The following is a 72,089-nucleotide window of genomic DNA, read 5'->3' as shown; positions in this document are numbered from 1 at the left end:
ATACTTCTTCTAACAGCTCTTATAAATAAGAAAGTTCATATGAGTTATCAATATCTTCTTCCCATGCAGGAATATAGACAGTTCAATATCATTAAGTTCCTCATAGTTTGTCCTTCTCATACACCCCCTATATGATTCACCAGAGTCTTGTACTTGGAAATCAAACTTTTTGTTCAGCTCTGTTTCACTGAAAATCCATCTTTTCCCCTGAAAGAATATGTTCAGTTTTTCTGGGTAGTTGATTCTCTGTTGTAAATCAAGATCTTTTGCCTTCTGGAATATCATATTTCAATCCCTATGAGCCCTTAATGTAGATGCTGACAGATCCTGTGTAATTCTGACTTTTGAAACTTGGTAGTTGAATTGTTTGTTTCTGACAGATTTTATAATTTTCTCTTTGATTTGGGAGTTTTGGAATTAGGCTATAATATTCCTGGAAGTTTTTCTTTTGGGATCTCTTTCAGGAGGTGACTGGTGAATTCCCTCAATTTCTATTTTACCCTCCACTTCTAGGATCTCAGGGCAATTTTGCTGTATTATTTCTTGAAAAAATGAAGTCTAGGCACTTTTCCTGTTTATGGCTTTTAGGTAGCCCAATAATTTTTAAATTATTTCTTCTGGATCTGTTTTTGAGGTCGGTTGTTTTTCCAATGAGATAGTTCCCATTTTCTTCTAATCTTTGGCTTTTTTGGAAGAATTTTATTTCTTCCTGATTTCTTGTAAAGTCATCAGCTTCCTTTAGTTCCATTCTACATTTGAAGGAGTTATTTTCTTCAGAGAGCTTTTTTATCTCCTTTTCCAGCTGGCCAATTTTGCTTTTTAAGGCATTCTTCTCCTCATTTGAATTTTTGTTTTGCTTTTTCCATTAGGCTAATACTGGTTTTTAACATAATATTTTCTTCAGTATTTTTTTGTATTTCTTTCAGCAAGCTGTTGATTTGGTTTTCATGATTTTTCTGCATTGCTCTCATTTCTCCTCCCAATTTTTCCTCCACCTCTTTTGTTTGCTTTTCAAAGTCTTTTTTGAACTCATCCATAGTCCGAGCCCATTTTCTATTTCTCTTGGAGATTTTGGATATGGAAGCTTCAATTTTGTCCTTATCTGAGTATGTGTTTTGATCTTCCACGGGACCAAAGTAATTCTCTATGGTCAGATGCTTCTGTTTCTGTTGTTCACTCATTTCCTCAGCCCAAGACTAATTTACAGCACTTCCAAGGATTTGGGTTTTTTTGCGGGGGGGGGGGGGGGAACACCCCACTGAGACCTTTATTCCTCAAAGGTCTTATGTTCTCTTGTCTGTGCTTCGATATGTAGATGACCACAGCACTTCCCTCTGCCCTACAACTGTAAGGTGAGGTCCTGCTTGGCTATCTTAGTATGGCAGTCCAAACTGAAACTTGGATCTGAGTGTGGGCAAACAGCAGAGTCCTACCCTGAGGGAGAGCAAAGAAATTTTTGCAGTCTTCCCTGATACCCTTACCATCTGTAAACTGTGCTCAGGAGGTACAAACTGCTTTCTTCAGATTCTCACTGCAGGTTCTATGGCTGGTGCTCCCTCACTCCACACTCATTCTGGTGTATAAGAATTCTCTCCCTGCCCCTTCAAGCTGTTCCAGGGCTGTGCTGTAACCAGGACTTTTTCCAACTCTTGGTTCTGGTGAAACATACCTTTCTCACAGAACTTCTAAGTTATCTTGGACTTGGAAAATGTATCACTCAGTCTTTCTGTGGGTTCTGCTGCTCTAAATTTTGTTTAGAGTCATCATTTGATGGCTTTTGGAGTTTAATGGGGAAGGAGTTGCCGGGAAATGCTGCCTTCACACCTCCATCTTGGCTCTGACCCCCTAGATATACTTTTTATATGTACAGTGTAATTATATATTTATGTACATATTTATATACTATTTAGATAGTCAACTAACATTTATTCGAATAATAGTAAAGAAAATAGAAATAGATGCTACAGATGGACATCTGTGCCATAGGAAATTGAGAGCTAACTTTGAAGTCAAGTTCAAATCCTGCCTCAAATACCTACCATTTTCATGATGATATGTAAGGTATTTAACCTCTTAGTTCTCAAGATAGCTCTCTAATATTTTAAAAGTTACAGAAAAAATTCTAATATAGGGTATAAGAGGTAGTTTTTTTGCCTGGGTATTTCTTATACCAGTAAAATCCATTTGTAAATATATAAAACATATGCAAGTAGTTAAAAAAGGTTAGAGAACCAATAATTGGTGGAGCATATTAGATTCTCTGATACTATTATCCATGCTTTTTAATTGGAGGAGTGACAATAGCACTTATATATCAGTGGACAAGGAAGGCAACTTTGGTTGTAAAATTATCTACTAGGAATGTAAAATGTAAGAATAAGACTAGACGAGATTAGCCTTTTTTGTGTTGGTATTTTTATGCTACCTCAAATATTCATGATGACCAATTAGGTTCTCTCATTTGCCATGGGTAGTATTAGTGTTAAGTGAAACTGGCCCAACAACAGCTAGTTAATCCTTTGGCAGCCTTATGCAAAGTACTTAAGAAGCTCCATGTGTCCTTGCTCTAACCTTACAACATTTAAAGCCAGCTCTGACCACAGGCAGGGTTCCCTGGCCATTGGCCCTTTATTGTGTAGTGGTGAATTTCTGGCATGAGAATAGTTATGGAAATTATTCAACTGCACATACCAGTCAAGAGACCCAGAAGTGGGCCTGGAACCCCCACCATTCCATTTGTTACACAGACCTTTGGAAAGTATGACCTTATTCATTTAAAAAAAATTCTTTCTAGTCTCAAGGTAAGAAAGAAAGAAAGAAAGAAAGAAAGAAAGAAAGAAAGAAAGAAAAGGAAGGAAGAAAGAAACAAAGAAGAAAAGAGGAAAGGAAAGGAAAGAAGGAAGAAACAAAAAAGGAAGAAAGATGAAACAGCTATGAAAATGAAGCAATGTAGTCACTGAGTCTGAAACCTTCAATAGAAATGCTAATTATATGTCCTATAGAAGCAGACATTAAATCTGTGTGAATCTTAGTTTCTAATTTTTTTAAAAAAGCCTGCTCCTCCCTGTAAATGTTAAATCAATAAAAGTGAGAGTCCCATTGTTCCAAAATTATTTTTTACTTTTTTAATAGGAAAAAAGAATTCTAGATCCTTTAATAAGCTTTAAAACAACACACACACACACACACACACACACACACAGACCCATTGCCCCAGGAAGTTTGAAAAGATGTAACTTTTGGAGACTTTATGACTTCAACTATGAAGATCAAATTTGGTCAATGTTTATGATGCTCTTGATATTCAGAGTGAGCTCATTGCCTCCAGTTCTTCTCTTCCCACACTAGAGATTCAGCTGTCTATGGGCTCTCAAAGACACTGAGGTTGTCCTGATGTGCCCTTGGGCAATAAAACATAGGGCAAGGTGGGGGAGACTACTCTCCAAGGCTGTATTGAATGTCCTTATTACTACCTTATTGCCAGGTTTTTGAATCCTCCTATATATGAAGTAAGAAGCTCAATCAGAAATCAAATATCAGGCATATATGAACTCATGAAATATATACTCATAAAATATTTCTTTAACATATTTAGAAAAAGATTTTATAGACTTTTTTCCCCAGAATGCCTACAATTCAGTGCCATGCTTTTCTTTCCTGGTTTTAGCTCAGTTGTTGTTGTGGAAATTATACTTTTTTTGTTTTGGATATTATAGAGTTCATCTGCATAATTAATAATTAATTTAATTAATATTAAATTAAATTAAATTAAAAATTTTAATTAATAAATTTAATTAATTAAATTAAATAATTTAATAATTAAAATTATTAAAACTATTAAATTAATATTAAAAAGGCAACTTTGGTTGTAAAATTATCTACTAGGAATGTAAAATGTAGGAATAAGACTAGACAAGATTAGCCTTTTTTGTGTTGGTATTTTTATGCTACCTCAAATATTCATGATGACCAATTAGGTTCTCTCATTTGCCATGGGTAGTATTAGTGTTAAGTGAAATTGGCCCAACAAATAAAATTAATTAAATTTAATTAATAATTAATTAATTAATTAAAAACTATTAAAAATTTAAAAAAATTGAGAACATATAAAATTAAAGGACAGCAGCTATGTGGTTTTGTTATAAACACTAGAGATCAGGGACATGTGATTTTTGACAGGTGGGAACTTTCTTTACCAATTCTGATTTCAACTAATCTATAACTTAGTAGGTAAGTCTGATGGAATTGCCTGAATTAAAAATCAGAGTTAAAAATACTTGCCCAGATTCACAAAGTTAGTCAAGTTCCTGACACTGCCTTTGAACTCATCATCCCCATGTCAAGTCCAGCACTTTATCAAATCTGTCATGTTCTTTTTATTTTTAAACAAACCAACAATCAAAAAGCATTCAATAAACACCTACTATGTGCTGGGTGATAGATGGAAAGATGCAAAAACATTCCATTTGCTCAATGAGCTTATATTTGTTTGGGGATAGGCTACATAAAATATTTTTATAAAATTTCTCCATTCTCAAATTTCTCATAACAATTTGTCTGTATCTCTCCCTTAAATTTATCCTATTTAATCTTGTATCTCACTTATTTGTGAACATGATTAGTAGCAACAATACTTGATATTTTTATAGTTTTTTTAAGGATTGTGAAACATTTTACAAATATCGCATTTTAACATCCCCCCCCACCACCAGTACTTGGAGGTAGGATTTGTTATTAACAATCCTATTTTACTGATGACAAAACTGAGACAAAAGTTAGGTAACTTTCCCAGGTAGGATGCAAACTCAGGCCTTCTTGATACCAAGACTAATATGCTATACATGGTGTCAACTCAATTCCTGGTTATTAATAAATGTCAAATTAAACTGATTTTTAAAAATATACTGTAACTTTATAACTTTATATAACTTTATATTCTTTTTGGGTAATTGCTTACTAATTGTTCAGAATTGTGCTAAAACTTTTCTGATGTGAAGGAAACTGACTAAATATATCTTGTTACTAAGGACAAGAATTGGCATTTTGGAAATATTTTATATTTTCTCCATTTTATTTGTGATAAAACTGAGACTTAGTTGTAATTGAAATTCAAACTGAGGTCTTCTGATTTTACGTCCAGCATTCTTGCCTTTTTAACAAGCGAAATAATTATCAAACCATGATAGATTTCTAATGAAGTCAGTTTTTGAGTAGAGATGCAGCATGTTTAGGACAATATACTAGACAGTGGTAGGTATTAAGCTTGCATTCAAGAGATAGATTGGAGGGAAGAAGATTATTTGGGACTTTATTATAATGAACTAAAATGGAGGGAAATAAGGTATATTTCAAATATTAGGCTTGTGCTAACTCATATTTGGACCAGTAGGTCTGGTTCTGGAAACAGGAGGAGCTATGTTTCAAATCCTTAGAATTCTGGGAATATTCTTGAGGGCTTAGAGGGAGTGGGATGAGGGATGGAGTGGAGTGGTTTTAGTACAATCATTCATGAACCCAATTAAATGAATTTCCCTTCCCAATGTCAGTAGATTATGAGTTAGCAAGTCTGCAGTATTAATGAACCAATTAACATTAGCATATAAAAAAGGGATATTTTAAAGTAAAGGTATATCATATCCCAAACATGGAAAAGTTTCCCCTTGACACACCTAGGAACCTAGAGAAAGTAAGCTCAAACTTTCTTCTGGGAATGACATGCCAATGGACATGCCACTCCCTAAACTGGACAAGATAGTGTCTTTGCTTGCTGTGTCAATTCACTCTTATTATAACTTTTTGATGGATTTGGCTATAACTGGGTCTTTTAATATTTCAAAGAAGCTAATGAAATACTTGTACTGTCCAATTATCATACTTATTCTTGGGTCTTGACAGAAACCAGGGGTGTGACTAGATGGTGCAGTGGATAGAGCACCAGCCCTGGAATCAGGAGTACTTGGGTTCAAATCCAACCTCAGACACTTAATAATTACCTAGCTGTGTGGCCTTGGCCACTTCACCCCATTTGCCTTGCAAAAACCTAAAAAAAAAGAGATAGAGATAGAAACCAGGAAGGAGGAGGGAGAAAATGCTGGTAATGTAGAGAGGTCAGAGAAAATGCAGAGTGAGGAAATTGGTTGTGAAAAAAATAGGCCTAGGACACATACCAACTGTATCACTGGGTCAAAACTCTTAACTTTTGTTTGCCCCAGTTTCTTCATCTGTAAAATGGAGATAATAATGACCACTATCTTTTGGGGCTATTTTGAGGATTAAATAGTATTTATAATGTAATTTGCAAACCTTAAAATTCTATATATATGACTAGACCTTTTCTGATTATATGGGCCCTTGATGATATTATTATTATGTCATTTCTCTCACACCTTTTTCATGCATTTCACTTCAGTGATAATATATGATTCTGCCTGCTCACACTCACATTGCTCTGTGAAATGCTTATTTTCCTGGGATAACAATCCTCCATGATTCATAGCCCTATAGCATCATTAGCAGAATATTGGTGTTTAATGTACTTATATGTTTATATTATACCTATGCACAAACATGCACATACACACATGCAATATACATGTTCTAAAAGTCTTACTGTAGCTTTGTTTATTAAATTTTAAACATATATGTGTAAATACATTTATAAGTTAATACTTTTGTTATTGTCTATGTGCAAAGTGAAAATAATTATATACAGTGTATCCATTCTAGACATAAATGGAGGCACTGTATAGTGTTCCTGATGTGATCCAGATAAATTTTCCATTCTAATTAATTCCCATTTCAATTGATTGTTCATCTACAGTATTTGTTCAATGAAAAGATGCTGATGGAAAACTCAAGACATTATCCATGATCTAGGTGACATTCATTCTTAACCAGGTTTTTTTTTTTTCCCCTATGTGGAAAGATAGTTTGAGTACTTGGTACAATCAATATAGCAACTCATAAGCACTAGTCTCCAGAGAACCTCAATAACTATCTGTAGGGAATAACTTGTTTACTCGAACTTTCTCCAGGACTTTCTCCTTAGATTGCTTATTAGTTATTTAGATTGTAGAATTTGAATATGGCCATTCTTCTCTCTTTGATGACAAGACTAATCAATTTAATACCTATTTGTTTTCCTGTTTTTCAGTTTCATCTATAATGTTCTGATATGTAGGTATCAAGATAACAATGATAGACATCCATTAGAGCTTTATTAGCTATACAATCAAAAGATAAAATATAGAAAAAAGATTATTATAAAAATAGAGCAAAATTCAGATAACTTCATAAGAAACTAGTGATTTTCTCTACGGTATTTTATTTTTTTGCCTAAAGGAATATATCACAAAATATTTTTATGACTATACTAATCCTAATTCAAATCTTATTTTTCCAAAGATAACACCCATCATTTATTTCGAGTAGTTAAATCTCTGACATCTATTAGAATCTAATGGAAATATTTGAAATATTTAACTAACTTGAAAACATTTGTATATTTTTTAGGATAAAAAGTTTGTTAGTGACAACTAAAGCTTTTTTCTTTAGAGAAATATGCACTCTAATTACTTTATTGCCCTTTTAACTCCCCTTTACCTTTTCCAAAGAGCTCCATTGCCTTAGGGAACATGCTAATTAAATCATGATAAAACTAGCACTCAGGATTGTGAGAAAAAATCAAATTTGTTTTTTTCCTCATGGAAATTAAAAATTGCTCTATTAGCTTCCCTGAGTATCTCAAAGAATCTAAAGCTTTAAAATTTTAAAGGTTGTTGGAGAGAACTGAATAATTAATCATTTAAATGATTAGAATTTTGGATTATAATCTGGAACAAATCAGATTAGGATTACCTACAGATTTTGCACATACACAACAAAAGCTAATTTTTAAAAAAATGCAATCACTTTCTTTTGCTAAAATATAGCAGAAATATCTTTTAGTGATACGACAGAGAGGGAAAAGTTTATAACCCTTCAAATGTTGTTTTTTTTAAATTAGTACAAGTCAAATGTTATAGTTTTCCATTCACTTATAGCCAGAAATGTTTAATTTGCTTTAATGATGGTTTTTAAAGTTAGTGTTTTCAAATTAAAGGTGAATTTTCATAGTAAAGCAATGAAAAATTAAATGAAAATTATTTGTGTGATATTTAAGGATTAAAAAGCACATTAAATCCAGCATTTCATTTAAAAATGCTCTGCTGTTATCCTAAAAAGACTCCTAATAAAATAAAACAAATATAATTTGCTCACTATGAGATTAGAAATGTTAATATCGCTAGAAAAAATAATGGAAATAATCATGCTGTTATTAGAGACTAATAATGAAACCGCAGCTCTTTATTTGGGAATAGAGCTTCCACTTGAGCAGCTACATGGTACTGCTCTGAATTCCCTCTTCTCTGATCTTATATAATTTAATTAATTTTCATTCAAATCAGAATCTACCAGTGGTGGAAATGAAAATGATTTACTCTGGAAATCCTGGTTGTATTGCTGTTGATCAGTTTTCATAATCTTTTGCATAGTTTGAATAAGTTAGGTGTCATTCTCCATTCCATTTTTACAAAAAGACATTTTGCTATGTTTGAAGACACAACCATCAGAGTTAGTTTCTCTTATGAGAAAAATGAAAGGAATTAAAGAGAAAAAAACAATTTGGAAAATCTGGGTGTGATGTTGCTTATCTTCTTGTTCAGAGTATGGTTGTTTAAAAGTTACCAAAGTTTTTGATGATGACCTGTCTTTAATCTCATTTCTCCAAGTCCCTTTTGCCTATTTCCTCTATCAATCAGTCAATAAATATTTATTAAGTAACTATGATGCGCCAACACTATGAGAAGGCTATCCTGAGCAGATAACCTTCAATATTCTTAAACAAGCCTATGAGTTAAAGGAGGCAAACTGACAGTGAAGCTATCTTCTTCAAGTTTGCCTCCATAGGACATCACTAGCACATGGATGAGTATTGTATTAATTAAGACCCATACATAGTAAGGCTCCCCATTTACATGGTGTGGCTCTGTGAAGTAGCACAATAGAGGCCAAGAGGAACTGAGTTCAAAACCAGTTTTAGAAGGGCAGCTATGTGACATAGTGAATAGAGTTCCAGTCCTGGTCAGGAACACAAGTTCAAATATGGCCTCATATATTTGCCAGTTATATAACCTTGAATAACTCACTTCTGTTGCCTTAGTTTCCTCATCTGTAAATAAGTTGTAAACAGAAATGACAAATCAGTCCAGAATTTTTGTTAAGAAAACCTCCAAAGAAAGAGTTGGGTATGACTGCATACAATTAAATAGCAAAACAACCAGTCTTAGAAACTTACCAGTTGTGTGATTTTCTAGGAAAGTTACTGAATCCCAGTCTGCCTTAGTTTTCTTATTTGTAAAATGGCAGTAACAATAAAAGAATCTTCTGACCCCAAATGAAGTATTTCTCTCTGTATACTTTGGAAAAGCTATATCACTTATGTACAATTGGTCTGAATAGGGTAGCTGGTGTTTCTGAAGACCCACTTTAACACGTTTCACTTTTCATAATGGCATTATTTTTGCTGAGCAATTGTTATTTTTTCATCTTCTTATGTATGGATAACATGAGATTGATTGATTTGAATTTTGGCCATTAGTCTTGAAAGAATTTTATGCTTAAAAGGAAACTGAGTTCTCTGATCATTACTGACTTAAGGTTATAATAGAGGGGCTATACAAAGAAACCACATGGGTGAGGTGTAATACTGCACTTAGTAATCCATGGCACCCATTACTGGGAAGGATCAATAGGACATCCTTTATTTCAAGGTAAAACTTGTACAATTTCCTGGAAAGTAGTGATGAAGGACACTTTTATTCTAAATCATTCATTCTACAATCATTTATTAAGTATCTACAATGTTCCAGTCACCTTACTAAGCACTCACTAGGTATATAAAGAAAGGTGAAAGATATTTTGTTCTCCCTTCCTCCATCCTCCCTCCCTCTTTCCCTTCCTCCTTCCCTTTTTAGCTCCTTTCTTTCTCCTTCCCTCTTCCCTTCTTCCCTCTCTTCCTTCCTCCCTCCTTTCCTTCTGACAACAAAGTTCCCCATCAGGAGGCAACCCAACTTCTTTGTGTAATTGTTTCTACAAGATATTTTCTGTTTCCAGAAGATAGTTTCTACAAGCTTTGGCCCAAATTACTTGCTTGAGAGTGATTTGTAGAAACAAGGCTTGCACCTTATCCCTAGGGACTCTTCAGTTATCTTTGTAATATCCAACCTCTTAATGCTTTTAAAGAGTACGTTTTAGACCTTTCAGATGAACAACTTGTATAACATGGGGACAAGTGTGTGAAGGTGAGATATTACCAAAGTCTTATTTTATGATGGTCTTATATTCTTATTATTTATTTATCTTAGGTAGCCTTAATTTCCAGTAGTACAGAATCAATTTTAAATTTGTTACTATATATAGAATGCTGATTCTTCTTCCAACCTTTTCCCCTATCCCAAGAGGAAAATGATATTTTTTATTTTCATTTGAGGGAATATACATGTACAATTGACCATGCTCTGTTTTTCTCTTCCTGAGCCAGGAAGGCTACATTTTTCTCCTTTATGCTACCTAGAGAAGATTTGAAATGTCTCTTCTACTTACATTGGCTTGAGTAATTATTGTTATATTCCTGTACTAACATCCCAGTTAACCTCCAGTTAATATCAATTATTAGGGATATTTATTTCAGAATTATAACAAAAGTCAATGTAGAAACTTTTCCTCCAAAACTATCGGAATACATTCTAATTTACTGTATAACATTCATTCCATGCAATTCAAACCAAAGACAACATTGCCATAGAGTGATTCCTAGGCAAACACATCTTTTGTCTGACCCTGGGCAAGTCGTTTATTCTCTCACAATCTAAATTCTCTCATCTGTAAAATGGCTATGAGAGATGTGAGGGTAAAATGAACTAAGTATATAAAACACTTTGCAAATCTTAATACACTTTAAACATATTGGTTATTATTACCATATTTCTCCATGTATAAGACACTCCCATGTAGAAGCTGTACCCTTAAGTTTGGGACCTGAAATTTGAAAAAAAATGTATTACATAAAGTTATTGAACTCAGGTTTTATTCATCATCAAATTCATACAACTCCTTATCACCACCAAAACTTCCATCCATGATCTCGTCCACATCTGTGTTTCATGATAAGTCACTGTCTCAGGAGAGGCTCTGACTGTTTTTCTGCTTATGCTCTGGTCTGGGGTTGAACCACAAGCACTCCCTGGGCAAGTCTGATGCCTGGACACATGCTTAGTCCATTTAGTCTCACGAAGCACCAATGATGTCTTCCTTGGAAATCAGTCACTTCTTTTTCATTAGCAATTCTTCCATCTTTGTGGACCCAGGAATTCCACTGACCCTTTGCTCTTCAATCCCTCTCTTCACTTCCCTCCCTAACTCAGGTCATTTTGCTGCCTTGCCTCTCGTAGCCTTCTTCTGCGCTGGCATTTTCAGTCCTGTAGCCAGGCTCGGATTATTTTCTCATTTGGAGGAGGACTAGACTGACATTCAGCAGCGTGCTTTCCATTCACTTTTGCAAACTGAATCACTTTGAATTTGAATTCAGCACTGGATAAAAATCTTTTCTGAGACATTTCTGGGCAGAACTTGGCAAAATGTGATCTAATATACCAGTAACATATGTTAATAATGAGCAGAAAGACAAGAACAAAAAATCTGGAAATTCAGGTACAAATATCTAGAACCACTGTATAAGTTGCTCTCAGTTTTTAGACCCCACCAAATTTTTCAAAAAAGGGTGTGTCTTATGTATGGGGAAATACAGTGTTTTTATTAACCTCCAGGTTAGCAAACTGGAAACATTTATAAAATGCTAAAATAAGGGTCTCTCTAAGGCACTTCTATTCCATGTCAGCACAACATTCTTGGAAGCAGGCTCTTTAGCTTTTCCACCTGGGAATTTGCCATCCTAGTTAGGCACTCTGCCAGTCCCCTCTTATATAAGGATAAATCCTTCCATTTCATTTTCCTTCAAATATATGTGGAGATATAGTTTTACCTATTTTCCCTACTCTTTCTGAGAAACTATAAAAGACTTTATAAATGAATCTAAAAAAATTCAATGGTAGACAAAATTATTATTATGAGTATATTAAGTAGAGGAATTGAAACTGATTTGCCTCATGTTAAAAATTTATAAAAGGAAAGTCAACAATAGAACAAAATCTCACTCATTTATAGATTTTCATTACAATTCGTATTTATAATAACTCATACAATTATATAAAATGACACAAATTCCAACCAGTTGATCCTACTACTATTACTGGATGTATTTTCATTCCATTCATGCATTCAGGTAATTTTCATGGTCATCTGGTGGTCATTTCATAGTGGGTTCCCTTTTAAGAATCTATATAAGTTCAGGAAAAGGAGGTAAAAGTGAAATCAAGTCATATTGCTAATAATTTGGGGATATGAGCATGTTTATCCTTTCTTTAATTTTTGTCACAATTATTTTTTTGTTTTGTTTTGTTTTTTTAATTTCAGCAAAGCTTTCCAACCCAAGCACTCCAACTCACTATCTTTCCACTATATTTATGCTTTTAGCATAGAATAAAAGTCAGGAATGTGAAGTAGAGGATGGAGGAATCTTGGAAGCAAAGGAAAATTCCCCAGCAGCTAAACAAAGTCATAGGCAATGAGTTGTTGTTATTGTTGATTTTAGTCCTAGAAAATTAAATGTGACTGACTGCCAAATTTGGATTGCGGTAAGTAAGAACTAGAGTAGATAACATATTGACCCTGAAGTCAGGAAGACGAGATCAAATCCATACTCAGGCACTTACTAAGGAAGTCATTTAACCTCTGGCTGCTTCAGTTTTCTCAACTGTAAAATGTGGATAACAATAATACTTATATCTCAGGACTGTTGTAAAGATCATATGAGATAATATTTGCAAAGTGGTGTGCAAATCTTGTTTTTGTTAGTGTTGTAGGTTTTATTGGAAAGGGCTCTCCAGGATTTATATATATATATATATATATATATATATATATATATATATATGTATATATATATATATATATATATACACATATATATATACTTATATATCCATCCTTACACATACTAACAACAAATAAAAATAAACATATACTTTCATAGACCATACATTCATAGACCACACTTACATGCACACATACCAATACATAAACATATATACATGCTCATATATAATACATATATACACATATATTTTTATAGGTAGTTAGATTTAGAAAGTTCCCACATTGTGGGAGTTAGGAGCATGGTCTGTTAAAATCCATATAAAATTTTTTGATTCTCCTTCATACTGGAGAAGTCCAAATTTTTCTTTTTCTTTTATGGGGTTAAGGATTTGTTCATAGGTTCTTGTTCATCTTCTGGCTTTTGTGTATCACCTGCAGCTGCCATTAAATTCCTTCAAAATTCCCATTTAATTTCTTATGCTGACCTGCAATATATTGAAACACAATGGGGGAAAGTTGTGATGTAGAAAGGATAATCTCACCATGGAACTATATTTAAACTTTTAATAAAATCTATTCTCCCAAAGTCTAGTTTATATTGATTATGTTCATCATTTTCTTATTTTATGATTATGAATACTAGCATAGGATCACAGAGAGATGGAAGGAACTGTAGAGGCTGTTGAACCTAACCTTTTTCAATTTATAGATGATGAAATAGAATTACAGAGAAATAACTTTCCTATGTTTATACAACTAGTAAGAATCTGATGCAGGAATTGAGTCTAAGTCTTCCTCAATCCAAGACCAGTACTTCAATTGTTAGACCATGCTACCCCAATTTCCTATTAATTCCATTTTGACAATCAGTCCTTCACTGGTTAAAATTGAGTCTAGAGAATTACTTTCCTTTTTTTTTTCCTTTTGCATTTTCTTTCATCTGAGATATAAAATTGCCAGCAAGGAAATCAAGAATGTTGTAAAATGAAAAGTAGTAATCTATTGGATGAATACAAATTAATACAACAGCAACAGATAACAGTGAGAATGAAAATTCTCAATAAGAGAGTTGCTTCCTAGGCTAGGAAATATGATCATTAAAGTTAGAGAAACATATGTGCTATGTCTGTGGCTTGATTAAAAGAGAATAGAGAGAGATCAGTTTTCCCCAGCAGATATACTCATAGACTTTTAGAGAGATAGAATTGACTTTAGAGATAATCTTATCTAACCCCTTCATTTTATAGATTTAGCACCTCTATACATTATTTTTTTCATTTTCCTCTTTTTGTCAGAAGTAATGACTTAAATATGCTAGGAGAGCAGATAGGAAAAGTCAGGGATAAAAGAGAATAAGATGAGCTGTACACAGAAAGAGCCTGTAAATTTTGGGCAGACCTGACCTCAGAGCAGAATTATTTAATAATAAGATGTTGGAAATAGAAAGCATGAGAAGAGACTCTTTCCATACCTTAGCCAGACCTGGAGCTGATTCTGCTGATCCTTTAGCAACAAGCAAGCACAAAAATATAATTAGTGTCCTTTGCATAATTAACAATGATGAAACTGTGCAAGAAGCAGGCTATAGGGCAAGATCAAAGGTCCCTGCTGACAAGAATGATGATCAAGGCAAAACAACTGTGAGATCTCTGGATCCCCAGTTACCCATGATATTGGTTTTCTTGGAGGCTATAAGACAATAGCATTGAGATTATACTATTCAATGAGAGTGGTTGATAGGGGGCTGAATTTACAAGTTACTGATCTGTATTCTGAAAACTTCTGAATTTGGGGGCATAGTTAATTTAATTGCCTGAGAAAGGCTTTAACTCAGCCATGCTTTGGTTATCTTAATTTTTTTTTTGCCTAATTCTTCTTGGTCCATGGGTCCACGCCCCCCCCCCCAACACACACATTTTCTCAAGGAAACAAGCCATTTAATTCAACTCTGCAAGCATTTTAAGTGCTTACTGTTTGTAAGGTACTATGTTGGGAACTATAATTTCTTCAAAAAGAAATTTACAGGAGTCAGGGAAGAGAAAGTTTGAAAAAAAGGCATTGTAGAGCACAAAAAACCCAGAAGGAACCAGAAAAGAACTCTCTCTTTTGTTCCGCTATGTACATGGAAATGTAAAATAAATTAAATTAAAAAAATTAAAAAATTGTATTCAAGCTATTATGTAGTCACAGAGAGCATTAAATATAATCAAATATAAATATAAGAAGTTAAAGAAATAAATCAAGCCAAAACTCTGTTTGAATTACTATCATATTGATTTGATTTATTTCTTTAGTTTCTTGTATTTACATTTGATTGTATTTAATGCTATCATCATTTTACATAAAATTCTCGGATTCCTCTAAGTTCCATCCCTTGGTAGAAAGCTGGGAAAAGTGTGTATCAAGCTTAAACTGAAAATGGATGATATAGAAGAAAAAGTGATTGGACAAAGAAAATGAATAAAAAGACAAAGGACACATTGCACAAGGTAGAAGATGACAAGGATTTTCAATAGAGCTATCTCTCTTCTCTATGCCAACCCATCCACCTTGCTTCTGTCCTGGGTCCCTGAACTTTTATTTTTAGGTTTTTGCAAGGCAATGGAGTTAAGTGGCTTGACCAAGGCCATACAGCTAGGTAATTATTAAGTGTCTGAGGCCGAATTTGAACTCAGGTCCTCCTGACTCCAGGGCTGGTGCTCTATCCACCACACCACCTAGCTGCCCCAGTCCCTGAACTTTTGACTGAAGAAAATTCTCCAAAAGTAGCTCAGTATAGATCCTTTATTCCTGCTCTCAGGTCAGTTGAATTCTTTGTCCTTTCTTATATATCCATTCTTTTTCCAGAGCCTAACACAAGATTTGGCATATGTTTAATAAATGTTTATTCATTGAATCATTGATTGACTATTGAATCTCTCCCTATTTCTCACCCCCTTTTTCCATCTCAATTTTAGTAAATCAAAATAATGCTTTCATTCCTGGAAAGAGCACATCAATGTAGATCTTTATGGAGATATTGTCATTTACCTTCCTTGTGACTGTTGAGATAAATGTGATTTTTGTTAAATGGTAATATAATAATTTATAATTTTCCTAATGACAAATCACAGCACATTATCATCATAAGGCTATCCTGATTATAGTGAATGCTTGTGTGTGTATATGCAACTATTTTAATATAATCACCTTGATAATATTTTAACATTTTTACATCAATTTTCACTGGTGACAAGTGTATTTTTCCTCTTCTTTCTCTTTGCCTGATTTATATATGAATACTATTTTTTAATCAAAGAAGTAGTTCAGTAAGGTTAATTTTTTTTCTATTTTTTGCAGTCTATTGAGTATAGGATTATTTGCTCATTAAATGTTTCAAAGAATTTACTCATAAATCCATCTGGATCAGGATTATTATCTTTCTGAATTTATAATACATACATAAGTGTATACATGGACATGACATGTACATATTTATTCATTTAGTACATTTTCAGAATTTTTGATATCTAATTTGGTATAATAAATTGTGTTAATTATATTTTTATGACTCTCTAATATATTGGTAATTTATTTTTCTCTTTAAAAATTAAATTAGCAGGGGCAACCAGGTGGCACAGTGAATAGAGCACCAGCTCTATTCAGGAGGACCTGAGTTCAAATTCGACCTCAGACATTTACTAATTATTTAGCTGTGTGACTTTGGGCAAGATATTTAACCCTACTGCATTGCAAAAAGTTAAAAAAATAAATTAACTAATAATTTAACCACATTTAGTGTTCTTAACAGGTCTCTGGCTTATCAGGTTAACAAACTTGTTTTCAATTTTGTTTTTCCTTTGATTTTTTAAATCTTTTATTTTTGAACTTTTAAGGATTAATATGTTGACTTTCAAATTTTTGTTTCCTACTTAATTTATTGGTCCTATATATATACACACACACACACACACACATACACACACACACACACACACACACACAAACACTTTTGACTATCACAGTTGCCATTGAGGTTTCCTGACCCTAAAGCCAAGAACTGAGTTCAACTCTTACCTCTTTGTAATGCAAACTGCCTGTGCAATTAACCTCTTGATGATCTAGGCAACTCTTTAAGATACAATTTGTAGGGAGGTATTGAATAGTTCAATAAATTAATAAATTACAGGTTCAGTCTCCTTATTGTTTCATGATTTATTTGCTACATTTGAAAATAATGCTGTTTCTACTTCCATCTTTCTTGTGTGTATCATATTTGAGAACAAGATTGCCTGTTGGACTCTTTGGATTTAGCTTAAGAATAATAAATTGTGTTTAATCTCTCATTTTAACTTTTGTGAATACTTTGTGTGTTTGGTAAATGAAAATTTGGGGATTTCCTTTCTAATTCATTCTTCCACCTTCTTTCTTTCTTTCTGTGTGTGTGTGTGTGTGTGTGTGTGTGTGTGTGTGTGTGTGTGTGTGTCTGTGAATACATCCCACTAATATTATGATTAAACTTAGGTTTCAAATTTTTCTTTAATGCTTCTTCTAGCTTCTTAATTTATTAAAATCAATTTTCCTATGTGTAACATAACCCATTTTAAATGTCTGCTTTTCTTTGCCAGTGAGTCACAGGGTCATCCCTGCATCATTGTTCAGTCATCTGAGTTCACAGAAAGAAACAAAATTGAGGTTTTGCTTTGAGATTCTGTCTCAGATTCATTTATGCCAGCATATAAGCTCAGTGTCATATATAGATAGCTGTTATGGTAGCTAGAGTAAAAGAGAGGAATGAGAACTCATCCTCCTCCCCATCCCCCCCACCTCTCACCTTCCCACCTGCAGAGAAAGTCCAAGAGAGCTGTTGATCTCAAATCTGGGAAAGAGGAAAAAAGAGAATGGAAGTTGTTTTAAAACCTTTGAATGTTGGGTAGTTTTTGCTGTGCAACAATTAATCCTTTTTGATGTTTGCCCCCTCACACAAGTAAATATTTGATGTTCTTAGAAAAGCAGCTGGGTTTCTTAGGTTCATCTTAATTATAGAAAGATTTCTGGAGATTTTTATGGTTGTTTAGTCAATTAGTCCTGTCCAATTCTTTGTGACCCCTGGACCATTGCACACAAAGTCTTCTCCTTCACTATCTCCCAAGGTTGGTCCAGTTCATGTTTATTGTTTCTATCAATCTATCTCATCATCCAATTTAAAAATTGTCCTTTCAAGTGTTTTTTTCCTGGTGATTTACACTAAAAACTCTCAAAAAAGTCCATTTGGCCTACTTAGTAGTAGCCTTTAAGATAAAAAGTCAAGAGTCCCAAGAAATCCATTCAGTACAACTCTTAGGAAATCTCTGAATTAATAGTCTTTTTGGAGGGTCAGGCCTACCATAGCCTGAGGGCTTGAAGATTACAATCACATTCAAATAAAAAAATGACAATTTTAACAAACAAATGACATTTTACTATGTTTACCACTGATTATTGCCTATCTAGTACTTAATGAGGCTTGTTACAATCCAAGCAACTAGTTAAAAAAATTTAAAATGTAAATAAAACAAATAAAGATGGAAAGGAAAAAAAAAAAACCCTGAATTTCCCCTCACAGAGGGAAAAACTAGTTATTAATGGACCCCAAAGCATATGGAGACTGAAAACTTGGGGTCAATTTGAAGTCACCCCTCATCTTCAAAAAACCAAACTGTTGGGTAAAAATTCCCTTCCATAGGTGCTGCCAGGGTCAGTTTATATGGAGGTCTAAACTGACCTAGCAATAGGACAAACAAGCAGTCTTAGTTCACTAAAAAAGTAAATAAGATGAGCCCAAACATGTGGGAAACCCCACTAAAGAGTTTTAAACATTTAGAATTGATTGAAATCAAAGTCTCTGATCTTATACAAGGTCCCTCATTTTACAAAGGACCAAATGGCCAGAAAAGCTGTGGCATCCTATCTCATTAAGAATCTTCAGCTCTGGACTACCTTGGACAAGGTTCTATCTTGGATTCTAAAATGAGATGTCAAGGCTCTTTTCTTATTGTCTCCGATTTGTCACTCCTTATATTAAAATATATTAGAATCTTTTGAGGAATAATCTGTATCTAAAGTTTTCTCAATAGGAATTATCAGGACCTCTTTCAGAAAAAAAAAATACTTATTTTTACAAAGAAAATCAGCTATAGGACAGCTATTTATTCTGTTCAACAACAAAAGACATCCTTAGAGGAAAAAAAAGAATAAATGCACAATGAGACTTAAAAGATGAATCTAAAATCCATGCTTTTTAAAAATCCATTCCAGGGAGGTCCATATCCTTTGGCAAGACAGGACATGCTTTGGCTTTACCTTTATCTTCTTTAGTTTCTCCAGGCAACTTTTCCATATTTATCCTTTTCAAGTTAACTTAATCCCTACTTATGATCCTTGTTGCATGCCTAAAACCTCTTTCTTTGATCTTTAATATCTGTCTCTCCTTTAAAACCTATTTTCCCATATAGAACATTCAACCTGAATTTTTCACTTAATGATAGATATTCAACATATATATATATAGTTATAGTATATATATTTGACATTATTTTATTCAAAAAAGCAGAAAATTTTAAGCTTTATATAAAGCTGTACACATAAGTCACATGCCTTCTAGTTAAAATATATTTCTCCATTTGAAAGTAAACTTGATTTCCAAATTAATCATAGCTTGCTTAAGTATTATCTGTCCTTTTCTCATAATAATCATAAGTAGTATAAGAATCAAGCAATTATTAATTTTATTAATAAAGAAATTGTTAATCATAAAAAGATTCAAAGTATCAATTTATCATTACTTATTCAAATAATTTATTGGAACTTGTTTTTAACTTGTGTTCACAATAAATTTAAGCTCTCTAGAGTTTTTAAGAAGGAATCTTTTTGTTATCTTTTCCATTTAAACTAGAATAATTTCAAACCATATTTTCAAATCCATATTTTTCAATCAAATTTCTAATTTTTAAATTTTTAAAAATACTGCATATTTAATGCTATTTTACCCTGCTATTTAAATATAAAATTCTGACAGAACTTGACAGCTAAGAAGGTTTTTGAACATTTTGAGTAAAATCAATGTCAATAAGCACTTATTATCAATATTATCTATACTGTTAAAAATATTTATGTATTCCCTAAAGAATTTTATATTTCAGAAATCACATTGAGAGCAAATGTGACCTAGAGCATTGATATAGTAAACTAGTTTCTGAATCAGGAAGACTTGGGTTCAAATTCTGTCTTTGCTACTTAGCAGTTATATAATCCTGAGGAAGTCAGTTTATCTTTCTTTGCCTTAGTTTTTGCATCTGTTAATAAAGGGATTGAACTCTGACTCTAAGATCTTTTCTAGCTCTAAAAGCTATGATCTTATGATCACTACTGCTTTGTGACATTGGATGAGTCACTTAACCTTTTAATGCTACTAGTTATACAAAAATTGTTAACAGTGGAGTTTTCTTATAGGGACTTCCTTACACTTGTCAAATTACAAGTCTAGTCTGATCAAACAGATAATGGAGTAACAAGTGGAGCCTTCTGATAGTCTTCATTTTTGAACTTGGGGATCATTTTGTGTGCAGACACTCAGAGGTTGATTTTAATTTAGTGCTGGTATATGCAGTTTTTTTTTAAAGCAATTACAAATGACACATCTAAAGAGGCATAAGTCAGAGGATTTATATAATACATAGACTCTTTGAACCTAATGCTATAAAAGGAAAATAAAGCTTCACACCAGTGCCTGGTTTAATCTCTCTCTACATTTATGTCAAACTTCAGCTTATGGTCTTTGGCCAAGTCAAGCCAATTCTCTAAATTCTCTAATTTTTCATCATTTCTCTTCCATGCTAATCTTGCTAATGTAATGTATCAGTGGCAACTTTCCATTGGAGCTTAAGTGATTGAAATAATCAAGTTATCAATTTTAGGAAAAAAGATTAGGGGAAAATGACTTTTGTCCATATAATTTGATTGATGATACTAATAAGGAATTTGCAGTAGTACCCTCATTGGTCTTTATTACAATGTTACCTATGTACTTGTGAAACAGTTTTTTGCTTCAGAATCTCTTTGTAGCTCTGATTTAATTTTTAGGTCATTGATTGCTAACCATGAAGATTATTTTGTATTTTGGTATTCCATCAAGTCAGGTCATGAATACCTCCTTTTCTTCTAATCTCTCTCTCTCTCTCATTAATGACCCAAAATATTACCTAATTGTTAGTGTACTATAAATTAGGTGTACCACTCAATGTTTAAATTTAAGCTACTAAGAGGGAGAGAAAAAATAGACACAGAGACAGACACACACAGACAGAGAGAAAGAGAGAGACAGAGACACAGTCAGAGAGAGAGAGAGAGAGAGAGAGAGAGAGAGAGAGAGAGAGAGAGATGCAGAAGTTTAAAATAACAGCATGCAGATTTCTTTATAGAATTTAAAGAATGAAAACCACTTGCAAAAATATCAGCAGGCAGGAGCAGGAAGAACAAACGGTAACCAAATTGGTTCCTGTGACAAACCATAACATTTACTTTAAGCCATCAGCATACTGCTCTGTAAAAGTCAAGCTACCACTCTTTTAATAGATCCCAGGCCTTCTTAAACTCACTGGTCTGCAAGGAGTACCCAGGTCAAGAGCAGGTCAAAAAGTGAAAACCCATGTGAAAGTAAACTTTTAAATATCTGGGCCTGAAGAGGTATAGCAGACTGTCTCCTCTCTAGTAAATACTCTTCCTCTTTGTGTATGATATTATTCCATATCTTCTACTTAAAGCATATACAGGTAAAAATAAATAGGAAGATACTCTCTTGTATCCATGGAACCTGTACAGTTTTCTTTCTTCCCTAGTGTTGAATTTACCCCCTTTTAAGAGGTTTGTTTGGGCCCCTTTTCTTTTCTTTTTTCTTTTAAAGTAAGCTGTGACACTGCTTTAAGTTCTTGGCTGAATTCTGCTGCAGACTATCTCCTCTCTTAAAAATTGGAGTTGCTTCCTTGTAGACACGGTGAAGAGTTAGTGGGGTGACTCACCGTGTGGAATTTATTTGCCTGGTAAACTAGGGTATTAATTTGGCCTGTGATACACTTGCTTCAGGTTTTGTTCAAGTGTAAGGTCATGCTGTGAAGCTGTTTTTCATTTTGTTTTATATGTGTTAATATAATGCCTTATGAATTACTCTCGACTTTTGTTCTGACAGCTAAAAAAGCATAATCGTTTTTCCTTTCAGGGGGATTGAAGCAAGGCAATTGGCTCTCTTCGTGAAATGATTTATCTAAGATCCTTTCTCTCATATCTTGCCTTAATGTTTATAGAGAATATCTCCGTGTTTACTGTAGCTTTATATCTATCATATTCTTTGTCAGTTCTTCAAAAATTGAGTCCATTTTGGGGTATGATCTTTATTGACAAAGCTACTCAGAGAGGTAATGGGCACCATACTGATTTTTGCAATAAGGAAATATGTTCATAAAACCTCTCCATTAATATAAAGATATTTCTGTCATCCCTCAAAAATAAAAAAAGAGAAAGAGATGTCCTTTGGGCAGGGAAAGGAGGAAAAGAAGCATATTTTTTCCATGCATCTAAATTAACTTGTTAATGAGACCTTATTATATGCTAGCCATCAGGACTCTGCTTATGAAGAAATATAAGATATGGTTACCCCCATGAAATCTTGGTTTTGGAAGGAAACGTAGTTGTTATTTAGTCCTACCTATACCAAGACAAGAATTTGCTCTAGGATATTCCTGATAATTCCTGATAATCCCTGATTGAGAACTCCCTATGAAAGGAATTTTATTACTCTAAGAAGAAACCGATTTCAATTTTGGATTGTTTTGTTAGGATATTGCTTCTAATAATGAATTGAAATTTGCCTCCTACTTTCTGCCACTTTTTTAGTGCCATGATCAATAAAGTTTAATACTTTCATATATTTTGAGAATATTTTATAAAATATTTTAAGAATATAATTACATTCCCTTACATAGACCTTGCATATACTTATGCAAAGACATTACATAACATGGAAAGGCATTTTATTATACAATACAGCAACTAAGAATTCAAGGCATCAAAATTTTACTTCTCCCCTTTAATGATCATTGTGACTTCTCATCCCAAACTCATAGTACATGACCTATATCTGTAATTCACTAAGAAGATTAAGACTATTTCAGCTACCCTCCTATGCTTTTCAAAACCCAGAATTATCACCCATCTCATATTCTTTTTCTCTGGTCACAGAAAAAGAGATAACTTTTCTACTCATAAAGGCTAATCCCTTTGGTTTGTCCAATAAAGTGAACAATGTGAGAAGGGACATCTGCTGTGGATTTGCCTTCAGCTTAATGTAACTTGAGGGGGTCCATATTTTTAAAGAGTGCTTGATGAATATATTGTAAAAGATGTGATGATTATTTTTTTTTTAAAAGCTTTGTTTCAGGACCAGGTCATAACACCCTAACTTCACTTCCTTTATTAGCTGCAACTAAACTGGTGGATCAGGACTACACTTTAGATGTAGATTTTATCTAGATTTTATCAAAGCATTTGACAGAGATTTCCATGCTATTCCTGTAGTGAAAAGATGTGAGCTACGTGATTATAAACTTAGGCAGATTAAAAAATGTTTGAACAACCAGATCCACAGTGATTCCATGCCAATCTATAAGAAGATCATTAGTGAACTATTCCAAAAGTCTGCATTTAGTCTTTTATTCTTTGATTTCTTTTTTTTTAAAACTTTTTTTTAGGTAATCTGGGTTAAATGACTTGCCCAGGATCACTCCAACCTTGTATTCTCAAACCTTCAGTGTATTCAAATTGTATTCTCCAACCTTCAGTGACTCCAGGCACCACCAGGGGCTTCATTCACTGTACAACACAGAAAAAATTCTTTGACATTTTGATAAATAACTGTGATGAAGTCATAATAGCATGCCTGCAAAATTTTAAGATGACAGAAAAATGAAATGGATTGTTAATATAGCTATCATTACTAGCACTGAACTTGGAATCCCAAAAGGGCTAATCTTGAAAGACCAGAACATGAGACTCAATCTAAGGAAATGAGTTTTTAATAAGGATTAATGCAAAGTTGTAAAATTAGGATCTAAAATAAATTTTAAAAATGCAGGTTGGATGAGGTATGGCCCAACCCAAGTATCACTAAACAAAATTCTGAACTTTTAGTGTATTGATATTTTAATGTGAATCAGCAGTATATTATCACAGCCTTGAAAGCAAATGTGGTCTTAAACTGCAATAAGAGGACTGGTATGCATGACTAGGGTGATAATAGCTGTGATGTACCTACTATTTTCATCCCACTTATACAGGCTAAAAGTGGTTATCCAGAAGATGTTATGTAGAATTGATGAAGGTACCCAAAATAGTTCTTGATCATAATCAGATAAAGGAACTGGTAGAATTTGGCATGAAAGAGAAGTGTCTTAGGGATGATATGGTAATTGTTGTCAGGTATCTAAAGGATAATCATGTAAATGTTGTTTTTTAACCGTTTTTCAGTTGTATCTGACTCTTCATGACCCCATTTGGGGTTTTCTTGGTAAAGATACTGGAATGGTTTGCCTTTTCCTTTTCTAGGTTAATTTACAGATGGGAGTTAAGTGACCTGTCTGAATGTGTCTGAGGGAGGATTTGAACTCAAGAGGACGGTTTGCTGACTCCAGGACTGGAGCTCCACCATTGCTCCACTTAGTTAGAATGTTGGATCCACTCCCCCTCTTGTTACAACTAGACAGTGTATTAGATAACTGATGATCCATTCAGGAAAAAAATCTCCACACCTAACATGGGGTTATTCAATTTTTATTGCATGGTTTCCTATGAAGTCATTAGAGAAATCAATACAAAGTATGACAATATTTAAGTACTTCCATAATTTGGAAGATAAATGCTATCATTCTTATGGGTGTCATTAAGTTCCCACTTACCCAGGCTTACAACCTAGCTGTTGTCCTTAACAACTTATTCTCCATTACCTCCCTTATATTCAAACTACTGCCAAGTCCTGTCAATTTTATGTAGTATCTTTTGTATGCACCCCCTTATTTCCTCTAACATTGCCACCACCACCAGCACTCTGATATAGGTTCTTCCCAGCTCATGGTTGAAGTACTGCAATAGTTTACCATTTGATCTCAAGACTAGCTCCACTTCATTCCAATTCCACTCTGCTATCAAAGTGATCTCTCTAAAGCTAAGGGCAGACCATGTCACCTCCCACCTTCTCCATTCAAAAAACTCCATTGATTTTCAATTACTTTCAGATTCAGATATGAAATCTCCCATTTGGATCTCAAATTGTAACCAGGCCTCTTCCTACCTTTTCAGGCATCTTGCTCATTTAGTTCTGTCCAAATACTTCAGATATTTCTGGCATATGACTCCAGGTTATCTCCTGAATCCAGGTATTTTCTCTGGCTGTGGTCCATGTTTGGAAGATGCTGCCTCCTCATCTTTACCTCTAGTTTCCTTCAAAAGTCCTTAGCTAAAACCTCATTTTCTGTAAGAAGCCTTGTCTAATAGCCCTTAATGCTAGTATTTTCCCTCTGAGATGATTTCCATTTTATTTTGTATATATCTTGTTTGCACATAGTTGTTTTCATATTGTTTCCCCATTAGACTGTGAGCTACTTGAGAGCAGTGTCTGGTTTTGTTTTCTTTATACCCCCAGATTATTCCAAGAACAATGTGCTTAATAATTACTTTGACTTAACTTTGAATAAATGCAAATGGAGTTCAGATTTGGAATACTTTTGCCTGTCAATAGGGACTAGCATTTGAGTGACTTCAAGGAAAATGTGGAATTTGAACTAGGTCTTAGAAGGCTAGATGGATAAAGAGAAAAGTAAGTGTATTCCAGATAGGGAAGAAAAGGTATAGAGTTGGGGAAAATAAAAAATCCAAAACTAACCTCTTTCTCTCCCCCCCCAGCTCTATCTGTTTGTATATCAGTCTGTGTGTCTGTCTGCCTGTTTTTCTCTCTAGGCAGACAGAAAAGCAAAGAGAATTAAAAGAAGAAAGAGAAAGAAAGAAGGAAGGAAAGGAGTGAAGAAGGGTGGGGAGAGTTGGGAAGAAGGAAGGGAGAAAAAGGGAGTAAGGGTAGAAGAAAGGAAGGAAAGAAATGAGTGAAGAAATAAAGAGAGGTACAGAAGGACAGGAAGTGAGAAAAAAGGGAGGAAAGGAAAAATGTAGGGGTATAACTGCTTTATTTTTTCTAGAAATTTAAACTAAAATATATTGTAATATTTTTCAATAAATGTCCTTTAGTTGTTACTTCAATCCCATGCACAAACCAGGTGAAGTATTGGATTGTTTTTATAAACCTGGGAGGGGAAGAGGAGGTATGTTACATTACTCAAGTTGATGCTATTGAAACCTGACCAGGAAGAATCACTTTCTCAGGGGGCAAAAGCATTATTCATATTAGGGGGTCATGTAGTGCTGGATCTCATTTTTAAAGCTGTCAGACCCTTTATTAATGCCATTACATTGAACAAAGGTTATGTTTTCATGTGTGGAGTTCAGTTATATCTAAAACTAAAATCATCTTCAGAAGCATTACTTTTGTTTTTAGTTGAAAATTAAAGCTAATGAATTGAAATAGTGTCAAATTTTTCCAAAATGTTGATTCTGCTACAAATACTATACAGATTTTAAAAAGATATTGATCCCTTTTAAAAACAATTCCCAATTCTGATGTTCCTTAAGCATGGATTTTCTAATGCATTTTGATAGTATAAATATCCCTCAAATTGCATGTTTTAAAAACATGATTTATAAGATATATAAAAATGTATTTTGATTATTGAAATCAGATGCTTTATTTACATACTACATTTTCCAAGATGTGAAACTAGTTCTTCAGAGTACATACATGTGATCTGACAAGATATTTTTCTTTTGTATAACCATCATAAAACTATGTTTTCTTTTTTTGAAATAAGAATGACATTGGGAGATAGAAGATATATGGTCATCACAGTTTATAATTTAAATTTGGTACATGGAGAATAAAAATGAATATTATTCCAAAATGATAAAATCAGTCATAATTATAGCACTTTGAAAAACATTCCAAAACATTTACATATGTAACAATTGGGATGAAATATGATGCTACAAATTTTTATAAAAGACTAGTTGTATCTTCTACGTGTTGGATTGCAGTGAGATTTTTATTTTTAGAAACAGAATTTAAATGTTCTGCACTTTATTTTTCTTTTATTTCTGTCTTATCTTCATTCAAAAGAAAGTTTTGAGAGAGAGCTACTAAGAGAGGAAGAATAGAAGGTTTGTGTCCCTGAGTGTGGCAGACCTATGTTGACAATCTAGTTTAATCCTTGTTTTCAATTATTAATTATTCCGTTTGTTTTTCTTTACTACACAGAGGTATTGTTATGTCACCCACATGGCATTTTTCATCTTTATCAGGGAGTAAGCCATTACTATTTGCTCTATGATTTCTTACCTAAAGATGATGTCTTCAGTTCAGTTAGAGAATGCCATACAGGTTTATGGCAAGGACATCCCAAATAATGAGTTTTTGTAATCTTTACATTTAAATTCATAATTTAGATAGAGAGGAAAAAAAGCCCAAGTTGCTCTTTGATATGTTTCACACAGCCCAGTTCATATCTTTTGCACTGAGAAGCCTTGCATTGTGGCTGTTTATTTATAAGGGTCTAAACACTTTTTTAAGGCTTTCTCCTGTCATAATGAATTATCAGCTATAAGCTGTCCTTTGTTGGTTTGGTTGAAAATCAAATGAAACCCAGCAGGAGTTCCCAGAAGTGCATTGTCCAAGAGTGTAAAAAAAAAAGTGTTGATGACAGATCATACTGTTTTTATTAAGGCTGAGAACACTGCCTTTACTTTCCTTTTTGACCCTAGTTCTTTACTGTCAGGGTGATTTTATTTCTACAAATTCTCCTTCTGCAGGCCCCATCAGTGATTCACCATAAAACATTAGACAAATTCCTGTCATCTGTGTGTGATTAGAGCAGGTCCTGTTGTGCTGCTCACCACAACTGAAAGGAGATTTTTTTTTTCAGTTTTGTCTTCAGAGGAATGCATTTACCAGTGTTTGTTCATGACACAATGTCTCCTTGTTTTAATATTTTGTTAAAGCTGGTGTGGACTCAATTTAAACAATTTTGATGTGTCAGTTGGTGACATTTGATAAGGTCTACAGAAAATCTTGATTAATATCTTTATTACATAAACGAAAAATTTGTATTCTGAAAACACATTGCTTAAATTTATTTATAAAGGGGTTATAGACGATCATCAGATGCTTTTATGACAAGATACTTTAAAAAGTCAGGCCAAGTGTGGTTTTCTCCAATCATGAACTTTATTGCTGCTATCATATTTGTATAGATCTTCACTAGAAAGAAGTCAGCCTATCTACATAAGAAAAATCAATTGGACTAAAAATGCCCATTATATATATATATATACATATATATGATAGGCATTTGTATGGATGTTCATATAATTTTAGAAAGACTACAGTAAGCAATATAATTGAATTGGAGGACAATGGAACATTTGATTATAATTAGGAAATAGGGTGTTTCCTTCAATGACTTACATTGGAGTACTTACAATATACTTTTTTTTTAACATGAATATGTTCCTGGTGCTGATATATCATAGGATCATTGAATCATAAGTTAAGATCTCTAAGAGCCTAACAGGCCAATCTTCTCATTTTGAATATGATGAAATTGTATCAGTGAGGCTAAGTGACTTGCCCATAGAAGTAATAAATATTAGAGATAATCTTTGAACTCAGGCCATTCATTCCTTTCTACAGAGACTGAATTAAAAGTCACCATAGGGAAAGGATACAAGTATGCTATGCATAAATATATTGCAGAATGAACAAATTTCACAGACAAGGCAGAATAAAAATATTTTAAAAGAGTATGTCCAGAAAAGGCACTCTTCAAGTAGTGATCATATAATGAAATTGTAGAATAACAGATGAAGAGTTTGCTTGCTATACTGGTACCAATATAAAATCAAGACATCTAAAAGTTGATGCCTGAGATGTTCAATGAGTTACTTGGGAAGGATTTAGCACATAGGTAAAAATCTCATAGCACATAATAGGGTATTAATAATATAATTCTAGAGATAGTATGTAACAATAATGGCATAGGGTTGTGATAGGCACTTTTGAAAGGAAAATTCATACTGATAAGCTTATAAAACCTTTGAAGAATTGAAATCTTGAAAAAGAAGTATGTATAATGTCTCACAAACATTGAGGCATTTAAATATTGAAAAAAGAATAATGTTTAATGTCTCTGAAGAAAATAAATTAGTAACTAAAATAGTTATAATCAATGATGAATACAGATTAATTGAAAATTTTTAATATGGTAGAGGCAAAATTTTGCATTTGTGAAAATACAGCTTGTTCCTAAGAAATTGATAATCTGAAAGAATGAAGAGAATAGGAAATAATATATATATATATATATATATATATATATATATATATATATATATATATATGTAAGTATTTATTAGCAAAAATGTACCTAAGCCTACCTACATTTGTATGAGGCTGGCAATTTTGTCAGTGTAAGGAGTTATCAGTAGTGAATTATCTCTAACTAGTAGATAAGAATCTTTTCTACAATTCATAGTCCAAGAGAATTGTCTGGGCACTGAGAGGTTAAATAGCCTAACCAAGACATAAACCATATTTGACTGAAACAAATCTTGAATCCAAGACTTCCTGACTTTATAACCACCAGTTTATATTGACTCTCTTGTTTATCTAGGGATTATAAATTTCTTTGAGTTCCAGTTCTTTTTCTTCTTTTAACTACTGGAATATCTTTTAGATGCAGGATGTTCAATAAAAAGTATATGATGATTCTCAAAACAAGTATTCTTGTGATCTTGTCTATTTTTAATTCAAGATGATTTATCTCTAGTCTTATTTAGCAATATTTTTTAGGTTTTTTTTGCAAGGCAAATGGAGTTAAGTGGCTTGCCAAAGGCCACACAGCTAGGTAATTATTAAATGTCTGAGACCAGATTTGAACCCAGGTACTCCTGACTCCAAGGCCAGTGCTTTATCCATTACGTCACCTGCTGCCCCTTATTTAGCAATTTTCAATGAAAAAAACTAGAAAAGTAGCAACAAAACAGTTAAGCAAGAATTAGTAAAATCAAAGTGAGATATACAAATCTGAGAGCAAAAGTTTTAATTGATTAATAAAACAAAGCTATTTTTCAGTTAATAAAAATAGATAATTTGCTACCAAACAAAACCAGTATTACAGCATTCAAGAAACCCAAACACTCTTATATGTAAGGATACCTATTTGAGAAAAATTACAGGAAAAAATGAAAAGCAGTTTAGCAGAAATTAATTGTAGACAAGTTTTTCAAACCACATATCATATAAGTTTCAAATAGCATAAATCTTCAAAATGAAAAGTTACATCATAAACAAATTTAAGAAGAGCTAGGACAATATCTTTCACAATTATAGATAAAAAATAATGTTTTTATGAAACGAGGAATAGAAAAGATCACAGAAGATAAAATGTACTCTTTTGTTTATATAAAATTGAAAGCTTCTAGTTAAATAAAATCCTTAGAATAAAAATAAAAAGGGAAACTAGGGAAAAACTTTGTAACAAAATGCCCTGAAAAAGGTCTGATGATGATGATGATGATGATGATGATGATGATGATGATAATGGTCTGATTCAAAGGAAAACAATTAACTGGGGAAAATTTTGATAAAATATTTCTCTGATAAAGATAAATCAGAAATAAGCATTTATTAAGTGCCTACTATGTTCCAGACACTGTACTAAGTGCTGATAATATGTATGTATATATGTTTATGTATGTATATACACACACAAGTATGTATATAACATAGATAGAGTATATATATATATATACTCAAATATCTAGATATATAAAATACATGTATATATATATATATATATATATATATATATATATGTATATATATTTGAAAGACAATTCTACCTTCAAGGACCTTACTATTTAATGTGAAAAGTTAAACAGAACAAGACTGGAAAGTGAAGTGGGTATGGGAAAGAAATGAAATATCTGGTCTGAACTTTTTCCTTAGATGGAGGTTTGGGCTACCTGGCCCCACCCTCCAGTCAGAGAGACAAATGAGCTATGAATTTCATGATGAATAAAATTTGAGTTCAATAAACTTTATGTAATACATTCTTTTTCAGATTTTGGCCCCCAAATTAAGGTGCGCCTTATACACTGGAGTATCTTGTACATGTGGAATATGCTTGATATATACTTATACTTGATCTATTATGCCTGTTTTCTTTGCCATTTCTGTAGTCTCTATAAATGCATTTTGAACTTTGATGCTATGGTCCAAGTATTGTCTCATCATGCTTGATGCAGAAAAGAGTTGGTTGAAATCATTTTTGCAAATCCTTTCCCTTTGTTTTTGTAGTCCTTTCATTTTCAATCCTGAATACCCTTCAGATGCCTTTGATCAGTAGGATTTCTAGTCAAGATTTCTTTTTTAAAGGTTTTTTTAATTTATTTTAGGCAATGGGGTTAAGTGACTTGCCCAAAATCACACAGCTAGGCAATCATTAAATGTCTGAGGCTAGATTTGAACTCAGGTCCTCCTGACTCCAGGGCAGGTACTCTATCCACTGAGCCACTTAGCTGCCCCTAGTCAAACTTTCTTTAAACAGATTTCCTTTTCTCCTCCTCTCTTCTTTTTTGTGCTAATACTGTTTTTAATTAACCTCAACTTATACCTAAACAAATACCACTAGAGTATTCCAAACACATGATCATTCAATCTCTGCTTGGAAACCTACAATAAAGGGAATCCATTACCTCCTCAAAGATGTCAATACATTTTTGAATAGCTTCTCTCTTTGGGAAGCTTTTCTGTATTTGGATTTTAAATTTATCTTTTTGACAATTTTTACCCATTGTTCCTAGTTTTGCTTCAGGGACCAAGCTAAATAAACTTAATCCTTCTTCCTAGTGGCAGCCTTTTAAATGCATGAAGACAGCTAAACTGTCCTTTAAGTTGTCTCTAATTCATGCTAAACATTCCTTGTACCTTCCATCTTTGTTCATGTGGTCTGAACCCTAGGATCTTCTGTTCTAAATCACTCCTCTGGCTGTATCACACTATTGAAATATTAAGACCCTCAGTTCACCATAATCTGTCTGGATGAATTACTATGTAGTCACAACTCCTTCATTTTGTACTTTTATTGTGGTCAATTATAAGTCTTTACATTAACTACTTGGTATGTTGGCATATGACTGTAATCCTGGGGAGACTTAGGATAATTCGATTATTTTACCTATTCTTCTTATTTCTGCTCTCTGCAAATCTGATGAGTGGGGTTGGAGAAATAATATCCTAACTACTCAAACAATTGAATCTGCCTCTTTCTTCTGTTGGGCAGGAGGTACGCATGTCTCCTCCATTTTGTTGTCAGCATAACAAGGGAGTCTTTATCCGATGTCTTGCAAGAGTCTTGATCAATCAGTCTGACAGCCCTGTCAAATAAGTAGAAAAAGAGTGAGAGATGAGAGAGAGAGAGAGAGAGAGAGAGAGAGAGAGAGAGAGAGAGAAAGACAAAAAGAGACAGAGAGAGTGAGAAAGAGAGAGAGACAGAGAGACAGAGAGAGACAGAGAGATGGAGACAGAGACAGAGACAGAGAAAGGTGGGGTAGGGAGGGAGAAAGAAAGAGAGAGAGAGGAAGAGAGGTAAATGTGTACAACAAACAAATAAATGAAAGAAAGGAAGGAAGACTGAATGAATGAAGGAAAGAAGGAATGAATGAATGAACTGATGCTCTGACATTGCCTTTCTCAGTTAAGCAGTGTTGACTTTTTGCAATTTCTTTTCTAGATATTTATAAACCATACATTTTTATAATATATTCTCTAAATTTTGCTTTTGTATTATAATCAACACACTGACTAATTTACAGATTCGATATTAGCTTTCCTTTTTTGGAAACCATGGTGCCATTTTCCTCCTGTGGCATTCCTTCCATTCTAAAGGATCTTGAAAAGATGACTGACAGCACCTCAGAAGCCACAAGTGACAATTCTTTAAGCATCTAGAGAGAATTCAATTGGATCTGATGATTTGATTTTTATCAGGGTTAGTGACATACTCTCTCACTGTTTTCCTCCTTATCTTGGGTTTCAATTAAATAATTCTTATGAATGACTTCATAGATTAATATCTAATATTATTAATAGAATATATCTAGACTTTATTCCTCATAGGGTTTTCTTTTCTCCCATGACCGCTAACAACTCTTCTTCCTTGAAATTTATCCAATGAAAACAATATATAAATTAAATGCTTAACTTAAAGTAGTGACTCAGACACATGGGAAGGATATAGATCAGGACTATACTATCATGCCAGCCTAGTGGAGAAGACATTTTTTTGTTATGTGGAATCCCTTAAATCACATAATTAATAAATCTTTCTCTTTGCTTATTTATATGGATGAGTCTAACACCAGGAAAGATGTTGGCAGAGATCTATTTTGGATTATACTCCCTTTAGCAGCATTGAAAGGAATATTACCCACAGTAGAATATTACCAGCATCCTTCTTCTTGGCACAGTTTTCTTACAAATAGATTCTATAATGCTATTGGTTCAGGGTCATAACTCTACTCTCAAGATCAAGGTCTTTTGTTCCTCAACCTAAGAATTATGAGACCAGTTGATTCTGAGGGTATCTCATTTTCAATTCAAATGCTAAATGGCAGTGGATAAGTGGATAGAGTGCCAGGTCTGAAGTCAGGGACACCTGAGTTCAAATTAGCTCTCAGACAAACTCACTCTGTGACCTTGGGCAAGATTACTACTTAACTCAGTTTCTTTATTTGTAAAATAGGAATAATCATAGTTCCTACATCCCAGGGTTGTTGTGAGGATCAATTGAAATAATAATTGTAAAGTGTTCAACACAGTGCCTGGCATTTCATAAGAGCTATGCAAGGGTCAGGGGTTATTATTGATGATTACTAACTTATGAATCATCAATCAACAAGCAATTCATAAAAATTTACTATGTTCCAATCGTCGCAATAGGTGCTTAAGTTACAAAGACAACAAAATGAGTCTCTTCCCTTAAGAACTTACATTTCATTTTAGGGAAACAGCATTTTTATAAATGCATATAAACAACATATAAGAAAATGTAGATGAACTATATCTATCTCTCTCATCAGTCTAACTGGCTATCTATGAAACTACACAAAAAAGCATTACAAAGTAATTGAGACCATTAGCATTTGTGAAAGGCCCTTTGTGAAAGTAGCTGACAAGTTGAACTTATAAAAAGAGGTAGGCATTGTAAAAACTAGACGTGAGCAGAGTACATTCCAGGTGAGGGACCGAGGAAACAACAATTAGAAATCTGCACCTTAGAGCACATAAAGGGGACTAATGTTGAATAAGTCTGGAAAGGTAGCCTGGAGTCAATTGGGAAATCCCAGGAAGACAAGTCAAATTTTATCCTAGGGGCAATAAAGTATATCACTGGAGCTTCTCAAATAGGGGAACAACATGGTCAGGGCCTTGTGCTTTAGCCAAGTTGCTTTGGTGGCTGTGTGGAGAATGCATGGAGGTGGGGGTAAGAATTGATATAAACAGATTATTTAGGAATCCATCATAGCAGTTCAAGAGAACTTGTGCTATGATGGTAGCTGTATGAGTAGCTATAAGAAGATAGATTTGAGAGATGTGGCAGTAGAACTGGCAAGGTATGGCAACTGATAGGATTATAGATCCAGAAAGGGATCTTGTGGATGCTTAATTTTACCTCCCCCCCCATTTTGAAGGAAGACACTTGTAAGGTGTCAGGTAACTTAAGCCATAAATTATTGATAAAGTGCTCTCTTCCTTAGGGAAGGAAATTTCTTTGATTACTTCCCTCTTCCACACCACCACCACCATCACCACCACCACCAATCTAACAACCCAGGAGTAATCTTAAAAAAGCAACTGAACAAGATACATGGATTTAGTTTGTTTTACCATAGTTACATTTGTAGCTTCTAGTTTCCTCTTCTGTAAAAGAACTAAATGGGCTCTAATATCTCCTTTTAATTAAAGATCTTGAGTATTAGATCTTAGGAGAACCCTTAGAGATTACCCAAGAGCTAACTTTTATATAAGACTAAGATTTGTGAAATTCTTGATATATGTTGTCTCACATATTATAATCCCTTTATTTTATAGATGAGGAAACTGAGGCAGAGGATCATCTTAGGCAGAATTTGAACAGAGGTCCTTTTTACTCTAGATTCTGTCTCTACACTGCCTCCTAACATTGAGAGAGAGAGAGAGAGAGAGAGAGAGAGAGAGAGAGAGAGAGAGAGAGAGAGAGAGAGAAGGGAAAGACAACTGCTGTCCACCAGGGATGCCAAAAATGTTGATGAAATAATGGGTGGGGAGATACAACTGTGGTTTATTTGGGTGAAGAAGTCATCAAATTCTGACTTAGGGAGGCAAGAAGGCGAAGACTTTAATTAACAGTTGCACAAATGGTTTGCAAGTTACCACAAAAGTCCATCAACTGCTCTAAAAAGTTTGTAATTTAGTTCCTTTGGAGAGATAGCTAGATAGTGATTTTTTTTAAAAGATAGGCTGATTAAGTAGAAGTTGAGGGAAAGAAAGGCTAAAGTGAAGGCAGGAAACCACTGATACCTAGTGAGGGAAAATAGTCATATGGAAATTAAATTTAGGTATTTTAAGGAAGTAAGAGATGATGGGAGAGAACAGCAAAGAGGATAGTCAAGTTAAACAGGGTGGGTTTCTAGAGAGTCAAGTCAAAGAGACAGTTATAAACTGGGAAAGATCTGAAACATGTGGATCTGGCTTAGAGAAAGAAAGGAAACTGGCAGCAGCTGCCTGGCAGTCAGTAGAAAAAAGGCCATATGAGGAAGTGATGGTTCCTACCCTCTGGGGTAGGTGGCCCAAGGGCAGCATTTAGGGGTGGGCTAACCCCTAGTGTACACCTGGTGTAGTGTGGTTTTCTACTCTATAAGACACAGAGGCAGTCCCCAAGGAGTGGTCAAAGACTTCTAGTAAATCACTGCACCTATGTAGCATTATTTTGCCTGCTGAGCATGCTTGGAACCACACATGCTCCTGCTCTAAGAGCATGACCAAGGCCATACATGGGGTACCCAACCAAGCCAATGCTGAACAGTAAAGTACAGTATTTGAATAATACAAAAAACATCACAAGGTTTGTTACCAACATAAAAATATAGTATTTCTCTGTCCACACAACTCCCCTTATGTTTAACTCAGAATCCAATAGTTTGGTTCCAAATTCTGTTTTGGATGTGATCTTAAGCAATCACTTGCCCTCTTGGATTCACTTTTGTCTTCTATAAAAAGATTACCATGGCAGCTAGGTAGAGCAGGGGATAGAACCCTGGACCTGGACTCTAGAGGACCTGAGTTCAAATTTGACCTCAGATACTTAATAATTCCCTAGCTGTGTGACCTTGGACAAGTCACTTAACCCCATTGCCCTGCAAAAACCCAAACCAAAAACAGCAACCACCACAACAAAAATTACTAGTTGAAATCCAAGGTCTTTTCCAATTTTAAATCTCTGATCTTGGACTTTTTCCCATCATTTTTCTTTGTTCTCTTAGCTCCAGTTTATGTGTTTCGGGAAATCCAGATGTATTCTGACATTAACCAATCCTAGCTCTCCTCTTCAGCTGATCTGTGAGACAGACATCGTGGATATGGGGAGCTTCAGGTTTCTATGGATCTGAAAATACTTGTTAGCTCCACATCTTAATAAGAGAGCACAGATCTCTCCTGAAAATAGAATTAATTATGAAGTTTTGAAGCTGTTCTACCTAGAAATAAAATACCATGGGGAAGAAAGAATCTTTAACTACAACTGTCTTCAAAGATAGAGTTTATAAAAACCCAGATTCAGAGAGGTACCAGGGATACTTTTCACAGTGTCAACACGATGATGGAAAACAAGTGATATATGAGAGGCCTTTCAGCTGTCCCTTTCTCCAGCCATTGATGCACTTAAAAGTTGCAGAAGCAGCATATTTTGCCATATGTTGTTGGGTGGGGGGAGCTAAGGGTGGGCAGTGAAGTGAATATGCTGTGTTTTTTCCTTTGTTTTTTTTAGAACAGTAAATGGATATCATAACATTCACTGATTTTCACTGTATTCCATCAAAGAACTTCATCTATTTATTGAACTATGCTAAATATAGCAATTATTATTTGTCTTTGCTCCCCAGTTTGTTTTCTATTTTGGCTTTCATATTTGTACACAAATGATAAAGATGCCCAATTTACATTGTCCAGAATCCAGGATTAAATTTCCCTTTGTTAAACTGGATAATGTTGGTATCAAGGCTGGTGCATGCAGCCTAATAGTTATATGCATGAAAAAAGTGGGTAAGAAACAGAATAGCCTGCCAAACTCCATAAAATTCTATGAACAAGAACATAACTCCCTGACTAGCTGGGCAGCAACAAAGCTGTGAAGTATTCCATTTCATGATTAGATGACTCTAAGAACTTGGAGAATTTACACAGTAATCCACCCAACATTTCTTGCTAATCTAGTCTGTCTTTTACAGTGGAATGATGATTTGCTGAATTAATTTATAGTTTATACCAAATTAATGTGCACAGTACAGATCACTTGGCCTTTAAAGTTTTCAATGATCTGACCTCAGTTTTTCTTTCTGATCTTAACTTTCATCAGTCTCCATATGGAAGCTTCCTTGGGACTAATTTGTTAATGTAGTCACACTCTTTGTTCTTCCCTTAACCTCTCCCCCAACCCATAGATTCTCTACCCCTTTAAATCTTTTCTATGAAGGTGCTGATCAACATAGAATGAAGTGTTCCTTTCATGGCTGAATTACAGAATTATAAACTTGAAAAAGTAGCTTTTTTAGTATATTGGTAGCTATTTAGTCTAAGCCTTAACAGAAAGGAATTCCCTACTATAGTATAATAGACAAGGGATTATCCAATATCTTCCTGAAAAGGGAGAAGGAAGAAGCCACCACCACATAAAGCATGACATTTTTCTTTGGGATAACTTCAGTTTAAAGAAAATGTTTGCTGTTGTAAAATTTAATCTATCTTCTTTGCATCTTTCTACTATTTTTCCTCTTTTGGATTCAAAATAACAAGTCTATGACTTTTTCTTACTGTTTACATTCTAATATCACTCACTGTCTACGATGCTCGTTGTGAATTAGTGAAGCATTGGTCCTATCGATTACATTCTGATTTTGTGACACGTCTTTAATTTCATCCTTATTATTATTCAAGATGTTTTCTTCTTTAACTTGTCACATCTGTGTTTCCATCTCCCTAGCTTGAATACATGCATCAGGAGAATGGGGACTAGGTCTATACATCTTTATGTCTCTAGATATCATCTTGCAGAGTGATCTTGTATATAATAGGTGCTTAAGAAATATATCTGTATATATATAGATAGATATATTGATTTTGGATTTTTGTAAAAGTTACTAACTACTTGGTAAATAGAATAAATTCAAAGTCAAAAAGATTTAAGGATTGACTTATATGGGTGGTTTTGGATGAGTCAGTAAAACTCTCTGAAAATTTTTTCATTATGAATGACTTTTACCTTTCTCATTGATATAGGAACAGTTAACAAAACAAGACAATGCATAATGTGATATTTGATCTCTTCACCCACATAGCCCCTGTCATCTCTTCTGGTCTATTACAATAACCTTCTATTATTTTACCCTACTTTATTAGCTTAAAATGTTCCAATATTACACAAATGTAATATATATGTTAAATATTTAAATATATATAATATACAACTACACTATATATATAAACACATAAATGTAAGTGGATTATTTGTACACTATATATTACATGTAATATATAGGTGCAAAGATTATTCTCTGTGTGTATGTATATATATGCATATGGAATGATACCTCCAATACACACAGACAGATATAGCTACTTACACACACCTATGTGTTTGCTTTGGTTCTTAAATGGCAGGGTCTATTTCATGCTTGCCTTTGTCTCCCCAGTCCCTGACAAGTAGCAAAAGGTTAATACTTATTTGTAGATTGATGGATTAATTTTTTAAAAACAAAAAACCTTAGGATATGGAGGTTCTTGGTAGTGGAGATGATAGAAGAAGCAACAGTAGCATCAATAATTTGAAGGAATATGATGTATTGGATAGAAAGCTGGCCAGGAATACCTGCCTCTGACACATGGGCTGTGTGACTCTAGGCAAGTCACCTCACTTCTTGGTGCCAGGACAATTCATTTAGGCAATGAATGGTTGAATAGTTGTTTAATAGTTTCTGTAAAGGGAGTTTCCTCTCTTCCTTCTGAAATCAGGGATCCAGACCAAAAGATGAAAACAAACAAAAAGTCAGTCCTAGAGACATCTGACAAAACTATGTTCAGTATGGAGTCAGCCTAAATTGAGCCACTCACTTGATGGTAGTGAATAAAATTGTATCAAATATCTAATTTATTCTTTATAGATTTGTGAGAAGAGAACCAGAGGAAAGGAAACTAGTATTAACATTGCAGCACAATCCTTGTTGGGTCATATGAGAAGGATGGTTGAGAACTGAATATATGGTAACCATAAAATAAAATAACTAAGGTAGAAAATCTGGGGCTTTATCCTACTGCAGAAAATTTCAAGGAGACTACCAATCATATCATAGTTTATATACTTTTTCTCCCCCTTTTCCAAGCTGCATCCCAGGTGAAGTCCTCCCTAGATTGACCTGGCAAGAGGGACCTTGTCCTGAAGTTAATTACTTTCCAATGGTGGACACACCTCTATCCCATCCCTCTCCTTTCCTCAGCAGCAGCTAGTTCTTTGGCAGCATAGACACTTCTTGATGTTGCAGAATATACTTCTTTTCCACAGTGACTATGCCCTCCAGAAATCTTCATCCTAGTCCCAAAGCAAAAAAAAAATTATAATTACAACTCTTGCCACTACCCCACAGTAAAGTGAAATAGGAATACTACAAATAGGGTAAGCAGAGGACACAATAAAAAATAAAAGTGAATCATAAAGTAACATAGCTATTGAATGTTAGAAAGCAAGCAGCCAATTGGCATGTCACAATTAGAGATGATTTTTTTCCCGTTTGAAAGCAAAAATAATTCAAAACAAAGTTATTCAGTAATGTGTGGGGGTAGATGAAGAGATGAGTGAAAACTGTGAAACTCATAAACAATTATAATCTACATGAAATGCAAAGGAAACCTCTGTTGATTTTTTTCCAGTGACATTCATGATCTAGATAATTCTATCAAGACTCATCATATACCTACCCTTCTTAGATATCCCTAAGTGTCATAGACCCTCCACAAACTTAGAAGATAACTTTTTCCTTTGGAAACTTACTTCGGGCTTGGGCTTAGAGTACTCTGCATGTGAAGACCTTTCCCTTGGGCATTCTGTGGCTTTTAGTCTGGTGGTTAATAGAAACATATTCTCAGGCTATATAATCCTCACTGGTGCTACTTGTTCAAAATTTTCCTTCAGCACTAGTTCTTTTTTTGTTTTGTTTGCAAGGAAATGGATTAAGTGACTTGCCCAAGGTCTCACAGCTAGGTAAATATTAAGCTTCTGAGGCTGCATTTGAACTCAGTTCCTCCTTACTCCAGGGCCAGTTCTCTATCCACTGTTCCAGCTAGCTGCCCCACAGTACTAGTTCTGTAGCTTATGTACTTGCTGTCACTCCACATGATCCATATTTTAAGGATACAGCTGTTGTCAAAGAAGTCAAAGAATTAAGCTTTGATGACGTTTAAGGCAAATATTTGGTACTTTTCTTCTCTTAATTTCAGAAATTGTTGTTTTTAATGATATAGCTAACCAATTCCATGATGTGAGCTGAGAAGTCAGTGCTAGAGTAGCTGTTTAAACCATGTAACTTTTGTGCTTTAATCAGATTTAACTAAAGAAATTTCTTTGGTGTTTGGCTTGAAGGAGTTGACCTTGCATTAAAAGGGCTCTTCATTATTGACCCTAATGGAGTTATCCAACGCATGAGTGTCAAGGATCTCCCTGTGGATCAAAGTGTGGAAGAAGTTCTTCATTAGGTGGAGTTGCATGGAGAAGATTGTCCAATCATCTTCTAATGCTTCCAAAGAGGACTTTGAGAAAGTGAATAAATAAATGAAGACTTGTGTTGAAGACCTATATGGTTTTTTAAAATTATAAAGAAACTACAAATTAGAATCTACAATGACTTGTAAAAACTATTGCATATGGAAACATAGAATTCATGCTTGTGTCTGTGAATATTACCCCAAAATGCTGTTTTTGTAAAATTGCCCCTTCATACTATTTAACCTTAAAGGATCCTTTAGTACCAAATCCTTGCTTCTTCTATTGTTCTTCTTTACAAATTGCATCTACCATAAATCTACCACAAATACATAAATACATACATATATATATATATGTATATGACTTCATTGAAGTGTAGAGGTTCACTTCTTGAATTAATAGGGGTTTTTTTTGCCTCTACATACACACAAATGGATGTAGCAAACATTCAATTAGGATGCTTTGAGGGACTTGAGTTGTAGGTAAGTAGGTATAGTTAATCATGGTAGGCAGACCAGAGGTTTTTAAATCAGGGGGTTATTTTACTATTCTGAAGTTTGAATTTTATGTTTTGATACATTTCATTTACTATTAAAGATACCTGTTGAATTATAACTTTGAAAATTATTTTTGTGCATTATTTTTCTATAATCAGGGGCAGTAGTGGCACAGTGGATAGAGCACTGGCCTTGAAGTCAGGAGGACCAGAGTTCAGATCTGGTCTCAGACAACTGACACTGACTAGCTGTATGGCCCTGGGCAAGTAACAACCCTCATTACCTCACATCTCAAGTCATCTCCAGTTGCCCTGATTCATATCTGACCACTGAATCCAGATGGCTCTGGAGGAGAAAGTGAGGCTGCTGACAACAAGTGTTTGTCATGGCATCACCTCCCTCTTTGAGAATGAAGGACAAAATTTACTATTATTATTATGTTCTTTAATCATAAATAAAGAAATTTTAAAGTAAAAATAACACACACAAATTTACAATAAATTTTAGTCAAAGGGAAAATTCATAGAATTATAGATTTAAAAGGGACTTTAGAAATCATTGAGTCAAGCCTTTTACTTAAAAACAGAATAGCCTCTTCAATATATATCCAAGATGATCAATGAAAGACAGGAAAAAGGCCAATATGGTATTTATATAGAATCATTTAGGGGGAAGAAAAAAGAAGCTAGGGGAGAGAAATTTCATCAGATATGTTGTCTGTCATATTGGTACTGCTTGATAATTATGGAGAGTATCTCTGAAATGTTTAGAAGTTCTTTCACTATTACCTACAAGTTCTGTGAGTATGTGTGTGTGTGTGTGTGTGTGTGTGTGTGTGTGTGTGTGTGTGTCTATGTCTGTGTCTGTGTGTGTGTGTATATGTGTGTATGTGTGTGTGTGTGATTTCTATTTAGCTTAGGGAGAAAATGATGAGATTGCTTTTTTTTTAGGATTACAATTAATACATGTAATATGTAGTCTCTTCCATTCTAAACCACCTTGAAATTAGTATAACAAAGAATTTACAAAGATTTTACAGACATTAGCTTATTTTTATTTTTTTGCAGCAACACTATGAGGTAAGAAAAATAGACAGTATTATTCTTATTTTGCATGTGAGAAAATTAATGCCAGAGGGATTATGTTACTTGCTTAAAGCACACATTTCATATCTAGCATAGGTAGGACTTTGAATTTATGTCTCCTGACTCTAAATTTAGCATGCTTCCCACAATAAAAGATTTTGACTGAGTAGTGAGGTTTTTTTTTTGTTGTTGGTTTTTTTTGGTAAGGGAATAGATTCCTAATAGTATATTTTGATATAATCTTCTAAGAATTCCAAAGTTAAAGACAGCTGTTCAGCTATATTCAATATGAAGAATGACATCATTCTGTGAGATCCCCAGAAGATCAAAGCTACAAGTGGGATTTGAAACTCAAATATCTTTCCTGTTTTCTTTAATTACTAGTATTATAATAATATTGCTTTCTACTTCTTTTAATCCAGATAGATAGTACTGTCACTACACTTTGGGTTAAAAAGGCTTTTGCATGGTAGCCTGGGAACATAACCCCTATTTCCATTATGTACAACAAGGTTTTTTTGGGGGAAAATATGACCCAAATTTCAAGCATCTTACTCCTTTGCTAGTCACACAATCCATTTGTAGATTGAGGTATGCCTGCAATGTGTTATCTGAACACTGTGTAAATACTATGACAGAGTCCTAATTCTTTAAGAACACTATTGACTTGCTGCTAGGCATTCTTTAAGGGAAAAAAGAAAAAAAGTAGAAGTAGAAAGTACGAATTATTTTGTTTACTTTTGAATATATTTAATAATAGAATACTTTCAAAATCTCCATTGCAATTTAATTTCAGCCATTTGTTTTTTCATTAAAATTCTGAGTGGAAAAATAATTTGTATCTGAAAAAAGAACCAAAAGATTTGAGAGATGAGATAATCTATATATTGATCAAAACCTAAAATGCATATAACAGTTTATGATTGCAAATTATTTTAATATGCTCTCTTGATCTTTAACAATCTTCAGCAATCTTGGGATTATAGATAAGGAACTGAAGTTAAGAAGTTAAGTGACTTGTCTAATGTCACATAGCTAGTTAGTGATAGAAAAAACTGAGATTTTGGCATCTAAACTCAGTCTCCTATTACACCACACCAACTCTCTATGAAATAATTATGGATTTTTATGGCCAACTTTTATGAATGAACAATATGGGCAATATCTAAAGCTGTCCAAAAAAAAGGAATTTTATGAACTATCTTCCATAACTAAATAGCATAAACATTTTTCTAATTCCAAGGATAGTTCATCACCAGAGATACATTCTATATTGTCTTTTCAATAATCAGATGGATATGTTTTAACATTTAATGTGCTAATACTAAGTAAATAAATGTCTCTAATACTCATATGGAACTGTATCAGACCGACATTTTATAAATTAAAAAAATCTCATTTTTGCCATATCTTTTGTTGCTATTAAATCGCACAATACTCTTCTATTTCATATTTTAAACAGTATTTCTTTTACGTCAGGTCAAAAATGTCATTTGGTCGTGCTCGTTGTCAGCCGCCCAGAACACTGTAATGGATCTGCCACATTGATAAAAACTAGATAGAAGTCTAGAGGACCAGCATGAACATTTATTTTCTTGAAGCAGAGGGCAAGAAAGCTCAACATTTAAAATGCATGGTTTGCTCTGATCGTTTGAAACCTATTAGGATGGTAACAGAGCACCTTTGCACACGGACTGCACCACCAGAACCCTCCCACCCCCCCTTCCCCAAGTAAGTCGTGATTTTTTAGGGCTAAGCCAAGATGGCATGCAGAAGGCATTGCTGTTGATCTTTTATACTAATTTTGGATTAATTGTGATCTAAGGCACTGCGTAAACATGCGAACTGAGTGCTCCAGCTTCTCTACAGCTAAACATTAATCCTTCTTAATGCTGTAAGTCAACTTTTAGTCCTTAGCAGAATTTACCTTAATCTCTGGCTAGGAAGCAAACTGATTTACAAAACATAATCCAAGAGCCCCAGAATCATATGGCAATGTGTTCAGATCTACAACCATACCCTGGCTCAAATTATCTGGACTTGATCCTTTAACCGTAGTGCAGACTAGAGATCTAAGAGTGTGAAAGACAGGGAATTTGACTATTAGGTGTGGGGTGTTTTTTTTTTCCTATTCATATTGATAAGCCACAGACAGAATGTGAGGCTTTTGAAATTTCTCTTGTTCTGTGACCTTTCCTAGCTTTGTATTTACTCTGCATCAGAGCCAATCATTTTTCTCCTTAGCATTTGTAATGAAATCTTGTGAATATAGATTCATTTTTCTAAGTGACGAGACAGGTTTTTAAACTCGGTCCTTCAATCTATAAGCATTTGTTACATGCCTACTATATGTAAGGCACTATGTTAAATTCTATGAATTAGTCAGAGAATTATATAAATTTAAACTTACATATTTCATTGAAGCTTCTCATATTGCAAATGAGAAAAGATGAGGTTTTTTTTTCATTTATAGAGTTAGATATTTTACATCTGGGGTATCTTAGATCCTATTTAAAATTCTCCTTCTACAGACAAGAAGCTGTGGCCAGTTAGATGTTAAGTAACCTTACCAAAATTGTTTAGATCATAAGTGAAAGGAAGAGACAGGAGACATACTATCATTTAAAAATTGGTTAATGGAAATGGGTATAGTTAGCCTGGAGTAGTGGAGACTTAAGGATTTCAAGAAGACTGATAGGACTTGATCTGCTTGGATCTGCAGAGGCAAAAACAAGCTATTCAAGAAACCATTATTTATGACTGACATGGAAAGTGTTGAAATTGAATATATTCATCAATATACATTTGGGAAAATTTCCCACAATAGGAAATGTCCAAAAGTGGCATGAACTGTCATAAATATCATAAATGGATTCTTCACCAAGGACATCTTTAAGTGGAGATTGGAACATGCTTTGTCAAGGTAAGAAGAGATGACACCTCATTAGGCATGGGCTGAATTCAATGATTTCTGAGGGGTTTTTTAATTGAGATTCTGTAATATAGTATACTACATTTGGTGCTAATTATTCAGGTTAGAGAACAATTGCTTAGTCAGAGGAGACAGAGCATTTGAAGCATGGGGAATGGTTAGAGAAATGTCAGGAGAGAGAGACATGGAGTATTTTATTCATGGAACTTATTCAAGTCCAGTAATTAACTAACAGTGATTTGCAGACTATCTAAAGAAATTGTGGTGCTTGAATGGAATACTGGACTCCTGGATTCTGTTGTAAAAAAACAATGAATATGAAGAATACAAGAAAAACAGATCATTTCATGCAAATTGAACATGCACAATGACATCAAACTTAAATATTCACATGAACTGATATAAAATAAAGCAAGTAAAATCAGGAGAATATTGTATACTGTAAAAATTGTATGAAGATCAACTCTGAATGAGTTAGTTATTCCTAGCAATACAATGATTCAAGAAAATTCCAAAGGATTTTATAATTGAAAGTACTATCCACATCCAGAGAAAGAACTGATGGAATCTGAATGAACACTAAAGCATTTTTTACGTGTTTTTTTGTGTCTTTTTTTTCACAACATGATGAATATGGAAATATATTTTATGTGATGGTACTTGTATAACCTATATTAAAATGTTTACTATCTCAGGGAGGGGGATTGATGAAGGAGAAAGAAAATTTGGAACTTAAAATTTTTGAAATGGAATTAAAAAATTATTTTTACATGTCACTGTGAATAATAAAATATTCTTAAAGAAAAAAACCATTCTAAAGCTAACTGATGCATGGATTTTTTTGAGCTAACTTTTCTCTGCTAATCCAGTTGCTTAAGTGGAGTCGTCTAGAATTTCTTCATCTAATAATAATAATAATAGCCAAAATTTTTATAATATTTTAAGATTTATAAACTATTCATATATCTTTTTAACCAACTTTTCAAAGGAATATCAGCTGTATATATGCATATATATGTATGTATGTGTGTGTGTGTATGTATGTATGTTCCATCAATGGAAAGTTGTTATTTCCTTTGAAATTTTTAGGCTCTTATTCCTTTGGAGTTCTCATAATTGCAGATCGCAAGTAGTTCTATAACAATAAAGCATTAAACTATTGAAAGCTTCTTCATTCCTTGTGCATTATTCTAACCTAAGTTATATTGAAGAAATTGGAACTTCTTACTCTATGAATTTCTCTTATGCACTACTCAAATATTCTACAGTATTTTGTCTAGATTCCTTTTCTCCCACCCCTTACTCATAGTGACATGATCCTGGAAAGTAATAATTAAATTTTATAGAATCAAAGTGATTCAGTAAACTCTAGTAGCTCCCTCTCACCTCCTGGATCAAATATAAAATCCTCTATCAAATATTCAACTCTCCTCATAACTTGTGCTCCCCACTCTTCATTCCAACTTTCTTGTATTTTTACATCTTAAACTCCTCCATGGATTCTATGATCCAGAGATACTGGTCTTCTGGTTGTCCTATACATAAGACACTTTATCTCTCCCATGTCTGGAATTCCTTTCCTTCTCATTTCCAACCTCCTGACTTCTTCAAGTCCCAGTAACAATCTCATCTTTCACAGGAAGCCTTTCCCAAACACTGTTAATTTTATTGCCTTACCTATATTGATTATTGACAATTAATCTTGTCTGTAACTTATTTGTACATAATTGTTTGCATGGTTTCTCCATCAGTAGACCATGTCCTTTAGAGCAGGGACCCATTTTGCTTTACTTTGTATCTCTAGAGTTGAACACAATTCCTGGAACATATTATTAGGTTATTAATAAATGTTCAATGACTGATTGACTATCTTATCAGTCTGTTGATTCTCAGTGAAGTCCATAGCTATGATCAATTATTCAATTATCATTAATCCTCTGCCAACATTTTTTAAATGGTGGTTCTGAATCCTAGTAGACAAAAAAGACTGAATTTATATTATACTTCTGTTGGCCAGGATATAGTAGAGAAGGTTCATTAAAAGGAGAACACAATTAGCAAAATCTCTAAAATGAAAGATAAATGTAGATATGTTTCAATTTAGGAAATTAGACCATTATCTAGATATAACAGTAGATCATAGAACTTGAAAGTAGGCACAATCTTTGGAGTTTTTCTAATGTTCCAACCTGCTCATCTCTCACACAGAGCTCTGGGGACTCAGACAAGTCAAGTGACTTGGAAGTCATACAGCTAGTAATTAACAGAGCTGGTAGTAGAACCCAGATCTCTCTATTCTTAATTGAGGAATCTTTTGAGAAAGGAGTAGGGGCAGTCAATTAGGGAAATTGTAAAAGCAATCACTTTAAATAGTAAATTACCTGGTGCTCTTAAATGTTTGACAGATCATTAACAATTTGACAGATACTTGGTAGTAAAAGAGAATGGGGAAAAATCAGCCTAAAGCTATGGAACACTGCCAATTAAAGGTGAATTGAAAATGAAAATAAAACATTTGTGAAATTATTTTGTAAGTTAGTGCTAAGTCAATTTGATTTAAAGCATCAGTGTACACATCTATAGCTATTTAGGCATAAATTTATGACTTTTGGAGAGTTATCCATAGACTTTAATGCATATACACCTTAGAGATTGGGTTTGTTGAGACATATTCCTATTTATGAATTATATAATAGAAAATATAATACTGCAAAAGCATTATAATCTGTATATAACATTATAATTTTCTTAATTACGAAGTTACAGAAGGAAGGGGGGGAAAAGTGATCTTAGAAAGTTTTGGTAAATTATTTTTCTTTAAACCCATTCCTACTCCTAGCTTCTCTCCAAGAAGTATGTTAATAGCATAGTTAAGCTTTTCTATTCATATTCATGCAGTTTTTCACAGGTGGTTCAATGATTGGAGTGCTTCTGGACCTTGATTCAATAAGACCTGAGTTTAATTTAACCTCAGACACTCACTAACTGTGAGACCCTGGACCAGTTACCTAAGCTCTCTCAGGTTCCTCATCTATAAAATGGATATAATAATAATACCTACTTCAGAGCTGATGTGAAGTTCAAATGGAATAATATTTGTAAGCCACTTAGCATAGTGACTAATAGTAGATATTTAATAAGTTCTTCCTCTCTTCCTCCTCTCTTCTTCCCTCCTTCCTTCTTTCTTTCATTCTGCATTCTGGCAAAAATTATGGATCCCTTCTCAAAATAGTTTTTAAATGTATAGTATAAAGTTTGTAGGTTTAGAGGAAGTCAATTATATTGAAAATGTATATTTTCCCCTCTTTGAGTTCATGAAAACCCTGAAGTATATCCACAAACCCTCATTTTGATAGTCTCTAACATCCTCCAAGAGATTATTCTCTAGATTAAATTGCCCCATTAACATTTCATTTTCAGAAATTATTTTCAAAATTCAAGAATCAAAGGACCTAACAATCAAAACTGCTCTGTTCTTTGACTCCATACCCTACTCTCCACCCCCATCCCCACCCCCCTAACTTTTTAATGCATATACCTGAAGACAACCTTGATGCATCTGTCTGGATGAAATGAGAAATGTCGTTTGGTCATTAGCAGGACTTTTTTTTTTCTAACAAGTCAATGCTTGTTGACATTACTCTCTAGTTGGGAAGAGATATACTCTGTATGGTTCAGAATATGCATCTGTTACTTGACTTCTTCATCTTAATGACTTCATCACATCTTTGCTGAAGATCTCCACCCCTCTTCTATTTGAGATATGTTTCAGTAAGCAAGTAACTTTTTTCTCCCCAGGGGATATTCCTTTCTAGCAATGAATACATTTTTGGGGTAAGAGTGTGCACATGGCTAATTCCAAAAACTGACAAATTTATCATTAGTTTCCTCATCATGCAACTTGTTATTTCTTTGGAGAAGTCTAGTTTACTTTTATTGAGGTACCCAATTCACTCCCTTTTTTAAATCTATTGACAGAAAGGCATCTGAAGCTCACTCACTCTGAAGTATAAATAACTGATAATACAAAACACTATCACCCTTCTTAGAGATACTTGCATTTGAGCCCTTAGTTCACTAACTCAATAAACTTCCATCAATTAGTTAAACTTAAAATCAACCATATTTTATTAAAATCTTATTGTGTAGTTTTTATGGTTTTTGTTAGGCTTAAGGATTAAGGTCACACCAGCGAGTAAATATCATGTGTCTGAGGTCTGATTTGAACTCAGGACCGGGGTTCTATTTACTGCCCCACCTACCTGCCCCTACTATATACTTTAAAATGACTATGGTATGGTGGCTTTGAATCTTCTTCTCATTTAGTATTCATGAATACTTAATTAGACTATCTGAGTTTCAGTTTCTTCATTTTTCAAAATGACTCAGTTGAAATATTTTTTTAAGATTTTATTTGAGTTTTGAGTTCTACAATTTTTCTTCCAATGTTACTTTCCTCCCCCACCCCACCCCCACAGAAAGCAATCTGTCAGTCTTTACTTTATTTCCATGATGTACATTGATCCAAATTGAGTGTGATGAGAGAGAAATCACATCCTTAAGGAAGAAACAAAAAGTATAAAAGAAAACAAGATCAGACAATAAGATATCTGGTTTTTTTTTTTTTAAATTAAAAGGAATAGTCCTTGAAATTTGTTCAAACCCCACAGCTCTTTATCTGGATACAGATGGTATTCTCCATTGCAGGCCACCCAAAATTGTCCCTGGTTGTTGCACTGATGGAACGAGCAAGTCCATCAAGGTACAGTGTTTTCTGGTTCTGCTCATCTCACTCAGCATCAGTTCATGCAAATCCCTCCAGGCTTCCCTTAATTCCTATCCCTTCTGGTTTCTAATAGAACAATAGTGTTCCATGACATACATATACCACAGTTTGCTAAGCCATTCCCCAATTGAAGGACATTTACTTAATTTCCAATTCTTTGTCACCACAAACAGGGCTGCTATGAATATTTTGGTACAAGTGATGTTATTACCCTTTTTCATCATCTCTTCAAGGTATAGACCCAGTAGTGGTATTGCTGGATCAAAGGGTATGCTCATTTCTGTTGCCCTTTGGGCATAGTTCCAAATTTCCCCTCCAGAAAGGTGCATGAGTTCACACCTCCACCAACAGTGTAATAGTGTCCCAGATTTCCCACAACTCTTCCAACAATGATTATTATTCTTTCTGGTCATATTGGGCAGTCTGAGAGGTGTGAGGTGGTACCTCTGAGAAGCTTTGATTTTCATTTCTCTAATAATTATTGATTTAGAGCAATTTTTCATATGACTATGGATTGCTTTGATCTCCTCATCTGTAAATTTCCTTTGCATATCCTTTGACCATTTGTCAATTGGGGAATGGCTTTTTTTTAAAAATATGACTCACTTCTCTGTATATTTTAGAAATGAGTCCTTTGTCAGAATCATTAGTTGTAAAGATTGTTTCCCAATTTACTACATTTCTTTTGATCTTAGTTACAGTGGTTTTATCTGTTCAAAAGCTTTTTAATTTAATGTAATCAAAATCATCTAGTTTGTTTTTGGTGATGAAACTTCTCCCCTTTCCATAGATCTTACAGGTAAATTAGTCCTTGATCTTCTAATTTACTTATGTTATTTTTTTATGTCTAAATCCTGTATCAGTTGAAATATTTTTAAGCTCCCTTTCTGCTCTAGTTCTATCATTTTCTAATTTTAAAATGAAGAGTATTATAATGAGGGAGGTCAGGAAAAACTTCAAGAAAAAGGATCATGTTTGTGATTAATTATAGGGGAACCAAGGGATTCTAAGAGAAGAGGTAGACAAGGACTGTGTTTCTGATATGAGAGACAACAATGGCATGGGGGCAGAAGATGACTATTATTTGTGAGGAACAAATGATTAGATAAAAGACTTTGGAAAAAGAATGAACAAATACTGGGAGATTGGAAGTAAATTGTGCAGAATTTTAAAAGACAACAAGATTCATGAGATGAAGGAGGTAACTCTGAAGTTTCAAATCCAAATACCTGCAAGGATAAAAGTGCCCTTGACAGAAATAGGGGAGATTTTCTTTGGGGGTGGTGAGGAAATACTACCTTTGTATTTCATAGCATTTATGTCTCTAAAAATAGAATTTAATGAAGATGAAAGATGCCAACATCAGAAAAAAGAGTACTGTAAGGAAAAATTTTAAGTCATTTAAAAATAGTAAGTAAAATGAAGAATTTTCATGGACAAAAATGTTCTTACATTATATAATTTTATTAATAATAATGATGCTAATTTAGGTAGAGCTTGGAAGTTTACTAAGCACTTTTCTTATGCAGTTGATCTGGGAGGTTGGTATAGACTATATGAGATATTGCATACTAAAATGATAAGGAAACCAAAGCTCAGAGAGTATCTTCACAACAATAATAAATAGTTTATCTTGCGCTTTAAAGTTTGCCAAGTTCTTTTAAATTATTTTCTCATTTTTTTCCAAAGGATCCCTGAGGGACAGGTGTTATCATCATCCCTAATTTTATTTATTTATTTATTTATTTATTTATTTATTTATTTATTTATTTATTTAGTTTTTGCAAGGCAATAGGGTTAAGTGACTTGCCCAAGGCTAGGTAATTATTAAGTGTCTGATACCGGATTTGAACTCAGGTACTCCTGACTCCAGGGCCAGTGATCTGTGCACTGCGCCACCTAGCCACCCCCCCCATCATCCCTAATTTACAGGTGGTGAAACTGAAGCAGAGTGAGATTAAGTGACATGCCCAAGGTAAACGACTCTAACAGTCTGAGACTAGCTTTGAACTCAAGTTTTCCTGACTCCAGGCCTAGCATTCTATTCACTGGGTCACCTATCTAATATAGTAAATCATGAGCTAAAACTCAAAGCCAGTTCTTCTGACTAGAATTTCAGTATTTTTACCATAGTATTCTCAATTTATTTGGTCTTAGTACACCTTCATACTCACTAAAAATTAATAAGCCTTTATTTTCTCTCCTCCCTGCCTTCTCCTTCCACCACTGAAATAAAGGAGGGAAAAAAAAAACTCTTGTATCATATATGCAAAATCAAGCAAAAAAAAATTCCATATTGTCCATACACAAAAACTTGTCTCATTCTGTATATGTGTGTGTTCTACCACCTCCTTCCTGTCAGTCCTCTGGAATCATGGTTGATCTGTGAGTTGATCATAATTTTTAAGTATTTTAAAGTTGTTTGTTTTCACATTTTTATCATAGTATAAATTTTTCAGGTTCTGCTCACTTTATTCTGTCTCAGTTCTATAGTTTCACTGAGCAAAGATAAATAGTAGCATGCACACTTGTTGGGCATTGGGCAACAATGTCATATTTTGGGTACCAACAGAGGCCTAACCTCTGTGATTCTTACCAAAGTCTGTTGTTCAATCACTTCAAATGAAGAAAGAACATCATAGTACTCATCATCCCTTTGTATTTTTTCTATTTGATGAGTTCACCATCAAGTGGCCAGCCTCCTAGCAACAGGCTTCTTCAAACTTAGGTTGGTCTTCTAGAAACAAATATCCCACTTATTAAAAGGCTTTGCCAGCAAAGCAGAGTCTTCCAGAGCTTGACCTTTGATAGAATATCTTTCAAGAACATAGGATCTTTCTGTCACAAAGAGGTGCCAGAAAGAGACTTTGTAGGGATTGGTTGGTTCTGTCAAATCGAGAGGGTTGGCTGGTGCATGTTTGGGCCAATGCACCTCTCTCTCATGTTTCAAAACCACAGTGGGCCAGGAGAGGACCTCTTCTTTTCTCTTCAAGACTCTTATATCTACTATTCTCTTCCCTTTTCATCATATAAGGCCTCAAGTATTGTTGCCAGGAAATGTGGCCAGCTAAAGGCTTCAGGTGTTCTATCAAATGTGAAAGAATTTACTTAAAAAATCTTAACCCAGAAAAATTGGGAACAAAATTTATTTATGTAGGAGTAGGAACCACTATCAGGCAGTAATGCAGGATATAGGGATAAGAGAGTTTATCTGATGGGATCGTACTGCCCAAGAATGGGTTCCTGACTTTCCAAAGGAAGACCACCATACCTTTATATACTTTTTTTTTTTTTAGGTTTTTGCAAGGCAAATGGAGTTAAGTGGCTTACCCAAAGCCACACAGTTAGGTAATTATTAAGTGTCTGAGGTCAGATTTGAATCCAGGTACTCCTGACTCCAAGGCCAGTGCTTTATCCACTATACCACCTAGCTGCCCCCTACACCTTTATATTCTTAAAAATGTTTCGGAACCCCCAAAGAGCTTTTGTTTAGGTTGTTATATCATCCAAATAATTGTCATATTAGAAATTACTATATTTGAGTATTATTACTTAACAAAACAATATTAATCTTGAGATCCACTGAAAAAAAAACCCCAAACTAAAGTACCCCAAGAGCCCTGGGGTCAAAATTTGAGAATTGCTACATGATTCAATCATGTAGCCTTTCATAAAAGAACTTAATTTAATATAATTTCAAAGTAGAGGAGTTGGACAAATACTCTTTAAGATACTAACCATTTCTGGGGTTGGCTAGGTGGCGCATGGAGGCGGCTAGGTGGCACATGGGGGTGGCTAGGTGGTACAGTGGTTAGAGCACCAGCCCTGGAGTCAAGAGTACCTGAGTTCAAATCCGACCTCAGACATTTAATAATTGCCTAGCTGTTTGGCCTTAGGCAAGTCACTTAACCCCATTGCCTTGCAAAAACTAAAAAAAAAAAAAAGATATCCATTTCTAAATATATGATTCTTTGAAAGCCTTATGTATGCTGATATTGAAACTAAGGTCAGAAACTGAAAGGGACTCACTTAAAGGGCCAGAATAATTCCTAGAATGAATTTGGGTTTTCTTTATAGTGTTATTCTCATTATACTACCTTTGTAAAACAATAGTTTTTCACATCTAGTTATTTCAAGAAGAATGGTAATGAGATACAGAAAGTAACTTGTTTTTGGTTGGTTAAACCAAAACATATTATATTCATAAGGTGTGATGGTAATGAATGAGTGAGTGTGTATCATGGTTGTGTCTTTTTTTTTTAATCTCATTTAGACTTTGGGGATCTATAGTCTAGAAGATTTAAAGTAAATCCACAGGATATGAGGAAGTATGATTAAAACAGTAATTATCTTGGAAAAGCAAGTTGGTTCCTATCAATTGCTTTTTTGTTATTGTTCTAAAGGTTTTAAAATCTAAACTGCAAATTAAAAAGAAATATGATGTCAATAATCAATACATAAAATTCAAACTTGCAGATACATATGATTATGTGCTTCTCTATTAGGAAAATATTTCATTTATATCACATTAACTATTTCTTTCAATTTCTTAGAACAACTGGCCAACCAAGCTCAAAGGCACAAATTCATGGAAGTTAGTTTTATAAAGAAAAGATCTCACCTAAGAGACCTACATCTCTAATCCCATGTACTCATCTAATATTTGTGGCAATTTTATGGGAAACTAGCAAAAATGTCCACAAAACTGCCAAAAATAATACAAGTTAATAGAAAATTTTATGTCTGAAGAAGGTAAGTCTCTCACAGAGTTAGGAAGGATCACAGAGATATTCTTTAATCTTTTTAAAATCTTCTTTTTCCACCTGTTATACTATAAAAGAACAATCATTTGTCATAGATAATGTAACTAGAACTTCTTAGAAGATACTGTAGCCATTATTTTATTAGATAAATTACATATAAAGATAGATTTAAGATATATGAATAGTGTTATATTAATATATTTAATGACATATGTACTGATATAATACTGATATGGATACATGCATATATGCAAAATCCATAAACATAAATAGTAAGATGGCCAGTCACTAATGTTATAAAAATTGTTTAACAAAGAGTCTCTAGAAAAAAAGTATATGTGACATACTTTGGTTTTTTATGTTTTTTTGCAAGGCAATGGGATTGTGACTTACCCTGGTCACACAGTTAAGTAAGCAGTTAAGTGTCTGAGGCCAATTTGAACTCAGGACCTCCTGGTTTTCTATTCACTGCACCACCTAGCTGCTCCTGCATGACTTTATTGGCATCGTCTGGAATTTTCTCATTCGCTTTTTTAAGTCTAGAAAGTAAACAAAACAATAAATTAAGTCCTGATCTATAGCACTTGCTGATTTCTTAGATATATTCACACTGAAAATTTAATAATCAACTTGAAATCTGGTTCAAGCCGTCTCCAACACACCTCTGTGTTAAGTTCTTTACTGAAGTTTTTCCATGATGATTTTTTATGATAAATAAATGATCCTGAAGTTTGCAAGTAACCAGAGATTGTTATGATCTAACAATTTGAAAAAAAAGCAAGTAACATGAAATTAAATGGTTTTTATTTACTCCATTACCATCAGAACCTTGGAATACAGACCCAAATGGACTCTGCCTTATAAAGACAACCTAAGCTAAATTCAGAGAGGTTCATTTACTAAAAAAAGCTAGCTGCCATGGAATGAGTTACATTTCAACCCTAGAAACTCATGAAACTATCTGCTAAGAAAAAGATTGTGATTGTAAGCTATCAGTATAGAGAACTTGCAGAAATCACAGATGTTTTAAAGAATTAAAGTATGAAATAAGCAAAGGGGAAGTCTGTAACTTAACAACTTGGACCACCATTCAATTGTTCTGGAACAAGTGTTTAAAATCTAGGCATTGCAGACAGTAACCAGTAGTGAACTTTTTTTGATCAGGCAACATCCAGATCTATTTAAAATAAATGCAAATTATTCTGGCTTCCAAGTGTCATCATTTTTTTTTGAAGTTTCCTCACAGATATTATGATCAGATGCACTTAATTATGGAGGGTTTAAAATATATTCATCTGCTAAGTTGCATAAAACAGACCCAAAGGAAAAATATGCTGAACTTTTAGAAAATTTAAAATAAATTTAAATTTCTGTGTTCACAGGAGCACATTTATATTATCGTTATATTGCCCATATGTTTTTGTTTTCCCCCCAGCTCAAAATAAGCTAGTGTTTATGAGGGTAGTTGATTTCCAGAAGGGAAATAGTGACACAATTAAAACAAAAGGAGTTTGGGGTGATGTCTATAATGAATAACATGAGTTGAATCACCCGTTTCAAGTTTGAGATTGTCCCTGTCTATCCAAAATTGTTACACATCAATCTGCCCTCTGGTCAAGTCTTCATAGCTCATGAAAACAAGTCTTAGATGAATTTGGACTCACTGGTCTCTCTCAAGTGAGATCAATTGTCTTGTCTAAATAATCTTTCAGGTGATGCTCTTTATGCTTCTTCAACAAGCAAACAAAAATAGAAACAACAAACACATTTTTATCATTTACAAAACTCTTAATAGAGTTTTTAGAGCTATTAATATAGCTCAACTCACATTGATTTGGATTCTGTAACTGAAGCCTACATTTGACTTTTGAGATCTATGATCCATTCTGTTTCTACTAATAACTTAAATAATGTTTATTTTTAAATAATAAGCATTTATTTTTCTCTTTGTCCCACCTGACCGACCCTCCCTCCCTCCCCTAAATTAAAAATAATCAATAGAAAATGATTAACTATGAGTCTAAATGGATGAAGATGAAATATATACTAATTACCTCCTGCCAGAAAGGTGATGAATTTAAAATTCACTAATAGACATACATTTTTAGACATGGCCAGTTTAGGAATTTGTCTTTCTAGGCTATGCATCTATGTATTAAGGGCTTTATTTATCTTTTTTGTAGCATTGGGAAAGACAGATGGGCAAAAGAAGTTTTTTTTTATTTATAGGAAGACTCTCTTGGAGGAGTACAGTGAGAATTTTGAGTACTATAAAAGCAATATATCAACACAAAATTGAATTTAGAAATATGTCAATCAAAGCAAATTTGTGCATTAGTTATACCACAAAATTTGTGTCTCATTCTTAATCTTGAGCTTTCTGTCAGGAGGTGAATTCCTCGGAATCATGAGTTGTCTTTATAATCTTGCTTTTATTATGTCAGTTGTTCTCTTATTTCTACTCACTTCTCTATCAATTAGTTCATATAAGTCTTTTTGAGTTCTTTAATATTGCCCACCTTTTATTCTGCCATAATTGTGCTCAATTTTGTTCACATAGAATAATTTTTTTTCAGTCATTATTTAATTGAAAGACATTCTCTTTAGGATTTTTAACTCTTAAGCAACTTAGGATCAAACTTGTTTAAAAAGAACGATAATAGTGTTGAATTATAATACACCAAATCTCTTGGAGGGAAAGCATGTGATGGGTAGCACAAAGAAAAAAAATTTCATCCCAAGGGGCAAAGAATGTATCCTTGTTGAAGTAGTGAAGAACTACAAATGAAGTGAGTGTCCATCTTGAAGAATAGTTAAATACATTGTGATATACGACTGTAATATTCTGTTATGTAAGATAACAGCAACAGCTAGAATTTATGTGTCTTCAGATTTGCAAAGCACACACACACACACACACACACACACAAGTCTTATTTTATCCCTGTATGATAGGAGCTATTATAAACAACAGTTTACAAATGAGGAAGCAGAGGCTGAGAAGGGTTAAGTAACTTGCCCAAAGTCATACAAATAGTGGTAATTGTCTGAGACACTGGATTTGAATGTAGGTCTTCTAGATCTCAAGTCTGATATTCTATCCACTTTGCCCCCTTTAATTCATCTTTTGAATAAGGTCAATCATCATGAATTTGCTATTGTACTACTGTTGACCCTCCTAACTTTTATTTGCCATAATCCTGAAGTTTTATGTGTGTGTTTGTAATTTATAATGACAGAGATTCTTCCCCCCACCCCTTTTTACAAGAGGATTCCTCTCAATGGTGTGGAATGTATTGTGTATACTGACTGTGATAAGGGCCTAAGCTAATCTATGGGGTCATCTTCTCCTACTGTGGTAAAATAGTTTTAACATGTGTAAAGTAGTTTCAGTTGCTGTTTGGAGCAAAATGAAATCTGACAGTCATATATATAATCCTATATATTAAACCTGAGTCTCCTGGAAATTGCATCTATGATAAAAATGCATTGGTCTCTCTTCAATAAAGTAGGTGGAATTTAAATTTTAAGTATGGCCCATGTTCATATTTTGCAAATAATGGTACTCTGTGCCAGTAGCTGGAGGGTAAAGCAGATGAAAGATGACTTTCATCAGCACCTATGTAAAGTGCAAAGGGGGAACGGGAGATGGTGATTTAATGAAATGTTCTGTAGGTCTTTAATTTAATTTATATATTTAATTTATATGTTTAATAAATAATTATTCTCATATAATGAAAATAACATTTGTGTTCTCATTTTAATGAATGGAGAAAACATGGCGGAGAGAAGTAAAGTGACTTGCCTAAATACTTTACAATTATCTGCTGATCTCTGATTCAAAGCTCTTGAAGTTTTAATTTTTCAAGTAGCTATCATAGAATAAAATAATTTCATTTTTTGCTGAATCATTATTTCAGTTTCAATAAACAAAACATATTTTCATGCACATCATTTTGAAAACACACCAATAAAACTGTCGGAACTATTTCCTACAAGTGATTTAATGATATTTTTATAATTAAAGGAACATAGTTTAGAGTTGGAAGGAAAATTTGAGGACATCTAACCCAACTCCACTTTGCAAATGAATGTTCCTGGTAGAAAGGATATGCTCAATTAATGATTAATGATCTCACTGTCACTTTTTTTCCCCTAGTGTGCTTGGAAGAAGCTACTCATAATAGATTAAAAGTAAGAGTTACTAGTCATTTTTGCAAAATAAAACATTTTTATAGCATTTTATAACTCCCCCCATGGTATTAATGTATTTGTAGCATCACTTGTAAAAAAGAAAAAAATGCTTTACATATGTGAAAATCTAAGTCATCACAAGATCTTCATTCAGTAGTTAACACATATTTAGGTGCTCCTGACCTGATTATATATTGTAGCAGAAAGCAACTCCTTTATTTTGCAATTTAAGGTAGAGTAGAAAACTTTGGTGAGACTTTATATGACTTTAATTAATTAATTAAAATGACCTTAACTCGAATCCTAAACTTACCAGTAAATCAATTTGTGACCTCACCATTTCAGTTAGCCATAGCATGTGTAAATATCCTCTTCGTTAAAATAAGTTTTTTGACTAGAAGACCTCAAAGCTCCCTTTTGGTTAAAAAATAGAGGCAATTTCAATGTCAAATTCATTATTTGAATTATGCTGTGAAGGGTGTTCATCCATTGGTCCTATTGAGAGATTGAGTATTTGGAAGTAGAAGAGGGAAGAAATTTGGGAGACACAACTGGTGCCATCTTCAAAAAGCCTCAGTTCCTCAAACAAAACTTGAAATACAGCATGAAAAACAAAGATTTACTATTTTTATTTTTCTGCTATCCAATATGGGGGGGGGGGAGAGAGAGAGAGAGAGAGAGAGAGAGAGAGAGAGAGAGAGAGAGAGAGAGAGAGAGAGAGAGAGAGAGAGACAGCAGAAAGGCAGAGAGAAAGAGACAGAAAAATAGAAGGATAAAGTCAATAGAGGCAGAAAGATACAGACACACAGATACAAACAAGCAGAGACAGAGAAAAGGCAGAGAGAAACAGATTCAGAAAAACGAGCAGAGACAAAACAGAGATAGAAACAAAAAAAAAGGACAGATAGCGAGAAAAGAAGACAAAACTGGAGAGAGACAGAAACAAAGACACACAGAGATAGACAGGGAGACAGAGAAAGTGGTTCTTTCCTCTTGGGCTGGTCAGGGTTAGAGGTGAATGGAAGAGAAATGAGAAAGTGTCAGCTCCAAATTGCTAAGTGCTTGCAGACAGACCCAAGGCACGCCTCTAGCAGCAGGACTGGCAGCCTCCTTATTTGCCTGGGATGAGTGGTCCTATCAGAGGAACTACCTACAGAACTCAGGATTCCTGACTCCCAGACTGGTGCTTTACTGACATTCCTTTCATCAAATTAAAATTTCTAAGCTAACTTTATGATCAGGAGCAATAAGGAACAAGTACTTTGCTGTCATGTTTTGTATTTGTACTGCATGAAGGAATTAGGGGGGATTAAAAAAGAACGAACAAAGCTGAGTTAAATTTCCTTCATAATGATTTTTACTAAGAAAACAGACTTTAAATATAAACAATATTGGGCTTTAAAAAAGTCTTTCTAAATAATGGTATTGTAAATAAGTTGCCTTCTTTATATGCAAAAATTAGATTTCTTAAAATGCCAATAATAGAAGTCATTGTACAGGGTAATATAGGTCAGTCAAATATAAATTTTTGACATTTTTCTGATTTCCTCTGTCTCTTCTGTTTCTGTCTGTCTGTCTGCCTGCCTGTCTCTCTCTCTCTCTCTCTCTCTCTCTCTCTCTCTCTCTCTCCTCTCTGTCTCTGTTGCTCTCAACAGTATTTCAAAAGGTAGATCACTGTGAAAGATACTTTGGTTCTCCATGTTAGTGCTCTAACATTAGTCTGACTTTAATAGTCTGGGATGATTTCAGCTTATAAATCTTCAACTGGAGGATAAAGTTCAAGTAGATAAAATCAAACAGATGTTGGTGGGAGGATTTCTTCATGACCCATAAAAGTGCTATCATCAAAGCCTACCATCATTTGTTTTGAATTATTACATTGTTATCAAAAGGACTGCAGCAGTCTGTTTGTCGAGAAATTGGATCTGTTTATCTGAAAACAGAACAAAGATGCCAGGCTGGAGGGTTCCTGGGAAAGTGTGGTTTAGCTGATGGCTGACATGGTAGGGTAGCTGGGAGACATTCTGATTGACACTTGTCATCAAATATGGCAGCTCATGGGACTGACAAATGATTTCCTTCTGAAAAATGGCATGAGGTTGTACCGTGCTAACAAAAACTGGAAGGAAAATAAAACCACTAACCCTTGAAATACAGGAAAGCATTCTGGGAATTTAGTGCCTAATTAGATGTTAGAGAAAATGCAGTTTATTATTGTGGAATGTAAATGAATTAATAGCAAATCCTAATGAGATACTCATAAGTCATTTGTCCTATCTATTATCTTTTTTAAGTTTAAAGATAAAACTTAGTTAAATAGAAGCACCTTTCACTTGTTTTTGTACATGAAAGTGGGAGTGGAGAAACATTATTTTTATTATTCAAAGGAGATTACTTCATTCCTACTTTTTTTCTTAAAAAAAATCCAGATTGCAAAGATGTTCTGTATCAGTATTGGAAGCAATTTAAGTTGTTACTGTCCAAAAGCACAAAGAAATAATTCAGCTTAATGAATTGACCTGGCTAGATAGCAGTTTGAAAATAATTTGGAAGTAATGGGTAACCACCCATTAATCAGCTGATTATTTTCAGCTGATTAATCAGCTGAAAGGCTAATGTGATTCAAGAGTGATACAGGAGCCAGAAATGCTTACACAACTTTGGACCATATTAAGAGATATAGTGACTAGAATTGGTGTGTCTGTGTGTATGTATGTTGTATGTTTTGTGTGCACACACATATTGCATGTGTGTCTGCATGTTATATGCTGTGTTGTGGTCTGTGTACACACATGTTGTAGATGTGTGTCTGTATGCAAGCTGTATGTTGTGTGTACGCACATATTGTAGGTGTGTGTCTGTGTGTGTCTGTGTATATGTGTGCACTCACACATTGAGGTATTCAAAGCAGTTGAATTTCTGCTGTATGTATTCTGCCCTAGACCACAGAGCATGTCTGAAGCTATTGGTTTTGTTCTGACTGTTGAATGTTGAAAAGCACATTGACAAGTCATGGCATGGCTAGCTTACAATGACCAGGATGATGACAAGCATGCCATTTGAGGATTGGCAGAAGGACCAGTTGATGTTTAGACTGGAAAAGGGAAGACTGGGGAGGTGAGTGGCAGTGCTTCTTCAGGTATTTGAAGGGCTTTCATGTGGAAGAGGGATTAGATTTGTTTTGATTGACCCCAGAGGGCAAGGAAGAGCAAATGACATGGAAGGCATATTAGGTTTAAATGAAAGGAAAAACTTCCTAACAATTAGTGCTTCCCTAAGGTGGGGAAGGAGATGGGGCGGGGGTTGTAGCCCAGCAGTGGCAGCTTTCCTTTTACTAAAGACTTTCAGGGGGAGACTGAACCACCAACCTTTGGGGATATGGTCAAGAAGGTACTCCTGTGTAGCAGGTGTGGGTGAAGTCCTTTCAACCCTGAGTTTCTGTGAAATATCCAAGCACCCTATTAGGCACTCTAGAACTCAAGGATGAATATGTTCTTGGTCTTCCCATATCAGTCCTTCATTATCTATTTCAAATACTTTGTTCTTCATGGCACCTTCTCTGAGTGCCCTGACCCTCGTTGATCTCCTTTATGAACTCACTAGTTAAATAGTGTGTGTCACAGAAGCAATGTGATATATTGAAAAGAATATTATACTGAGAGTACATTATTATATCTAAGACCTATGTAAGACCTTTAACCGAGTCATTTAACAAATGTGAATATTATAAAATAAAAAGACTTGATTTGATGACTTTGATGTATCATTCTAGATCTAAATCTAGGATTTTAACCCCAAATTATTTAATGATATATATTTTCAAATTATTGACTGCTCTCTCCTCTGTCTGTCTGTCTCTCTCTTTCTCTCTCTCTGTCAGTCTGTCTCTGTCTCTTTCTCCTCTCTCTGTTATAACAACCCTGGGAGATAGATTTTATTATTATCCCCATGTTTTCAGATAGAGAAACTGAAGCAAACAACTAACAGGTTAGAATGTAGGAAGATGAGTCTTCCTGAGTCAAATGCACCATTCTGTCTACAAATCTGACATAATTGCAAAAATATAATTCTCTATTTTTTGAAAGGATGAGAAAATTCAACTTTATAGGTGCTTAGATTGCTTGGATGGTGATCACTTTAAGAGATCAGTTTGTGAATCTGACCCCTTAAGATGGGATTGTGTTAACATATGAAAGAGATGATTGTTCATTAACCTGGAGATTTCCAAGAGAAGAATTTCTATTGTCTCTCTCAGAGATTTGCAACTTGAAGGAGCAAAAAGCTTTCTTATTTATAATTGTAATCCTTTTCTACTGTTACTAACAGCAGATTTATTATTAAACTTAGTAAAGCTTAAAACATCACTAAGTTTTTTGCCATTCTCTAACAAACTATTATTATGTAATAGCGTATTAGTAATAATATACTGTAACAGTATATATTAATATAATGTTAGTATATTAGTATAATAATATTATATGAGTATGATAATAGTAATTAACATTTATATTTTAAAGTTTTTAATCACTTTACACATATTACGCAAGGCTTGTTTAACCTTTGCAAACAATGAAATAATGTAGATGATCTTATATAATATAAATACTTGATTATCTCACCAACCATGAATTAAATGATAATAATATCTCCAGTTTACAGATGAGAAACTTGAGGCTGAGAGAAATTAAATGATGAGCTAAGAGAAACAACTAATCAGGCTCATAAGTGATATTTGAATTCAATGCTTTCTGATTCTCTGTCCCCTAGCTTCATTATGCCATGCAGTTACTGTTTAATCATAATTTAACAATTTAGTATTTTGAAGTATAGATAGATTTTTTAAGATTATGCTTCATTTTATGGGGGCTAACTGGATACAAAATATTGAGAAAGGACAGACATTTATAAAAATAAACCTTTATTTAAAATACATTATATCATCATCAAGCCACTTCTTTTCCATGCTAAATGATTCACATTCCTCCAGGTCTGGGTTTATTAACCTTTGCGTGTGAGTCACAATCTCTTTGGCATTCTGCTGAAATTCATGGATTTCATATAATTATATAGTACAAAAGAAAACAATTACATTCAAATACAATTCTCAGAGTATTTAAAAAAAATGATTTCCAACTCTAAAAATCTTCCATGGACTCCAGAAGATTAAGAAAAGGTCTAATTAAAAATGCATTTCATTAGTAATTCATTAATTTTATTTTTGCTCAGTCATTTCAGTCTCTTTGTGATCCCATTTGGAATCTCTTGGCAAAGATACTGGAATGGTTTGCTCTGTTCTTCTCCAGTTCATTTTCCAGATGAGAGAACTGAGGCAAACATAATTAAGTGCCTTGATAAGAGTGGCTGAGACCAGATTTGAACTCATGAAGATGAGTCTTTGATATTCCATCTACTTTGCCACCTAACTACCCACTTCATTGTTATTGACACTCATGTTTCAAGAAATAATCTCAAGTTTCTGATAAGACTGACTGAAATTCATAGTGATCTTTGGTCTGAGAATTTCAGGTAGATGCCCAAAAGTCTTTTAGGATACTATACATACTCAGATATGTACTCATTCATTTGTACAATTGCCAATTCATACATACATCCATTTTAATTACATAAACTGTGGAAATAATCTTAATAACCAAAATCAATATTACTATTGCACATTTTCTTCAGTATTTGAATTATCACCAAAATTTTCTAGTAAAACACCGTGACTATTATTACTGATCCTATTTTCCTGTTGATTAAATCCAAGGAAATAAAATCTGTTTAAGTTTGAGCTACTTACAAAGGTCTCTTTGAAAGGGGTTCTCCTTTTAACGGAGTGAGTTATTGCCTGTGAATCTCATCTCCTTTTTTCTTTCTGTAGAGGGCTATGGGCTCACTGTGAAACTTTTGCTTCTTCAAATTCTAATTTTTGTTCATGTTCTTTCATATTGTTTCTTATTAGCATTTTCACTGGTTCTCTCTACTCAGATAGTCATCACTCTAATTCAGATTCTTGTTCAGCACCCCTTTCCTTAATGTAGAAGGTTTGACTGACCATCAATTATCCTTCCTTCGCCACTCTTATTTTGCACTTCTCTTTCTCATACTCCTTGTCTAGGCTCCATTTCTATTTGAGTTGGACACCACTGAGATAGATAACTTGAAGAGAAAGAGAGTACTGTACTTCCCATGTATAAGATTCACCCTTTTTTGAAAAATTTGGGATCTAAAAACTGGGAGTGTCTTATACTGTGGTTGCAGATTTTTTTATTTGCATTTCCTGCTTTTTCCTGATTATTTTTGTCCTCCTTGTTGTAAATTTTTTTTACTTGCATTTCCTGCTTTTTCACACTTGTCTTCAATGCTTATTGTTTTGCATTTGCTACCAGAGTATTAGGTTACATTTTGCCACATTCTGCCCAGAAATGGCTCAGAAAAGATTTTCTTCCAGTGCTAAATTCTAGTTCAAAGTGATCCAGCTTGCAAAAATGAATGGAAATTGGTCCTGTCCTCCGTCAACTGAGAAAACAATCTGAGACTATCTACAGGAAGAAACCCAATTGAAAATGCCCGGCAGAAGAAGACCATGAGAAGTGAGGTGGCCAGATAGCCCGAGTTAGAGAGGAAAATGAAGAGGGATTGAAGAGCAAAGGGCTGGTGGAATTCCTGTGTCCACAAAGATGGTTCAGCAGGAGGCAGGAAGAATTGCTGATGAAGAAAAAGTGATGGGTTTCAGAAGGAGGAGACAATGGGTGCTTCAGATTCATGAGACTAAATGGACTAAACATGCGAACCACACACCAGACTAGCCCAGGAAGTGCTTGTGGTTAACCCCAGACCAGAGTATGGGCAGGAGAGCAGTCAGAGCTTCTCCTGAGACAGTGACTTGTCATCAAACACAGACGAGGATCATCATGGCTCCACTTCCTATTCTGTTTCTATCTTGTCTATACGTGGCTGTTTACATGCTATTTCCTCCATTATCCTGTAAGATTCTTGAGAGCAGGGCCTATGTTTTGCCTTTTGTTCTGTCTTCCTGGCTTAGCCCAGTGACTGGCACATAAGAGTGTTTGTCATCTTTGTAATCGAAGAAGACCATGACATCATCAAGTGAATGATGGCATGGCATGCATATTATGTTGATTAGAGCAAGAGACATCCTTCTCATGCCTCTTCCAGAATAGGCTACACCCTGTAGTCAGTTAGTATAGGAGACAAGATGGTCTGGTCACAGTGGGAAGCCTAGATCATTTGGATGTGGTCTCTCTCATGGAATCAGGGTACCACAGCATGGCAGTAATGCTGGGCAGAAAGGCAATATGGCATTTTAGCTAAACATTTGTGACATTATGATAAAACTAACCGGCCTCTATATGGTCCAAATAATTTGTTTTAGTATAATTTGTATTAGTATTTTATGGAGATAATCCTTCAACAGAAGGGTTCAACTAAACCAATCACTTGATGGTCTAATCATCAGTATGATAATTTTATGGCAATGAACTACCCTATTTGAAGATGGACTAAATCATCAGTGCAGTAATATTTAGTGATAAGGCTTCAACTCTGGGGCAATGTTAACCTGTAACTCGATAATCTGTACTACTCAGCTCTACAACCATATTCTTCCCAGAACCCAAAGGCTTTGTTTGACAGGTCATGAGAATAATGCTGTCAGATAACCAGTCAGCATCATTTATGGCTGGGACTACAATGGTATCTGATCATCTTTGAACCTCTGATTTTCATTCTTGATTAATGAAAACATTCTTGACAAATACTTTTTCTTTTGTCCATCTTCTACTGGTCCAAGAATTTCCCTCTTAATCATGGATTCAGTTCTGGAAACAACAAAATATAACCAGGGTCCTATTCCATTATTCATAACTCAGCCAACTCACAAAGTTATTGTAAGAATTAAAAGAAAATTTAGTCAGATGTTTAGTACAGTACCTGAAAAAGAGTAGATGTCTTCCTTTATCTACTGTTATAAAGTCATTTGCTGTGGGACAGCCATCATAATGTACTTGCATTCTCTCTTCTCTCATCATTCATTGTCCTATGGGTTTGTTATAACACTGATTCTTCAGGGATTGCACTCTTCTAATACTTGCAACCAAATAGCATCACCAGGAAAATATTTGGGTTAAAAAGATGACTTGTTGAGCCAAGGAGCAGATTGGGCTTATTAAATATTGTGCAACTTTCTAAATTCTGTTCAGCCTGGTCTTCTTTCTCTTATTGAGTTGTGGGCCAAGTTCACTTTTCCTAAGTACAGACTATAGCAAGTGTCTATGCACCATGCTGATGCTTTGACTTAAGGATATGGATATTCAATTTTGTCACTGTCTGAACAAAAGTCATTTTTCATCCACTTAACTTTTCATGCATGGATTGTAGTTTAGCTATTACTTGATAATGGGCCTCTCTCATGCAAGGTTTCTCAATTTCTAGGAACTGAAATAGACAGCAGCACTGCAATGTCACCCATAACATCTGGAAGATGTCATTTTGGGAAATTCATTCTCTGGACATTGTTCAATAAACAATAATTACATCACAATAGTAATTAATATTTATACACTATTTTGAGATTTGTAATGCACTTTTTTTTAGGGTTTTGCAAGGCAATGGGTTAAGTGGCTTGCCCAAGGCCACACAGCTAGGTAATTATTAAATGTCTGAGGCCAGATTTTGAACTCAGGTACTCCTGACTCCAGGGCTGGTGCTCTATCAACTGTGCCACGTAGCCACCTCTGTAATGCACTTTACATGACATTTCATTAGATTCTTATAAAAACCCTGGGAGGTAGTTGTTTATTATTATTATTATTATTATTATCATCATCATTATTATCCCCATGGTACAGATGAGGAAACTGAGTTTGAGAATTCCAAGGTCACATTCTGCTAATTGCTTGAATTCAAGTCTTCCTGACTACAAGAAAAATATATTACTCCAGATGATTAGAGGGTTGATTTTGTACAAAGAATAAGAGATGGATAGCTTGAGTATTGCACAGATAGTCTTGTGTTATTAAAATAAAGAGAAGATAGCCTCCAGAGTGTTGGTTGAATCTTCCATATTTATGCAAAGATATGGACAAGAATCTAACAGGATAAGAAAGCAAGTAAGGGTTTGGGACTACGCAGATGAGGCCATAGATCCATCTAAGTATCTAAGTACTGGTGCTTAGGGAATAAGAGGTTTAATTAAACAAGGATGAGAAATTAGGTGCAGACTTTTGTGAAGCTTCTGAAAGTAACTTTCAAGGACCTTATAAATCTAAGACTAGTTCTTTATTATGTTTAATTTCCCTTCTAATCATATGGCTTTGCTTTTTTCCTAGATATTGATGTTTCATTCCTATTGTGAATTATGCTTATTCATTGTGATTTATGTCATGCATGTTCTCAAAAAAAGGAAGAAATAGAGAGGGACAGAAAAAAGAGAAAGCACTGTAATAGGGAGGATAGGACAAGGAAAATAAAAAAGGATTGGATAAGTTTATGTGTGGAAAAAATGTATATTTAGGATAAACTCCCCTGTCAAAAATCAAAATCTGAATTTGCAGATAGGAACATGACAGGGCTTAGAATAGGGTAGACTTGATATTTATGTAGTTGTTGGATATGGAAGAAGAGAAGTTAACATTTTCTGAATAACAGGAAGTTACAGTGATTCAGAGAGACATATTTTCTATTTTCTTGAGTAAGTATAAAGGGAAAAGCCTTATAGGGTGAGGTTCAGAGGGAAGTTTTGGAGTGATCAAAATTTTTATTTTTCTAATTTCTCAGGGAAAACATTTACTTTCCTCAGTTACTAGTGCCCTCTTCATATTTGAATTATCTTGTATTAAACAGTTCTTATCTGCAGATGCCATCCCCTATTTTGTCCTCCAATAGTAGTAGAAAGTAAGCTTCTTGAGGTCAGAAACCATGCTGGTTTGATTCTGTAATCATAAGGTCTAGACTTTGCACTTTGTTCCCCTTTTGGTTTAGATCTGTAATTTCATTGATCCAAAGATCTGCTGTTGAAATAACTCACTGCACCTGCAAATTTAGAGACAGACTTGGAAATAATAAGAAATTACATCACTTACCCAAGTTCATATAGGAAGCATATTGTGCAGGCAAGGTCTTATAAATTGGCCACCTCTTATACAATGTTTTATGCTCCCTCTCATGCCTTGCCTGCAGTAGATAATTTTTATGTTACTTTTTAAAATTAAATTGGATTGAGGGATTAAAAAGGAGAGCATTCTCTGAGGAGGCAAGCCTTTGTTACAGGTGCCTTATTTGGGCAAAGAAGGATGATTTCAAGAATGAAGCAAAAAGTTGAACCAATGAACCAATTGTGTCACTACTGATTACTCTTGTGACATTGCTGCTAAAATGTCAGAGCTATCTGCTAGTGGAGTCTCAGAAAACACACTTATTCAGCCAGAGCAGAAGACCAACTTCCTCCTGGAACCTAAGACTAAGAACATGGCAAATATGTTGACTCTCTGCTTCAGGAACTCTTCTCATTTTCACTCCCTTGCCTAACCTACTACTGTAGAATGATATTGGATAGTTTCTGTCAGATTGGCTCTAGTCAATGAAGACCCACATGAATTAACTTGTATTTATATTGTTACTGGATTGAATATAAGTAAGAGTCTTCTTTTCTGGGAATCAGCTCCAACTCATGTCTTCTGATTTTACTGCATTATGATTCTATTGGATCACTCAAGTCCCTGAGTAATTCCATATAAATGGTTTTTGCGTGTAATATTTACGTAGTAAGTATTTTATTTCTCTGGGTTAGATAATACTCTAGGTTTTTTCCTAACTCTAAAATTAAGCTATTCTAAATAGTTGTTAAAATGTTTAACTTAGTCTCTGAAATTGAGTTTATACTAAATATACTTTCTCTCCTAAGTGAGAATCTCTTAATATGGAACCCCAATTTCATTGATTGGAAAAGTTTACAAAATAGTTATACAAATAAATGATTAAAAAGGTTTTTTCCTCCTCTTCCCCTAAGTACCTGGTCTATGTTGATGAAAGTGATTGAGGCAGTATTTTTGTTGTACTTACTACTTGATTAGAAGTAGTTTGTTAGTGCAGTGTACTGTGGCTGAAATCAGGAAGAACTGAATTCAAATTTGACTTTAGACAATTAAGATGACCACTTCATCGTTATCTGCTTGTTTCCTCAATGTACAATGGAAGTAATAATATCACTTATCTCAGCAAATTATTGTTATATTTCTAAAGTACTTAGCTCAGTGTCTGAAACATAGTAAGTATTTAATAATTATTTATTCCTTTTAAGAAACAAAAATTAATGTTGGTTTCATCTATTGCAGATTCTGTGGGGCTAGCCACATTCTCTGACTTATTGAAGGACATACAATTTAAGACTGCTGGGATAGGAAAGAAAAGTTCTCCTCATTCTTCCCTATTTTATTCAAAATTCAAGGAGGAAACTGGAAAAACCCTGTGTGTGCATTCAAAATAAGTTACAGAAAGAAGAAGGTGATTTTCTCCTCTCTCTTCAGAGTGACTGAGTGGGTAACTCTTCCTAGTTCAGTTGCCTGTCATCTGTCATAGAGTTTCCCCAATCACTTGCTTCTTCAACTCCATGCTAAAATCTTTTCTCACTGAGAAAATACAATTCCAACTCCCTGGAGCCTGAGAATGCATGCCCCATTCCATGGGAATAGGTACAGTCCAGGAAATCTGGAGAATCCATTGATCCCCCTCCATGCTACAATTAAAATATATTTTCAAAAGCAATAAAATATTCATATTAATGAATATTTGAATAACTTTATCAATCTTTGAACCTTAAAGATTCAAAAAACTAATTCCCACTTGTTTCTAACTCAATCCACCTAATTCCAAAAATTCTTATGAAACAGGAACTTAAAAAATACTTATTCAAAGCAGCATTGTATATAAAAAAAGCTGTCATTCATCAAGTAATGAATTATACAGTTTAAGAATGATCCACAGACTTTCCTTCTTTTTTATTGGATGCAATTGACCAAGAAGAGTATCCAAAGGAAGGGAGGATATGAAAGAAAAACTGGTCATGCAGTATAATGAATAAATAAAAAAGTAAGATGAAAACAACAGCAATAACAACAAAAAATTCAAACACTTGAATGAATCTCAGGAGAATCAAATTAAAGTCCTTCCTCTGTTATTTCTAAGTTGTATGACATTGGACAAATTACTCAACTTCTCTAATTAGATCTTAGTTGCCTTCCCAGAAGATTGATGTAGTTGGACTATATGAACTTTTAATTTTTAGAACATTTTGTCACTAGTTAGCAGTTCTAAGAATAATTTGTAGGGAGAAATTGAATCATAATATTTTCTGCACATTTCAATGAGTTACCATGCCCCATTATCAAGAATAAGGGAGAATTTAGTCTTTTGAACTGATTCCTTCATTTTTAGTGTGCTCTTAAACAAACTTTTACTTCAGCATAGTGCTGAATGCACTCAAAGGAACATGGCCTATTTAGTGGTATCTCCCCAAAGGAAAAGAAACACATGCCATTTTGGTATT

The sequence above is a fragment of the Macrotis lagotis genome, chromosome 3 (assembly GCF_037893015.1).
Source record: "Macrotis lagotis isolate mMagLag1 chromosome 3, bilby.v1.9.chrom.fasta, whole genome shotgun sequence".
In the NCBI taxonomy this organism is placed as follows: Eukaryota; Metazoa; Chordata; class Mammalia; order Peramelemorphia; family Peramelidae; genus Macrotis; species Macrotis lagotis.
Note: the sequence above shows the minus strand (reverse complement) of the source record.